Here is a 72,089-nt window from a genome sequence, read left to right on the forward strand (position 1 = left end):
ACACATCAAAACCAAATGTAAAATGGCATCCCCCCTCATCGGTTCAGCAACTACTTGATGAAGGAATTCATCAGCTATCACGTCTAGGAAAATCTGAGCCCTATTATTGTTACTAGCATTTGTTCCCCAATCTATATCCGGGAAGTTAAAGTCTCCCATGATTACACAGTTCCTATTAGTATTTACTTCCCTAAAAACATTAAAGAGTTCTCTGTCCATATCCAGGCTAGATCCCGGCGGTCTATAGCACACCCCAAGCACTATCCCAGGGGAGGTTCTAGTAGTTCTTTTACCCAGTGTGAGTATTGCCCAGACAGACTCCGTCTTATCCATTCCATCACTTATTATTTCTTTACAGTTTATCTCATTGTTGACATACAATGCTACTCCCCCACCTTTACCTTTGTTCCGGTCTTTCCTAAACAGCACATACCCCTCCATACCTGTACTCCAGTCATGACTACTGTTCCACCACGTTTTGGTTATTCCTACGATATCCGGTTTCATTTCTCGGACCAGGAGCTCCAATTCCTCCATTTTGTTACCTAGGCTTCTCGCATTGGTGTATAAACATCTTAATTTATGCCGTTTGGCCTCTCTCACATTTGTTATCCAATTTGGTACGGACACCGTACCGCCAGTATGACCTATTAGTCTAGTATCCATCCCCCCCCTTCTCCTTATGTCCAATCTCTTCCCCCCGGCTGTAACTGTTCTTATCTCATCGACCTCCCTCTCAATGTTATAATCTGGTGTGGAGATTAACTGGACATCTCCCAACCGTCTCCCCCAAATTCCTAGTTTAAAGCTCTTTTGATGAGATGAGCCAGCCTCCCTCCCAGAAGTCTATTTCCTTCCCTACTTAGGTGAAGTCCGTCCCGTGAGAACAGTTTTCTGTCCCCAAAAGCCTCCCAGTGGCCATACATCCCAAAGCCCTCTTTATAGCACCACTCCCTTAGCCAACTATTTATCATCACAATCCTGTCACCCCTTTGCTGCCCTTCTCTAGGAACAGGCAGAATCCCACTGAAGATGATCTGAGCCTCGATTTCCTTAAGCGTCTTCCCCAGCCTGGCATAATCTCCCTTGATTCTCTCCAGCAAGAACCTAGCCGTGTCATTCGTTCCTACATGAAGGATGATCAAGGGGTTCTTACCTGCTCCTTTTAGGATCCTTTTCAACCGCAGGTCCACATCCCGTATCTTAGTGCCCGGTAGACAGCACACTCTTCTGTTCTCTGGGTCTGCCCTGGTCACAGGCCTGTCTAACCTCCTCAGCAAGGAGTCCCCAATCACGTAAACCTGCCTTTGCCTGGTGACAGTGCGATCTACTAATCTATCCCCTGTTCCCTCTAGTGGCAACCCCTGTCCATTCCTATTTTCCCTTATAATCCCCCTTATGCCATCCTGTATCCTCCCGGGCCCAGATTTGGTGCTGTCTCCATCAACTCCTCCCCTCTTTCTATGGGACTAGCCACTCTTCTCTTCTTCCTCACCCTCCCCCCTTCAGTTACCACCTGCTGCACCCCTTCCTCGTTTTCCAAACACCCAAACCTGTTCCTGAGCTCTATTTCCCCTTCACTGGCCCTCCTTTTCCTTGGCCTGCTTCTCACGGTCACATGCTTCCACTGCCCTTGTTCTCCCCCCAACATTCTCCCCTCACAGGCCTTTGCCCCTGCTTCCACCTGTACCCCTGAGCATTCCCCTTCAGCCACTCCTTGCCTTTGCTCCACCAGCTGCTCAAGCCCCCTTCTAAACTCTACCAGGGTATCTACCTGCATCTCCAAACCTCGGATCTTTTCTTCTGGCAGCTCTATTAGGCGGCACTTCATGCACACATACCTCTGTTCAGGCACCCCCGCTAAGACCATGTACATACCGCAGATGCCACATGCAATCATCTGCATTGTGCCCCCGCTGCTTGGCTCATGGCTGCTGTTGTCTGAGCCCGCCTGCTCACCTGTGCCCTCCGCACCTGGGGGAACACAGCACACGGGTCACCGCGCCCTCCTGCCTCCCCTTCCACCTCCCCCTGTAAACTCCCACTCAAACTCCCCTGTTAGCAGCCCTGTTCGCCGGCTCATGGGCTGGATGAATGGACTGTAAGGTGGATAGAAAGCTGGCTAGATCATCGGGCTCAACGGGTAGTGATCAATGGCTCCATGTCTAGTTGGCAGCCGGTTTCAAGCGGAGTGCCCCAAGGCTCGGTCCTGGGGCCAGTTTTGTTTAATATCTTTCTTAATGAACTGGAGGATGGTGTGGACTGCACTCTCAGCAAGTTTGCAGAAGACACTAAACTGGGAGGCGTGGTAGATACGCTGGAGGGTAGGGATCAGATACAGAGGGACCTAGACAAATTAGAGGATTGGACCAGAAAAAACCTGATGAGGTTCAACAAGGACAAGTGCAGAGTCCTGCACTTAGGATGGAAGAATCCTATGCACTGCTACAGACTAGGGACCGAATGGCTAGGTAGCAGTTCTGCAGAAAAGGACCTACGGGTCACAGTGGACAAGAAGCTGGACATGAGTCAACAGTGTGCTTTTGTTGTCAAGAAGGCTAACAGCATTTTGGGCTGTATAAGTAGGGGCATTGCCAGCAGATCGAGGAACGTAATCATTCCCCTTTATTCGAAATTGGTGAGGCCTCATCTGGAGTACTGTGTCCAGTTTTGGGCCCCACACTACAAGAAGGATGTGGAAATATTGGAAAGCGTCCAGCAGAGGGCAACAAAAATGATTAGGGGTCTGGAGTACATGACTTATGAGGAGAGGCTGAGGGAACTGGAATTGTTTAGTCTGCAAAAGAGAAGAATGAAGGGGGATTTGGTAGCTGCATTCAACTACCTGAGCGGGGGTTCCAAAGAGGATGGAGCTTGGCTGTTCTCAGTGGTGGCAGATGACAGAACAAGGAGCAATGGTCTCAAGTTGCAGTGGGGGAGGTCTAGGTTGGATATTAGGAAACACTATTTCACTAGGAGGGTGGTGAAGCACTGGAATGCTTTACCTAGGGAGGTGGTGGAATCTCCTTCCTTGGAGGTTTTTAAGGCCCAGCTTGACAAAGCCCTGGCTGGGATGATTTAGTTGGGAATTGGTCCTTCTTTGAGCAGGCGGTTGGACTAGATGACCTCCTGAGGTCCCCTCCAACCCTGATATTCTATGATTCTATGATTCATACCCAGAGCATGCCCACGGCCACACAAGACAGCTGGGGAGGGAAAGGGAATTAAATTGGGGTCTCCCATGTCACATGTCACAGGGAAGCACCCTAGCCATTTGGATAAGGGTGCACTTCCCCCTTCATTCTGCCCCACCTCCCAGAATTCCTTGCAAAATGGCTTTGGTGCCTAACTCCAGGGTCACAGCTGAGAACAACAAGCAGAGGGGAGGGACTTAGGCCCCACCCTCCTCATCAGCATTTCCCATTCTCTCACTTAGGCGGCTCCCTGCCTAGTGTGCTTCCTTTGTGGATCCCATTCCTAGGTGCCCAAACTCTTACCAGGCATTGTATATGGCACCTAACCTGGGGCTGGAGATGCCACTGGGTGGTTAGGTATCTAAAACACTCACCATTGCCCAAGTCCCTTGGTGAATCTGTGCCCGAGTCTCTCTGTGCCTCAGTTTCCAAATGGTGCAATGTGAATAATACCTCTCTGTGGCATTATGAGCATAAACACTTTGCAGACTGGGAGACATTCCCATGCTACAATCATGTGGCCCATAAAAGTACTTTAGAGTGCTAGATTAGTAAAATTGAAAATTTTATCCTTAATGTGGGGTTTTGAATGGCATTTCCTAGGGATTTCTACAAAGAAAATACATATCTCAATTGTTACATGTAACAGAAACAATTCCCCACATCTAACACCAGCAGGCTTTGAACCCAGGACTGTCTAATCCACTACACAGCCCTCTACCACTTGAACTAGAAGAGGAAGTTAGCACCTTACTGGTAGCTGTTAAACTCTAGTACTTCGAAGTCTCACCATGCTATATGCTAGCAGAAAACCTGAGCAGTCAGCTATTGACACCTCTCTGCTTCTTTATTATACATTCAACATCATGGTGTTTGGGTTACTTGGGAGCTGAGTGGTTCTTTACCCCCAGTAGTCTCCTCAGAACTGCCTTCACCTCCTTGTTTTTCAGGCTGTAGATGAGGGGATTTAACATGGGCGTTAAGATGCTGTACTGGATGGACACCAGGCCATCCAGCACCACCGAGGAGGCCGAATTGGGTCTGAAATACCTAAACAAGCCTGTCCCGTAGAATAAACCCACCACAATGAGGTGGGAGCTGCAGGTGGAGAAGGCTTTATGCCTGCCCTCCGCAGAGCGTATCCTCAGGATGGTGGTGAGGATATGAATGTAGGAGTCCAGGGTAAGGGAGAATGAGACCAGACCTATCATCAGAGCAGAGGTGAGAAACACCATATCGCTAGTGAAGGTCTCAGAGCAGGACAGAGCCACCAAGGAGGGGAGCTCACAACTGAAATGGTTGATTGTGTTAGGCCCACACAAATGTAAGGCCGACAGAGGGAGCGTGTTGATGAGGGCATACAAAGATCCAATCAGCCATGCACCGGCCACCAGCTGACTGCAGACGCGTTTGCTCATTGTCCTCATATAATGCAACGGGTTGCAAATGGCAGCATATCGGTCATAAGCCATCGCTGAGAGAATGAAAACCTCACTACACCCCGACAGGAGGCGGAAGAACATCTGGGCAAAGCAGCTGCTGACAGAAATTGTTTTCCGCTCTGATAGGAGGGTCTCCAGCATCTTAGGGTATGTCTACACTGCCGCGCTAGTTCGGCGGCTGGGGATCGAAGTTCCGGGTTCGATTTATTGCGTCTGGTGTGGACGCGATAAATCGAACCAGGAAGTGCTCGCCGTCGACTGCGGTACTCCAGCTAGACGAGAGGAGTACCGCGGAGTCGACGGGGGAGCCTGCCTGCCGCGTGTGGACCGCGTCTGAACCGCGGTAAGTTCGAAGTAAGGTATGTCGAATTCAGCTACGTTATTCACGTAGCTGAATTTGCGTACCTTACTTCGACTTGGGGGGTAAGTGTAGACCAAGCCTTAGACACCGTTACTGAGCAGAAGCAGATATCTGAGAAGTATAAATGGGAGAGGAGGAAATACATGGGGGTGCCCAGGTGGGGATCAGCCCTTCTCACCAACATGATGGACACATTGCCCCCTAGCGTGGTCAGGTAAATAACTAGGAACACCAGGAAGAGGAAAGTCTGGAGCTGCGGATCACTGGGAAGTCCCAGGAAAATAAACTTGGTCACCGTTGTCTGGTTTGCCATGGACATTTATTCAGCCAAAACTGTGACCTGTAAGAACAGAAAGAAATAATAGAATCATAGAACTGGAAGGGACCTCATCTAGTCCAGTCCCCTGCACTCAAGTTTTATCTAGACCACCCCTGACAGGTGTTTGTCTAACCTGCTTTTAAAAATCTTCAATGATGGAGATTCCACAACCTCCCTAGGCAATTTATTCCACTGCTTAACCACTCTGACAGTTAGGAAGTTTTTCCTAATGTCCAACCTGAACCTCCCTTGCTGCAATTTAAGCCCATTGCTTCTTGTCCTATCCTCAGAGGTTAAGAAGAACAATTCTTCTCCCTCCTCCTTGTACCAACCTTTTATGTACTTGGAAACTGTTATCATGTTCCCTCTACGTCTTCTCTTTTCCAGACTAAACAAACCTGATTTTTTCAATCTTCCCTCTAAGGTCATGTTTTCTAGACCTTTAATCATTTTTGTTGCTCTTCTCTGGACTTTCTCCAATTTGTCCACATCTTTCCTGAAATGTGGCATCCAGAACTGGACACAATACTCCAGTTGAGACCTAATCAGAACGGAATAGAGCGGGAGAATTACTTCGCATGTCTTGCTTACAACACTCCTGCTAATACATCCCAGAATGATGTTTGCTTTTTTTGCAACAGTGTTACACTGTTGACTGATATTTAGCTTGTGAATCATTGGGAAGCACTCTTTAATGCCAGCACCCTCTTCTCCACTCTTATACATCCCCAAGCCTGCAGCATTTCCCTGAGGCAATATTGCCAAAGGGATTTAGACACATAAGGATGCAGATAGGTACCTAAGGCCACATTTTGAAAGCTCCTACGGAAGTTCAGTGGGAATTAGGCAACTAGACACTTTTGAAAATCCCATTAAGTGGCTGGACACCTCTAAAAATGTGACCCCCAGCTCCCATTGAAATCAGCGGCTCCTGTCTTGCAGGGTGGGGCCCAGCTGTGTGCGTTGCTACCTGACGCTCAGGGTCACAGCACTGCTCACTAAACGTTTGGCCTGCCCACTGCTCCGCCATGAAGATGGAGGGGCAGCTGGGTCAAACCAGAGAGGTTCTATGAAAAAATGATAAAAGGAGGAAAGAATTTCATGCAGCTCTACCTATCTGTGTCTTTAGACACATCTCTGTCTATATAATTTTGAAAATCTGGTTCCTGGTGCACTGAGATCCCTGAATGGGGCATGGATAAGAATGGAACCCATGACCTCTGGCTATAAAAGCATGGGCTGCTAAATCTTTAGCTCTAGAAGCAGGTGTATGGGACATAGGCTATAGTGGACAACCTCTGTCTAGTCATAGAATCATAGAATATCAGGGTTGGAAGAGACCTCAGGAGGTCATCTAGTCCTACCCCCTGCTCAAAGCAGGACCAACCCCAACTAAATCATTACATCCAGGGCTTTGTCAAGCCTGACTTTAAAAACCTCTAAGGAGGGAGATTCCACCACCTTCCTAGGTAACCCATTCCAGTGCTTCATCACCATCCTAGTGATATAGTTTTTCCTACTATCAAACCTAAACCATTGCTCCTTTTTTTGTCATCTGCCACCACTGAGAACAGCCGAGCTCCATCCTCTTTGGAACCCCACTTCAGGTAGTTGAAAGCTGCTATCAAATCTCCCTCACCCACAGTCTTCTCTTCTGCAGACTAAACAATCCTAGTTCCTTCTGCCTCTCCTCATAAGTCATGTGCCCCAGCCACCTAATCATTTTCATTGCCCTCTGGTGGTCTCTCTCCAATTTGTCCATATCCTTTCTGTAGTGGGGGGCTCAAAACTGGATGCAATACTCCAGACGTTGCCTCACCAATGCCAAATAGAGGGGAATAATCACTTGCCTTGATCTGCTTGTAGTGCTCCTACTAATGCAGCCCAAAATGCCGTTAGCCTTCTTGGCAACAAGGGCACACTGTTGACTCATATCTAGGTTCTTGTCCACTGTAATCCCCAGGTCATTTTCTGCAGAACTGCTGCTTAGCCAGTCAGTCCCCAGCCTGTAGCAGTGCATGGGATTCTTCCGTCCTAAGTATCTACCTCTCCCCACAGCTTAGTGTCATCCGTGAACTTAGTGAGGATGCAATCCATCCCATCATCCAGGTCATTAATGAAGATGTTGAACAAAACCAGCCACTAGAAAGTGACAGTCACCTTAACATACTATGGCTCATGCCAAGACAGAGATATGTTATTATGAAAGAGTCAAGGCAACAAGAAGATACTGTCATGGCAAAGGTATTTCAGCTCTGAGAAATGACCGAAAAATTCCATTATGGGCTATGAAAGCCAAGCTAGGGTCCTCCCAGCTCACACATCATCACCCGTGATACTATTTCTGTGTTTGGAAAGTGCATAGCCATTCTGCTGCTGATGCGAGAGTCGGAATCAAAGACAGCTCCTTCTCTCTGAGTATGAAGCAAGGTTTTGGTTTTTAAGTGTTTTAGTCACTAACAGCTGCTGAAGAGGAAGGTGCCATTTTTACATAGTCACTTTGCTCCCAGGTGTCTGCAGTTGCTGGGTTAGTTCTCCCTGTTTGTACCTATTCTTTAGACCACATGACACTAAGCTGCCAAACCAGATCAAGCAGGGAGTCCATCTCAGCCAGTATGGTGTCTTGCATACCAACAAGAGATGAAGGTTAGTCCTGGGTTGGTGCATCACCCAAGCATATTGGAGCTGTGGTTCAAGTCTCTGTTCTTCTCCTTTCACAAATTACTTAACCTCATTGTGACTCAGTTCCCCATCTGTATAATGGGGATAATAGCACTTTCCTACTCCATGTTGATGTTTGGAGGCGAAATACATTAAAGATTGTGCAACACTTTGGTATTGAGGTCCATATTAGTAACTTAGGGAGACAGGGTGAGCTTCCTTAGGGGTATGAAAGGACCCGATCTTTTCCTGAATGCTGCTTAATTATTGGCTTCAATTTTATCATGTGGCAGTGAGTTCCACAGGCTAACTGCATTTGTGAACATCATGTGAAAAAGAATCTCCTTTTGTGAGTGTCAATTTTTCTGCTATTCACTTCTATTGAACAGCTCTCCTCTTCGTATTGAGACAGGAAGAATAGAGGTGTCTGAACTTTCTTCTCTGTGCCATTTAGTGTATTTTGTATACTTTAATCAAGTGTCTACTTATCCATCTCAACTCTAAAGAGAAGTGAGCTCTGTATTCCACATCAGAACATACCACATTGTTCCCTCCTGCGTGCATTATTTTTTTTTTCAACACTGAATTTCATCTGCCTTTTTGATGTCTCTCTAGCTTGGTCAGGTCTCTCTGAAATTCCTAACACCCTTCTCTGTCTTGACAATACAAAACAATTTTGTTTCATCGGCAAATTTTCCTAGCTCACTTGTTTAACCCCCATTTCCAATCCTCCATCTGTTTCACTATCCCCATATGTAAGCGGGGGAATGGTCCCGCTATTGTGGGGAACTTTCCTGGCTTATACGCCAGTGAAGTGGGCTAGCAAAACGATCTGAGTCCTCCCTCCCACTTCCTTTATCCAGATCCCTGCCTGACCTAGAGGCCTCCCCTTCCACTCTCCTGTGTGCCAGAGTCATTGTAACTCCAACAAGGCTGGGCCCAGGATTCAGGGGGGGCTAGACCCCCAGTCTTGTTGTGGTCACTTAGGACAGGGGCCAGGGTGTCCCCATTCCAGGGTGCTCTCTGCACTGGATGTTTCCCTGACCCATTGATCATTACATACAGTTCAAAGCAAATACAATTTATTAAACAGCAATCAATTTTAAAAAATAAGGAAAAAATGGGAAAGGTTAAAAGAAAACACATCACCCTGCTCTGTGACACAGGGATGTCACAACCAGCATCTCTGGAATGTAAGGGAAGTTCAGTCTGTTCCGCACAAGCCCCAGGCCTCCTGCCCAGGCCCTGGCTGTGCTGCAGGGATGCTGCCTGTCAGACATTTGCTCTGGTGGTGGCCACACACCTTCAGGCTCAGGGTGGCTGGACCCGACTTCCCAGCGTCACCCCTGTCCAGTCAGGGTTACGATCCCCCTCCAAATCTGGTCTGCAAGGTGGCTTGGCTGGGGGTGTCTCCCTGTGCTGGGCCCATTGTCCAGGGTCCCCCTTGCTCTCCCCAACTGCTCACCGTACCTGGCTCTGGACTGCCCCAGCCCCAGCTCCACTCTCCCTCAGCTCCAGCTCCACTCTCCCTCAGCACAGATGCTGCTGCTGCTCTGCCTCCAGCTCACTGGGCTGCTTCGCTGGCCCCTCTGGCTCTGGTTGCTGCAGCTTTGCTCCCTGCTCTGTGGCCTGCTTCTGTGATTCTGCTCCCAGCTCTGACCTGCTTCCTGGGCTGCTTTTCTGGCCCCTCTGTATCTGGCACAGTTCTGCTCCCCAGATCAGCTTAGGGCCCTGCTGTCTCCTTAGCTCGGCCCCACTCTGTCTGACCCAGGCAGTTCCAGCTCACACAGAGGACAGTACCCACCCCCCCAGCCTCCTGACTCCCTCATTAGCCTGACAGCCCTGTCAATCAGGCTGACCTGGAGCATTGGCCTCTCCCCATTGTTCCTGGGGACTCTCAGTCTCAGGGTCCTGATTTCCCATCGACCCTTCCCCTTCCTTTTAGTACTGGGAACTAGCCAACCAAAACACCCCACTGAGTTTTAGAAAGGGGACAACAGTCCCTTTATACATACACACCCATCTTTCTGTTTACCTAGCTATCCGCAACACTGGTCCCATGGTGCTGGAGCATTTTTTTTAGTAGGGGTTCTGAGCTGCACCTCTCTTACCCTGTCCATGCCCTCACCACCTCCTAGAGCTGGGGCTGGGAGCAGGGCCATGGATCTGGGAGGGGGGGACTCAGTCACAGGTAAGGCAGAGGAGGCTGGGGCCACAGCTAGGGGCGGGAGCCCTGGGCGTGGGGCTGGCAACCAGGACCCTGCATCGGGGGCCAGTAACAGAGACCCCGGGAGCACGGGCGGTGGTTGGGCAGGACCCCTGGGGCTGGTTGCGGAACCTCCAGGGCCTCAGCTGGGCTGGACCCAGAAGGGGTCTCTAGCCAGGACCCAGGGCCAGTGGCAGGGATGCCGGGCGCAAAACCTGAGGGTGCTGCAGCACCCCCTGCATCCCTACTTTCTGCACCTATGCACGGTCTGTGAAATGGAAGCTCAAGGCTTCCCAGTGTTAATTTGCCAAATTGAAAATTGTCCTTTTAATCCTATTCTTTGTTTCTTGACTCTTAAGGAACTTCTGATCCATGACAGAATTTTACCCTTCACACCATGATGACTTAGTCGCCTTCAGATTAAATATAATGTTCATTAGCCGCCATCTCCATAAAGAAAAAAATCCACAAAACAAAATTAATATGTCCTATGATAAAGTTCCTCCTCTGCCTTGGTGGGTCCTGCACTTATTGGCGGATTTGCTCGCCTCAGAGATTCATGGCAGTCCTCAATTTGGCCACTTTTGTTAGTGGCTCAAACTTGCCATTCATTCAGCTAACCTCATCACTGGCCAGCATGGGGAAAGGGAGGAGAACAATCCCCACAGTCTCTGCTGACCCACCTAGTGGGTCAGGGGATAGGCCAGGGACCTTACCCTCTGGTGGGACCCACAGTCCAGGTCACCTCCTCTTGTCTTAAATAGGGAGCGGAGGGAGATGCGGGGAACCCAGGCCTACCCTCTACTCCGGGTTCCAGCCCAGGCCCCTGTGCATTGCAGCTGTCTACAGTGACTCTTGTAACAGCTGCATGACAGCTACAACTCCCTGGGCTACTTCCCCATGGCCTCCTCTCAACACCTTCTTTATCCTCACCACAGGACCTTCCTCCTGATGTCTGGTAATGCTTGTACTTCGCAGTCCTCCAGCAGTACGTGTACTCACTCTCAGCTTATTGCACCTCTTGCTCCCAGCTTCTCACACGCACCTCACTAACTGAAGTGAGGTCCTTTTTAAAACCAGGTGCCCTGATTAGCTTGCCTGTCCTAATTGATTCTGGTAGCTTCTTAATTGGCTCCAGGTGCCCTAATTAGCCTGCTTTAATTGGTTCCAGCAAATTCCTGATTGTTCTGGAACAGCCTATTATCTTACTCAGGGAAAAGGGACCTGCTTTATCTGGGGCTAATACATCTACCTTCTATCACTCTCCTGTATGCCCGCCCACTTCCTGGATCCCAATAGGATCACTCTCCTGTAGCCATCTGGCCTGACCCTGTCACAGTCCCCTAAAAGTGACATCAGTATATAATCTAAAATTTCTTTTTTTGTTTGTTACTTTGCAAAGTACTAATATTCACATAATGTAGGATTCCCTTGTGACGTTGCACTCTATATGATTTTTTGAAAGTATTCTGATGAGTGTGAATATAATGTAACTAAACTATACTTCATGCAAAAGGTCTCTTGTATGGTATCATACAAAGCTTATAATCTACAGAGTGTGGTCATCCTATTTGTATAAATGTATCTCTCTTGTCTCTGAAACTAGAAATATGAAATATAACTCTGAGGACCTATTGTAATTGTGGAAAGTTTGGGCCATTAATGGTGGTTTGGAATCTTGATGGCTCCCATCAACCAGGACAATTGACTGTGGATGGCTCTGTTTCCAGGCAGACCTTCCTGTGAGTTAGGCTGGGAGGAATGAAGACTTGGGGTCTCACAAGACATGTGTCCATGTCACCTGGTACTGAAATCCATCTTAAACCTGGTGCTTTCCCATTTAAAAGGGGGGGGACCCAGAGAGACAAAAGATTCCCGCCTTGTGACAAAGCCATATAAGGGGGTGGAACGGAACAAAGGGGGCTGCAATCATGAGAGATCCCCTAGCTACCACCTGAGCTGGAACAAGGGTTGTACCAGGGGAAAGGATTGTGCCCAGACTAGGAAGGAATCCAGTCTGTGAAAGAAACTTATTGAAACATCTCTGAGGGTGAGATTTTATCAGTATTCAGTTTTCTTACTATATTAGGCTTAGACTTGCGTGTTTTGTTTTATTTTGCCTGGTAATTCACTTTGTTCTGTCTGTTACTACTTGGAACCACTTAAATCCCACTTTCTGTATTTAAGAAAATCACTTTTTACTTATTAATTAAACTAGACTATGTATTAAAACCTGGGGGGGGGGGTGCAGACAGCTGTGCAGACCTCTCTATCAATGTTATAGAGAGCGAACAATTTATGAGTTTACCCTATACAGGGTAAAACAGATTTATTTGGGGTTTGGAGACCCCATTGGGAGTTGGGCATCTGAGTGTTAAAGACAGGAACACTTCTTAAGCTGCTTTCAATTAAGCCTACAGCTGTTAGGGGATGTGGTTCAGACCTGGGTCTGGGTTTACAGCAGGCTAGCGGGTCTGGCTCAAACTAGGCAGGGTACTGAAGTCCCAAGCTGCCAGGGCAGGAAATTAGGGGCAGAAGTAGTCTTGGCACATCAGTTGGCATCCCCAAGGGGTTTCTGTGATCCAACCTGTCACATCCCTCTCTACTTTTCCCTTTTGTAAGATTGCAATTTATTTTAAATGTTACAACAATAGAAAGAACATAAGAATGGCCATACTGAGTCAGACCAAAGGTCCATCTAGCCCAGTATCCTGTCTTTTGTCAGTGGCCAATGCCAGGTGCCCCAGAGGGAATGAACAGAACAGATAATCATCAAGTGATCCCTTCCTGTCGCCCATTCCCAGCTTCTGGCAAACAGAGGCTAGGGACACCATTTATAAGACAATTTCTGTGCTTATAAGATCTGCATACATATTACAGTGTGTGTGTGTGTTGATCATAGAATCATAGAAGATTAGGGTTGGAAGTGACCTCAGTCCAATCCCCTGCTCAAAGCAGGACCAACGCCAACTAAATCATCCTAACCGGGCCTTTGTCAAGAGGGCCTTAAAAATCTCAAAGGATGGAGATTCCACCACCTCCCTAGGTAACCCATTCCAGTGCTTCACCACCCTCCTAGTGAAATAGTTTTTTGTAATATCCAACTGTCATAACTATAAAGGGAAGGGTAACAGCCCTCCTGTGTACAATACTATAAAATCCCTCCTGGCCAGAGACACCAAAATCCTTTTACCTGTAAAGGGTTAAGAAGCTCAGGTAACCTGGCTGACACCTGACCCAAAGGACCAATAAGGGGACATGATACTTTCAAATCTTGGTGGGGGGAAGGCTTTTGTTGTGTGCTCTTTGTTTTGGTGGTGTTCGCTCTTGGGACTAAGAGGGACCAGACATCAATCCATGCTCTCCAAATCTTTCTGAACAAGTGTCTCATATTTCAAACTTGTAAGTAAACAGCCAGGCAAGGCGTGTTAGGTTTATTTTTGTTTTTTCAACTTGTAAATGTTCCTTTTGCTAGAGGGTTTACCTCTGTTTGCTGTAACTTTGAACCTAAGGCTAGAGGGGGTTCCTCTGGGCTCTTTGAATCTGATTACCCTGTAAAGTTATTTTTCCATCCTGATTTTACAGAGATGATTTTTACCTTTCTTTCTTTAATTAAAAACCTTCTTTTTAAGAACCTGATTGATTTTTCCTTGTTTTAAGATCCAAGGGTTGGATTGGTGTTCACCAGGAAATTGGTGGAGAAGTCTCTCAAGGCTACCCAGGGAAGGGTTATAGTACTTGGGAGGGAGATATTCTGGGGGGGAGGTAGACAGAGTTTCCCAAATGACTCATAAATAAATTGGGTGGTGGCAGCAAAACCAGATCTAAGCTGGTAGTTAAGCTTAGAGGTTCTCATGCAGGTCCCCACATCTGTACCCTAGAGTTCAGAGTGGGGAAGGAACCTTGACACCAACCTAGACCTCCAACCTGCTACTCTGCTGGTTCAGAATGTAATGACCAATGATGAATTATTTATTTATAAATTAATTTAGTAGTAGTGGCCATAAATTTGATTTTAACTTCATGTTCCAAAGGATGGCTATCCAAAGTTTGTGAACCTTTGAAAAACCTTAAAAAACACACACAAAAAAGAATTCACATAAAAATGCCAATGCTCTACAGTTTGTTTTTAATACATATTTTTTCTGTATTTCATAACAATTTGAAGAATTCATAAAACAGAGATTTTTATTTTAGTTTGGCATACTCCTGTTTTGAAATTCAGTGTTATGGATGGGGAATTGTGAGTCAGTTGTCCCATATTTTTTAAAAAATTAATTGTAATTTTTTAGGTTCACCCCTAAAAATCAACACTTCAAACTAAATCTGAAAAGATTGCCAGGGCAGAGTTTTTATACTCTACTAAATATGTGGGCTGTAAATTTCTGCAATAGTGATAGGACTAGATTGTCAAAAAAGTTCAGGGCCATATTTTTAAAGGTATGTAGTCAGCTAAAGATGTAAATAACTGCCTAAATGGGTGTTAGGTGCTTTATTGCTCTTTTAAAATCCCTCTATGTGTCTAAGTAACTTTAAAAATATGGCCACTGGCCCTTAGCTCCCACTTAGGCATCTACATGAAGTGATCAGATTTTCAAAAGTGCTTAACCTTCAGCAGGTCCCCTCTCCTGCCCTTTCTTAGCAACAGGAGATGCTGGAATCTGTTTCTCGGACTTGGAGAATCTAGACAAATCACTTAGATAGCTACATGGAATCTGGGCTCATTTGAGCACCTGACCAGCAGTGATCTTCAGATTGGAACCAGCCAGAAATGTTTTCATGAAAGTTTTTTTCATCAGAAAATAGCAACGTATCAAAACGAGAATGTTTTGCTGGAAAGAGTTGGTTTCAATGAATTGCCCAACTCAAAATAATTGTGGGGGGAAAAGAAAAACAAAAAAAGATTTTTTGTTTAGAAATTTAAGCAAATTATACTAAAATATACAATTAAAACAGTCAAAAACTGAAATGACACATATTGAAATTATCGAAGTGAAACATTCTGATGGACCTGAACAGCAGTTAAAGGGGATTTTCAGTCTGTGAACATTTATGAGATTTTGACTTTTCATCCTGATTTGAAATGGGAAAAAATTTTGAAATCTCGAAAAATCTCACAGCATAGGAAAACTGTTTCCCACTCAGCTCTGCTTCAGATGTAAGTCATGAGCCCTCCTGGCTTCATCTAGAAACAGGGATGCTCAGAATCCACGAAAAAAAGGCTTTGAGGTGGCTCAGATTTGGCACTGACTTATCTAAATTCACGTCTAAGTCGCCCTTTCTAACCACTGGAACAAAGTTCCTTGTTTGAAGATTCACTGGCAGTACATTTTCCTCTTTTTCATCTTGTGAATATGAAACTCAGGTCTATACAAGTTTGCAGCAGCAGGTTCCTATTGTCCCACAATCTGCCAAAGAAACTGACCAGAAGCAAATCTGAGCTCTGATTTCTCCTCTTGCTGACATTGGTTTTATGATGGTGTAATCCCTACAACTGATTTGAAATTTTCTGATGGAAGGTTTCTCCATCAGAAAATGCTGTTTTGTCGAAATCTAAATGTTTTGTTGGAATGCGTCAATTTCCACATCACTGTGTTTCAGAAAAGAAAGAAACAAGATATGCAAAAGGTTGTGATTTTTATTTTGGAACAACTTTACAGTTCTAATTATTTTAAGTCAAAACCAAAACCTCTGGATTTAATTGGATTGGAATGTTTTCACTGTTCCAAAATGAAAGGATCTTTTTCAGAATTTCATTTCATTGGAAATTTAAAAAAAAACTGTTTCCATCCTAAACAAATTTTGAAATGTTAAAATATCCCATGGAGTGGGAATTTCAACCTCTACTAGCCCCACTGGCTTCTATGGATGAATTTCTGATTCACACCAAGGCAAGTGAGAGAACAGTCAGATCAAGACATTTGGATGCATTTAAAAAAACAAACTTTATATTTTCAAAGATGAAAATCTGCAAGCAAGTGTCTTGGGAATATTTTACTGGTTGAAACCTGGATTATTTCACAGTCATTTAGCAATCCAGAATGTGGATCTCTCTGTGTTTAGCTCCTGAAACACCCGGCAGCTTCCAGGATTCTGCTGTCAGGTACAGCTCTGAGTCCCTCAGATAATCTAATGATCCATCAGGCCCTGAGTCTGCAGTGGGGTCTGGTACCACAGACCCTTGCAATCATGCAGAACTGTAGTCATTGTGACTCTGCCCAAGGGCAGGGGTCCCTGTTAGCAGATCTGCTGAGAGGCCTGGGGTCTGCAACTCCTGGAAACAAAGGAGCAGGTAGCTCTGGAGGGCAGTGGGTGCTAAAGCAGGAGACTTCCCTGTTCAGCTCTCATGGGAAAGCAGACCCACAGTAAGGGGTTCAGGGTAGGCAGGCTGGGAAGAAGGGGCTCAGAGGAACCGAATGAGTCACTGTGCCATGGAATGAAGGGGTCAGGGATCCGGTGACTGATGGACGGAAAAAGGGAGGAGAAAAACAGCCTTGATGATTATAAGAGGGAAAAGAGCAGCGGGAACCCTGAATAAATAGCTAGAACAATGCTTTAGCCCACATCTTCAGCTGGTGTGAATAGCCTTATTAACTGTACCAGCTGCGGATCTGGCCCCATTGACTCCAGTGGAGCTGTGGCTGATTCACAGCCGCTGGGGATCTGAACGGTTGACTGCTATGGCTGATTTACCCAGCTGGGGATCTGGCCCATTATTCCCACGTGTGCAAATTTTTCTCCATATCACTGGTTGATCTGATTTGTGTTTCAGTTTCTTGGTTCCAAACACTGACATTATTCAGTTAGGGCCAGATTTTTAAAAGGAGTTAGGTGCCTAGTGGGATTTTCAAATGCATCCAGGTGTCTGACACTCAATGCATTTTAGGTGCCTAGATGTTTTGAAAATCCTACAAGATGCCTAAATACCTTTAAAAATCTGACCCTTGGTGCATTTCTGGTCTGTTTTTTCTCTGCCGTGAACATACTGTCATCACTTACACTAGTGCAGAGGGAGTGGGAAATGCTGCTGTATTCCCAATATGTGCACTCTGAGGTGGGTTTAATGTGCACATATGGCATCAAACCACACAGAATCAGGTACTACCTCTTCAAAAGGAAAACAACAGGTAGACCATGTGTAAAACATAATGAAACTCACCTGCAATCCATGTGCCCATTGCACATAAAGTGCAGCGTATCCCTCCCTCGTGTCTGGGTCACAGATGCAAGAATAAACATATGAAATCTTCCATCTCCTAATTAATTCACAAAAAAGGTAACTAGATAATCCAGACCTCAGACAGGCGAACCCCTTGTAACTGAGAGGAGACAACCGTGGTGAATGGAGCTTTAGTAGCTCTCTGATCTGTCACTAACCCCACTAAGGAACTGAAGCTATCTTCTCCGTTGGATCTCAGATTTAAGGCAGAAGGCCTTTGGGAACCAATCCCTGATGTTATCCCAGCTTAACGACCCAATACTCATTATAAGTCAGAAATTTATTAACATTTTACTTTCCACACAACTGACACCACTACATAAAGTTCAACGAGTCATCTGAGTTTATATGATTTTATTTATTGATGTATGTTTAAATGATGTGACTTTAGCTGCATTATAGGTCTGGCAATAGCAACACTGGTAGTAGGCTGTTTAACACTTCCCACTCCAATTCCTGTTTGCAATTGCTTAGACATTTGCTAAAATTCTCCTACTCGGCCTCTGCCTTGACTCCATTTTTCAGCTGTTTCCAAGAAGCAGGGTTGTGACAAATGGGTGGAAATTTGCCGCCTTTGACAATGACCAGGGACCGACATTTGAACAGCTCTAATACTTCAAAGGATTCAAATAGGAAATTGAAATGTGAGGTGATCTAGAACTCAGAGGTGGCCATAAAAGTGTGTCTTGATTTGGCTGAGTTCTAAGCCATGGAAAATCCCCATTTATACTAGCTCAACCGATTTCAACATTTGTCACTTACTGTCCTTAACATTCCAGCTGGGGTTTGTCAGAGGAAGCTAGGAGAGTAAAATACGTTTGACCCTTTGGAAAGATCAACTCCCAACCATGCTCCTAGGCCAGTGGTACCCAAACTGTGGGGCATGTGTGAAGGAATGTTCGGGGGTCATGATGGGGCCCAGGCCAGCCCCCATAGGGGGCGGGGAGGGAGCAGCACCCAGCCCCACTCCACCCCCAACTCTGCTCCAGCCCTGCCCCCTGCCTTGGACCCAACCACAGCCCCACCCTGGCCCTGGCCCAGGTTGCCAGCCCTCACAATGGCCCAGCCACGGCTCCACTTCCATCCCCATCCCCATCCTCATCCTTGGTCCTGGCCCAAGATCTGTCCCCCAGCTGCAGCACCAGCCTCAGTCCCATTACACCTGTCCATGCTCCCTCCACCCTCCAGGAGCCAGGGCCGTGGCTCCTGGGGGAGGGATGACCCTGAAAAGTTTGGGGAGCATTGTGGTAGGCCACATTGATCTTCCTGCATGGTTCTGAAGCAGACACACAGTACCCAGAAGATAAAACAGATGACCATCAGCATCCTTTCCTTCACCAGATTACTCTTTGGCCCAGGGGAAGGTGCACCGGATTGGGAGCCAGAAGCCTATTCCTCTGAATGACTGCTATTAGGAAATCTGTGCACTCCAAACACCTTATGAGCAAACAAGATCTCAGACCTCTGTCCCTGAAGAGTGCCAAGTACACCTCTACCTCGATATAATGCTGTCCTTGGGAGCCAAAAAATCTTACCGCGTTATAGGTGAAACCGTGTTATATTGAACTTGCTTTGATCCACCGGAGTGCGCAGCCCCCCCCCCCCCCCAGAGCACTGCTTTACCACTTTATATCCAAATTAGTGTTATATTGGGTGGCGTTATATAGAGGTAGCGGTGTATCAGCCACTCCATTTCACAGGTGACATTTTACAGAAGTGAATGGAACCACACTGATTTACAGCATGTGGCGATCTGGTCCAGAGGACCCCAGAAAGGACAGTGACTGGAATGGAGATCTGTAGTGGATGGAGATGAGGAGACCTTGCTATAGCTGGCTGAAAATTTCCTGACAGACCCGTGTTGCTGATTCAACAGATATGATGTGCTTCCTGGGAACAGGTGGATTCTGTCGCAGATTTTGATGTAACCAGGGCAGAAAGTAGACTGGCTAACCTGCCCACCATTCAGCCAGCCTAGCAATTGGAAGGCCAGCTGCCAGGTGACCAGGGCTGCACAGGTCCCAGGCAGCCTGCTGGTCACTCAGCATTACTGGCTCCACTGTAGCCCACTTGCCGGGCAGACATTCCCCAACTCCCTGAGCAGCTGACTCCCTGGGCAGCCATAACCTCGACTCCTTGAGCAACCAACGCCTCAGCAGCTAGCTCACTGGACAGGCAGCTTCCCATCTCCCTGGGCAGCCCAGAAAGTCAAGCAGCCCCATAAGCCTGTGAACAATTTTCAAGGTTTCACTTTTTGTCCCCGGGCTGTCGACTTGGGATTAAAATTTGTTCCAACACCCCAGGAAGGAAATTCTGTTTTCCAGGCAGCTCTACACCCCACTCTTGTTCATTGCAGAAGCTGGAAAGTGTGTAGCCAATGGTGCACAGGCCTAACGGAAGAGAAGGGATGGTCTAGTGGCCTCAGGCCAAGAAAAATTGGCTTCTAGTCCTGGTTCTGCTACAGATTTCTGAAGCAATGTTTGGAGGGTCACTTCCATCAGGACTTTTGTGGGTGGCCACCAACTTGATAGGCCTGCAGCGTGATTGTCAGAAGTGTTGAGTGCTCACAACAGCAGCAGAGGTCACTGGGAGAGCCCAGCCCACCTCAGAAATCATGCTCAAGGAGTCTCAATTCAGTCACTAAGGCAGCCAAAATGAATAGGCACTTCTGCCAATTGTGCCCCCAGCAGTGTGCTTATTAGACAAGTCCAATTCTCTGAGGACATTCTCAACTCAATTAAAGTTTCTTTTTCCCCAGTGGAAAATTTCAATTTGTTGAAATGGAAATTCTGGAGGGAAAGTTTTGGTTTTGATGAATGTTTCATTGGTCTAGAATGGGATCTGAACTAAAGAAGAAAGCCCACTCTAAGAGTAGACTGGGGTTAGTACACCAATCTGAGGAGTGTGGGGTGAGTCTACCAATCATGCTGGTGGGAGCTGTTCCACTTTGTATAAATATTTCCATATTTAAAGCTGTACAGAGTTGGAGGCTATAGCTTGGTGCTTCAGGGGACGTGGGTGAGCTGAGCTTGAATCCCTGCTCTCCCTGTTTTGAACCAGGAAACCCAGATCTGAGCCCCCAATGGCTTTGGGGGAGAGGGCGGGGCCTCGCTGCAGGGCGTGGGTGGGACCACAGCCTGGGTTAGGGGAGGATTAGCCTTCCCTGGTCTATTTTACCTGCTGCCCATGGCTCTAATGACCAGGCTATTTTGGGGTGGGTGGGTCTTGCTCTTGTTCTTTTTGAAAAAATGTAGTAGGCCTTAGATTCATCCTGAGGAAGAACAGGCAGAGAAATCTGTTTCCCACTCAGTACTAGCGAGGAACCATTTTGTGCCACATATTTCTCTTCAGGGCCATTTGGATATCCCTGTTCCTCAAGCTGTAGATAAAAGGGTTCAACATGGCAGGCAAAACAGTGTAAAACAGGGAGAGAAGTTTACTGCCGTCTGGAAATTCACTGGACCTGGGTCGTAAATAAAGGAGGATGCCAGAACCACAGAATAAAGCCACAACAATGAGGTGGGAGGAGCAGGTGGAGAAGGTTTTCCTCTTGCCCTCAGCTGATGGCATCATGAGGATGGTGGTGATGATCCAGATGTAGGACAACAGGATCAGGGCAAAGGGCACCATTCCAAAGAAAGTGACCATGATGTAAGTCAAGGTTTCATTCATCGAGGTGTCAGCAGAGGCCAGCCACAGCAGAGGGGCCAGGTCACAGAAGAAATGGTTGATCTCTTTGGAGCTACAGAAGGGTAAGATGAACACCAAACCGGTCTTGACTACCTGGGCCGGGATGCCGATTGTCCAGGAAGTGGCTGCCAGCAGGACACACACCTTCTTGTTCATAATCATGGGATAACACAAGGGGTTGCATATTGCCACGTATCGATCATACGCCATCGTGGCCAGAAAGGAAGACTCCGTGCTCCCAAAGCAAAGGAAGAAGCACATTTGCATGGCACAGCCAGCAAAGGAGATGCGTTTGTCCCGTGAGATGAGGCTCACCAGCATTTTGGGGACAGTGACTGAGGTGTAATCGACCTCTAAGGCAGACAAATTAGAGAGGAAAAAGTACATGGAGGTGTGAAGGGCGGGATCCACCAAAATTACAAGGATAATGAGGAGGTTTCCCACCACAGTGACCAGATAAATGGCTAACAGTGCCACAAAGAGTAAAATCTGCCTCTCTGAAGAGGTAGAAAATCCCAGGAGAAGAAACTCAGTCACCACCGCTCAATTCAAGATCATCATTTCTTCATAAGTGTTCAACTGGAAGACAAACAGAGACAGGTATTACATGGTGTATTCACCATCTCCAGGTCTTCTATCAACCAAGATTGGATGCCTTTCTTCAAAGGTCTGTGGCTCTAGGGAAGCCCAGCAACCACACAACCCTGCAAACAGGGGTCTATTCCCTTCCACAGAAAATGTCAAAAATGGTGATTTTCATTTGGAATGAAACCCAATTTCAAAATATTGAAATCTTTCATGAAACAGAATCACTTTTCTCCCTCAACTCAACTCATAACTAGAGCTGGCCAAAGTATTTATTCTGAATCTCAGTCATTACAAGTGGTCTTGAATGAAGAGGAAATAAAGGACTATGCATCAATAATATCTTAGTCACCAATGAGTGCCACTGATTTCAAAAGAGAGATTCTGTTACCCTTTCTCTCAGGCTGGGATTTTCAAAGAAACCTAAGAGATTTATGCTACTTAATTTCAATGAGATTTATGCACTTGAAAATTCCATCTCACTGCTGATTTCAATATGACCATTCAAGCATTGAAGTACTCAGGGCCGGTGCAACCACTAGGCAAACTAGGTGGCCACCTAGGGCGCCAAGATTTGAGGGTGCCAAAAAGCGGTGCCCAAAATGTCTTGGATGCTCACCCGGCGCCGGCTAAACATGTAACCCTCTTCCCGCCGCTGTATGAGGGGGCGCTGCGGCTTTGATCAGCTGCGGCTGGCCGCGAAGTGATGTCATTCCTCCTCCAGCCACCGGGGGCACTGTGCTGCTCCCTGCTGCTCTGGCTCATCCCCAGGCTCCTGCCCCTGCTCAGCCCCACCCAGCCCCCATTCCCTTGAGCTCTGCAGCAGGGCCAGGCCTGCCCTCACCGGCGGGGAGAAGTGCAGAGACCCGGCCCCAGCCGCGCCGCTGGTGAGTGGTTTCCCCCTGCCCTCCAAGCCAGCCCCACCACCCCAGAGGTCTGCCACCCCCATGGAAGCCTGGGGTCCCCTCGCTTCCACCCCCTCCAGAGGCCTGAGGCACCCCCACCGCGGGGGGGGCTGTGTAGGGCCCCAGAATATCTAGGGACGGCCCCAGTACCCACCACCCTGCCCGCAGCCAGCCCCTTCTGCTCCCCCTGCCCTGCCCCCAGCCAGCCCCACACTCCCTGACCTGCCTGAAGCCAGCCCCACACCCCCTGTCTCCAGCCAGCCCCACACCCCCTGCCCTGCCTCCAGCAGCCCCACACCCCCTGCCTCCAGTCAGCCCCACATCCAACCCCTGCCGCACCCCCTTACCCAAAGCCAGCCAGCCCCACACTCCCCTGTCTCCCTCCAGCCCCTGCCGCACCCTCGTGCCCGAAGCCAGCTAGCCCCACACTCCCCTGTCTCCATCCAACCCCTGCCGCACGCCCCTACCTGAAGCGAGCCAGTCCTGCACTCCCCTGTCTCCAGCCAGCCCTTGCCGCACCCCCTGCCCGAAGCCAGCCAGACCCACACCCCCTGTCTCCATCCAACCCCTGCCACAACCCCATGACCAAAGCCAGCCAGCCCCACACCCTGTCAGGTTATTCATTTATTTTCATTAAATGTGTAGACTAAATAATGAAATTAATATATTTTCAAGCCAAATGTGTATTAATTCTAATGTACAATGCCACATTATGCAGTATTCATTTTTGAAAGTTTATAATAAGCGATGGTCTGGGGGGAGGGGTGGGGGTGGTGAATCCAGTGACCACAAAACAGCCTTTTCAAAACAAAGTATCGTTTAATCAGAACAGCAGGAATCAAAGCATAACAATTAAACAACAGAAGGCCTACATGTACCTGTCTTACTTAAAGTTTATCCAAACACTCATGCTTCTAGGACTGTGGTTCAGTCTGCTTTCCCCTTCTTCCTGTGTCTGTCGCTGCCAAGCTCTGAGGCTCTGGTTTTCATCAACTGCAAAGTTGTTTGATTCAGTTTTCCCACTTGAATCTCTCCCCCTACCCTGATATCAAGATGGAGGTTCGGACTCAGTCACAGGTAAACATCAAAGGAATTGACACCTAAATTGTCCTGATAAGTATTGGTGAATGACACAATCTGAAAATTATACCTTTCTTCCTGCCTACCTCCTGTCCACTTCTGTGAAAGTTAACCTCTTTGTAACAATATTGCAACCAACACCAATACAAGCAAACAAATAGATGAATGGCAAATATTCATAAAATAATATAGACATCTTCCATGTCCCTCACAACGATAATAATTTTATTTACCACAAAAAACTTTGGCAAATATCAACAATGGAAAATTTTACCTTTATATATAAAAGAAATGGAAAAAAATACCAAGCTTTTATTAAATTGATAGCAATAGATTAACAATTACAGCAATCAAACACATAGAGTTTGCCCATTTTTTTAATGTAATGATTAATGATTAACTAGACCGCTAGATAGTCATTATGTCGTAGGGAATTTTCTTTTTCATGCTTTTTCTCCTCATTTTTTGTACTGAAAATAAAAACCAAACAAATATTATAATTTTCATCCTTTTAAATAATTTTACAGTAATTATCCAAAACACGGCAGCCTATAATAGGGATACTGCAATACTTTTGGCTACTGCTATTAACAAAGTATTTAACCCTAATTCCTAATACTGTATCTTTAGCTTCCTATGCCTTCTTTTCACCTTTCCTATGTTATTGATGTTTATATGTATCATGACCACAGCAGTCTCTGGAATCTCTCTAGTCTGTTGACTAGAGCTGGGTGAAAGTTTTCCAACATAAAAGTTTTCCATCAAAAAAGGATGATTCAATTAAATAAAAAAGAGAATGTACCAATGTTGTTGTATTTTGACTGAAAATTATCAAAATGTTTAATATAATATAATATAATATAATATAATATAATATAATATAATATAATATAATATAATATAATATAATACTTTGGGGTGTGACTGTCCTTTTGTTCTGCCTTTTGCAGTGCCCTAGTCCATGACAGGGCCTCTGTGCACTATGGCAACAATAATACTGTTGCCTCTTTCCGACCTGAGCAGCTAGTCATAGTTCGGGACGCTGGGGGAGTTCCCAGCTGGAAGCATACGCCAATGGAGGATGGTGTTCGCTCAGATGCAGTCTTGTTTATTTACAAGGGATGTACCAAGTCCTGCTTCTCCAAACACAGGAGGAGGTAGCAGTTCCTCAGCTCATGGCCCTGAAGGGTATGCTTGTGTTCATTTTGGATAAAATGTGGTTTGCAGGGTGCTTATGCATATAGAAGCATGCTGTGGCTCACCACCCTAGGAACATTCTAGAGAAAGCCAGGGGGAGGGAGGTGAGCTCAACATGTGGAGTAGAGAGGTGTGAGCATGTGATGAACAAATCCATATATGGAAAGGTTAAATTTGATTGGTTAGAGGTTTGTGTTATGTAACTTGTTATGTAAGTGTCATGTGCTATAACATAGCAAGGGGAGGGGCTCCTTGCTGGAGGGACTCTGCCTGATTTTTGTACCAGGAACTCTCCCTTTGTGCACATTAAATAAAGCCTTGTTGAATTGAATTGAATCGCATCGCATCGAATTGAATTGAATCACATTGAATTGAATCGCATCACATCGAATCGAAGTCCCTTGATTCTGCCCATCATCTGACTCATTGGGAACCACAAAATCCCTACAGTTTCTTGGTGCAGCAAGCAGGGTGAGAAATATCCTTCAGGATCACGACCTACAATCAAATTAGAGGGTGAGTTTGTTCATTTTTTATTTGGTTGTGTGTCTCTGACCTGACTGGTGACTCTCATACCTTTTCTAGTAAGAAAGTCTTGGTGTTGGGGAATTCAGGGGGGTTGTTGCAGTCTTAAGACATTGCACTTCGTGTGGGGACTGCTTAAGCTGTAATTTCCCCTGACTAAGTGTTGTTGAAGTGGAAAATCAAAGAGGCTATAAGGACCAACAGTTAGTGTAGTGGCAGGTATAGCCATAAGTACCTCTAGCTAATGTGTTGGCTGGCCCAGATCTCCTAATTGGAGATTGTAATTGTGCAGATCAAAAATTGGAAAAAGGATTAATCTGCTGATTGGGCATTTCAGTCTGGGGTGTTTGATTTGAATAAATTGTTATTAGTCTGTAAACAGAATTGTATTTAAAAAATTGGAGATTGGAGGATATTTAGATTAAAAAAAGGGGAAAGATGAAGGGATATAGTGATCCACAATATGAAGAGTGTATAATTAGTGCTTTTATAACTATTGTAGCAGTAAATTTATTAGTTTTCTTGTGGAGATATTTTGGCTGTATGACTGAAATAAAGAAGGACAAAATGACTGGTATGTGTTTAATTGTTGATTATGAACAGCTGGTTAGCAAGTGTGATATGCTAAAAGGAAGCATGGGAGAGTTAGAAACAGAGGTAGAAAAACTGCAAGCAGAAGCAAAAAAGTATAAAGAAGCAGACTTTCAGGGAAAGAGATCTTGTCCCTCAGCACCTTTGGACCCTACATGTGGAACATGGGGATATGAGTCTAGTTTCATGGCTCCAGTGAGAATGCATGCTACTGTTAGTCGCCTAGAGCACACTCATATAAGTCCATCTGACTTGTGGAGCATGTTAAAAGAATTGCCATCTTTGCAGCTTAATAACCCAAACCTACCCTTCTGGGAAAAGGTACAGGAGTGGATGGCAGTGGGAGGCTTACATGCTTTTGATGATCACGTAGTGTTTTCAGCCTTGGACATTAGCAATGGCTTTTGGTCTGTTCCTGTGCACCCTGACAGTCAATTTTGGTTTGCATTTACTGTTAAAGGGAAGCAATATACTTTTACTCGTCTAAGCCAGGGTTTTTATAACTTACCTACTTTGTTTCATAGAGTGTTAGCTGATGTGCTGGCAAAGCTGCCAGATATGGCTTCTTGTGTTGTACAGTATGTTGATGATCATCTTATCTCCTCACCAGATTGCCAAACGCACATGAAAGACTTAGAAGAGATCCTGCAGCACTTGGCAGACAGTGGGGTAAAATGTAATGCTAGAAAGGCTCAGATTGCAAAGGAGGAAGTATTATATCTGGGATATCTAATATCCAAAGGGTACAAGCATTTAACTGTTGACCGCATTGAGGCTATTAATGCATGCCTATGACCAATTACGGTCAGGGGAGTTAGGGAAGTGTTGGGGCTATTCAATTTCTGCCAAACTCAAATCCCAAATTATTCAAAGATTGTCCAGCCCCTTAATAATCTCCTGAAGGGTGCTGGTGGATCACATGATGCAATTGAATGGACTCTTGAATGTGAACAGGCATTTACCACATTGAAGCAGAGGCTAAGTACTGCCACAGGGTTGGGACTTCCTAATCCATTAATTCCTTTTACATTGTACACGCTTGTCAGTGAGGGACATATGACAGCAGTGTTAATGCAAAAACATGGAGACAAACAGCGCCCACTAGCATACTACTCTTCTAAACTAGATGCTGATGCTCAAGCAATGCCACCATGCCTCCAGGCGGTGGAAGGAGCTTCTATGGCCCTAAGTCAGGCCTCACCACTTATTGGTGCGCAGGATGTAAATATTGTCGTGCCTCACGCTGTCCTTGCTATTTTATCAGGAAAGAAATCTTCAGCAGTCCATGTGGCAAGATGGACTCAATGGGAAACAAGCTTGCTAATGCCTTCGGTACATCTGCAATGAGCGTCATCGCTAAATCCTGCCACCCTCATGCCTACCCCAGATGAGGGACACCCGCATCATTGTTGCCTTAAGGAAGAGCCCATGGACCTTCCATTGGTAAAAGAAACTGAAATACCTGGTGCCCCTAGCCTATACGTGGATGGTTCTTCCTTCTATGTGGACGGCAAGCGACACACAGGATGGGCCATTTGTACTCAAGATGGGCAGCTGGTGGTGCATGGCAGTTTACCTGGAGCATCGGCACAAGTAGCAGAACTACAGGTGTTAGTTGCAGCATGTGAAGCTGTGGAAGGTCATACTGTAAACATATATACTGATTCTAGATATGCATTTGGGGTTGTACATAATTATATTAAATTGTGGGTAAATCGGGGATTCCTGACGAGTACAGGATCCCCAATACAAAATGGGGGGATAGTGGAGAAACTTCATGCAGCCATGCAGAAACCTACTGAAGTAGCAGTGATAGAAGTGAAGGCCCACACAAAAGGGACAGACCCTCATAGCAAGGGGAACCGAAGGGCAAACGAGCTAGCTAAATAAGCAGCTGTGGAAGGTAAAGAGATGCAATTGATTGCTGCAACACAGCCTCTCATAAAAACCCCAAACTTTTTTGAATTACAGGACATCCAACAAGCTGCACCAAGGGCAGAGAAGTGGTTATGGATGGATAATGGGGGCAAACTGTGTGATAATAACACTTGGAGAGGTCCAGGGAACACATTAGTGTTACCAAATGTGCTGATGGGAACTATGATACAAGTGTATCACATGTTGGGACATGATGGAGCACGGAGGGTGATCCACCATATGTCAAACACCTGGTGGCATCTTAAGCTTAATGCAAACATGCATGATTATATGAGGTGTGTAACATGTGCTCAATGTAATTCTGCTCCCACAGTGAAAATGAAAATGCAACATCAGCCAAGACCAACACAGCCCTTCACGCAGTTACAAATAGATTTCATTGGGCCCCTGCCAAGGTGCAGAGGCAAAGAATATGTTCTGGTGATCATGGATCACTTTACTAAGTGTGTAAAAGCTTTCCAAGTGGCCAAGGCCACTGCATCTGATGTAGCTAAAATATTGATGACCGAAATAAGTTCCCGATGGGGACTTCCATGCTTCATTGATAGTGACCAAGGTACCCATTTTACCAACCTACAAGTGGTTCTCATGTCTATGAGAGCCAGTCCTACTAATCCACATCCCTTATCTCCTTTTGAAATGCTGGCAGGGCAGGCAATGAGGACGCCAGGAAATCTGTGCATTGGAGGGGGGGAATTGTATGTCATGGGTGACCAGCTTGCTGAATATTGCAAATTCTTATCTCTGTGCATCTCACAGGACCCCCGAACTGAACCAGACCCAAAGGCCGGCAAAGAGGACATGTGTGAGGTGCAGCCCGGTGATCAGGTGGTGGTGAAAGCCTATAGAAAATGAATCTTTGAACCAGCCTGGACTGGGCCTCACATGGTTCTCTTGGTGTCCCAGGTGACTGGAATTCCAGTTTGGGTGCACCTGTCATGTGTAAAAGTATACAAGGGTGAGACTCAACATGGGGCACAATAATCCTTGTTTACTCTATGGACTCCTGGAAAGCCATTCTTAATATTGTTAATGTTTTCACCAGTTTAAAATTGATGTAGGAATTTTTGTGGTCTACTAATTGTTTTGAGTGGTTTCTGAGACTTAAGAGTTTTTTTTAAAGGTCTCACCTTAATGTTGCTGTGGCTTTCAGTGTTGTATTGATGTAATCACCTGGAGAGGAGCCACTGGATCAGTTGTAAATGACATTACTCAAGCTATCAAATCTAATAATAGGGACTGGGTTGAAAATTTGTTAATAGCAGGGATGACAGTTTATTGTGCTGAGGTAGGGGCGGGATCATGTCTAATCAAGTTAGATATTACCTTAACTCAGCAACACAGTTGGTCAGGTCCTCACTGTTGTACTCAGCCATCTATTAAAAACTACTCAAATGTATGAGCAAGCCTTGGTCTAGGCATGTGGAAAAATTGTGTTATCATCCTGGCATGGTATCATCCTGGTGTTCAACATGAAAGTTGCAGCCCTGATAGGAGACTTGCTCGTGTCACAGGTGCCCTGTTGGGTGAGAGCTGCAGTTCTCAAAGACTGAATGTCTTCACCTTGGATGGTGGCAGGGGAGTGGTCCCTATCGATAACAGGGGCATGTTGGGATGGTCATTCCATCCTTGGAGGGGTGTTAATTCCTGTGGGTTGGGCTCCTGAATTGGAGGCTCAGCCTGTCCACCCACTCCGATTCTCATGTCACAGACACCTGTGTAGAATAAGGGCCGGAAATAACTATATAGCTTTCCCTTGGGACCAATGTTCCATCCTGGGAGGATGGGTTTTGTGTATGGGAAACCTGAAGTCAGGACAAGCCTTATCTCAAATGTTGGGACCTGACTTAATGGTACATGTAATGTTTGATTTAGTGGATGATATAGCAGTGAGGAAGGACTCCACCATCTGGTGTGGATTTGGGTGATTAACTCTGGCAGGCAAACCTTGCTTAAACATCTCATTCTTCCTATTGTGTTAAGCCTTTTAAAAAATATTGAAAGAAGTGGTAGGGCAATTACAGTGATTCAGTGGATAGAAGGGTTTGCTATTGTGGAAAGAAAGATTCCATGTGGATGGATTTGGGTTGTGTTCTCGCAATGGGTATGGGGACTTATTATTATTTTTATTGTACATATCATTATGTATTATTTAATTCTGTTCTCAAAATTGTAGTTAATTAAGTGTTGATAAAGTTAAACATTGCTCCTAATAAATACAAGGAAGTGGTGTTAGTGGGGTCTAAGAATTGTTCTTAGCCCCAAAACCAAATGGGGGAGCTGAAGGGTATGCTTGTGTTCATTTTGGATAAAATGTGGTTTGCAGGGTACTTATGCATATACAAGCATGCTGTGGCTCACCACCCTAGGAACATTCTAGAGAAAGACGGGGGGGGGGGCGAGCTCAACATGTGGAGTAGAAAGGTGTGAGCATGTGATGAACAAATCCATATATGGAAAGGTTAAATTTGATTGGGTAGAGGTTTGTGTTATGTAACTTGTTATGTAACTTGTTATGTAAGTGCCATGTGCTATGAAATAGCAAGGGGAGGGGCTCCTTGCTGGAGGGATTCTGCCTGATTTTTGCACCAGGAGCTTTCCCTTTGTGCACATTGAATAAAGCCTTGTTGAATTGAATTGAATCGCATCGCATCGAATCGAATCGAAGTCCCTTGATTCTGCCCAGCATCTGACTCATTGGGAACCACAAAATCCCTACAGCCCCAAGCCTCTCTATCCAATGGATCCACAAGCTCGCCTCAGATTTTGTCAGAGTTTCACTGTGTTCACAGGCTACTGCTTGGCTTTGTTGCCTCTGCTTCTCTCTGTCTTCTTGTCTGGTCTCATTTGCTGTGTGTTCTCTCACAGACCCACTCACAATACCCATAGAATACTGAATGTCCACATGGTGCTACTTTCTGGGCACAGCTTGTTGGCCTCTTGTCTCTTACAACTATCTTAAATGAAGGGCCCATTGACACATCCATTTGAATGAGGTTTCACTCAACCTGTAACAAGTTTTCACCCAGCTCATAGCAGTACAGTAAGAGTAACCGTAGTTAGCAGGGGTGCTGTACTGCTGGATGTATCTTTTTGACGGATGTAAAATGAAGTCTTGGCCACTTTCTCTCATTAATAAGCTCAGTAATGGACTAAATACAAACATATAAAGGATTCTTTTTTAATGCTGGTCCCCCAAGGCATGTACTTAAGTTAAAAAAAATGCTTATAATGCAAAACATTGTAATGATTCCCTTTGGAAGAGATTTTCACAAGATCACTCAGGGGAGGTTCCTGTCTCCTATAAAGAGAATAGGAAAAGGGTAACATTATTTCTGGTGCTGCTTTTCCAGAATGACACAGGTTCTGGCCAGTGGGCTGGTCTCCTTCCAACCAAACTCTGGACCGCTTGAAAAAAGACTTGATGAACTGAAGAGAGAGATGAATTGACACAATCCCATCAGCTGCTATCTGCTTCATGGCCCAAACAAGGATGACAATCCTACATTCCTGGTGCAGGAGAAAGGTAATATTTATGGTATATGAAACTACAATAATTTCCTTTGCCCTTCGGGCTTTCACGGTGCACTGTAAATGCATAGTGAGACAGAGGGCAAAATGTTCAAAAGTGCCTAAGTCCCTTCATCAGGGGGTTCCTAAGTGAATAAGGTGCTTTTGAAAATTGGACTTAGGAGCTTTAAAACATTTTAACCAGAACCCCTTACCACTCTATAGGTGACGGGATGGATCACTTGATGATTGCCTTTCTGTTCATTCCGTCCGAAGCACCTGGCATTGGCCACCATCAGAAGACAGGATACTGGGCTAGATGAACCTTTTGGTCTGACCCAGTATGGCCTTTCTTATGTTCTTATCCATATATGCAAAAAAAAATCAATTGGCTAAGGCCAAGATTTTCAGACTTGACTCATGATTTTGTAAGCTTCCTTTTTTCAGTGCCCAGCAGCAGACATTTTAAAGGGGCTTGATTTTCAGAAAGTGCTGAGTGCCCACCTTCTGAAAATCACTAGTCACTTGCTACTTGGCATAAAGAACAGCAACATTTGCTGAAGAATTTTTGTGATCAAAGAGCATCCAACCAGCTCTGTTTGTAACTGTGGTTGTTGCGTTTGCTGTACATCGTTGAGAAGTCTTTCTCCAGTTTTCAGCTCTGTGTGGCTCTTTCAATGAGCAGTTTGGCTAGGAACTGTAGTGTGGTCCTGTGGATAGTCTTTAAAGAAGCATGGACGCCAGTGATAGGAAAAAAACCTACTGGGCTATTATTTGTCAAATAAATATTTGCCAGGATTTTAGGGGGCCCAATTTGAGACACTTTAAAAGGGCCTGATTTCCAGAAAGAGCTGAGAACTTATTTTACATCTAAACAGAGAGTCCTGGTTGATTGTAGCTTTGTATCTATGCATGTGAGAGGCAGAAAGAAGCAGAACGCAAGAGAGGCAGGGGTTAGCATAGCCTTGGGGTAAAACCAAGAGATAGAGCTACTTTTGGGCACAAGACCCAATGGAAAGGCAGACTTGGACTGCTGAATGAGGAAAGTGCCCTCTGCATATTCTTTGTAAATAAACAGGATTCCCTACAAATATCTCTGACTTTTATCATTCATCTCTGCTACCTGTGCCGGCCAAGGGACAATGGTGTTTAAATTTATTTCCCCATGTTGACTGCTGAAGCCGCCCTGCCCCACTCGTGCTAAAGATTTCCCCCTGGCCCAGTGAAGACCCTTCACATTGTAAACTGTCCAGGGAAAGGACTTGATTCATCGCTGTGTCTTGTACTTAATAAATAACAAAAGTGAGGCACAGAGAGTTTAATGGACATACTCAAGGTCACCAGCAAGTCAGAGGCAAAGGCCGAAATCGAGCCTTTTGATAGGAGAGGCCTATCCTGGTACACAATCCAATGCTTTTACCTTGACATAGTGTTACCTATCATCAGTTATAATCCATGGTGTCCCGAGTACTCAGCGTTCACAGCAAAGGTTGAGCCTGGAGTTGGTCCACAATTTGCTGAATGACCAGTTTCCCTCTCAGTTTGCTGATTAAACAAAATGCAAATGTTTCATGGGAACATACCGATTTTGGCACATTTTTTATGACAAATGAGTGCGGTATTTTATTTCTGTAACTTCAAAGCACATAGATTTGACTATCATCTCAAGTTTAATAGACTAGAAAAGAACTGAGTAGAAATGATAAAGTAAAAAGGAAGTGCTTTATCATTATCCCAACAAAGCACATCAACATTTTCATATAACATTTTCTTTAACTGGCTCTGAAATGAAATTTGTCAGAATTTTGCTGGCAATGTTGTTGTTTCATTATGATCTGGGATGAAAGGCAATTTCAGAATGTTAGGATTGCCCATGGAATGGACATTCTGAGTTTTGACCAGGTCACATTGTTGAAAGAAGAGGAAAAAATGAAGCAGCTTCAAGATACTTCTTCTTATTCACAAAGGGGGTGGAGGGCCAGTACTTTTGCTCTATCTTGCTAAAACCCATTGCTCTTCCAGACATAGGATAGAACCCAGGAGTCCTGATGCTAAGACTCCCTTCTCTAGCCCACTAGACCCCAGGCCTTTCTCAGAGCTAAGATACAACCCAGGAGTCCTGGTCTCCACTGCTCTAACCACTAGACCCCACTCCCCTCCTTCACTGCTGTAATCACTAGACAGCACTACTTCCCACAAGGACACACAGCTGCAGGTTTTACGGATAGTTTTTTCATTGTCTTGTAATTATCTGATGACTCTCTTTCCCTCAGACCCTCCCTATGAAGGAGACAGGCAGTGGAAACCTCACCACCATCTCCCACATCCTCCTCCTGGGATTTGGGGACCTCAAGGAACTGTGGATCCTGTTCTTTACTGGCTTCCTAGCTGTCTATATCATATCCATGGCTGCCAACCTCATCCTGGTAGTTCTGGTGGTGCTGGATCCTCATCTCCAGACCCCTATGTATTTCTTCCTCTCCAGCCTCTCCTGCCTGGAGATGGTCTCCACCTCCAACATCTCCCCTGTGATTCTTGCTGGTCTCCAGGCAGGCAATGTGACGATATCTCTGGGCGGCTGCCTTGCACAGCTCTATCTCTTCGGTGCCCTGGCCACCGTGGAGTGCTTCCTGTTGGCAGCCATGTCTTATGACCGGTATTTGGCCGTGTGCCGCCCACTTCACTACCCTTCTCTCATGGACGGCAGGGTCTGCGGGCAGCTGGTGGTTGGGTCCTGGGTGGGCGGGTTCCTGTTCATGGGGATTGTGTCACTGTTGCTTATAGCCTTGAACTTCTGCGGGCCCTGCGAGATAGACCACTACTTCTGTGATTTCCAGCCCCTCCTGGAGCTCTCCTGCACCAACACCTCCATGGTCCAGATGGTCACATTCTTCCTGTCTTTCATCCCAGCCTCCCCCTTCCTCCTGACAGTCGCTTCTTATGTTTGCATCACCTGGGCTGTGCTGAGGGTCCCCTCTGCCTCAGGGAGGAGCAAAGCCTTCTCCATCTGCTCCTCCCACCTCACTGTGGTGACGCTGTTCTATGGAACGCTGGTGGCTGTGTACATGTCCCCTAGGGATGGCACGGGGCTGAACCCCAGAAAGGAGCTCTCCCTGCTCTACACAGTGCTCACCCCACTCCTCAATCCCCTCGTCTACAGCCTGAGGAACCAGGAGGTGAGCAAGGCCTGCGCGAGAGTTACCAGGATGGTTTCATCGGGGGGAGGGGGCGTTATGCCACTGGCTGGTCTCCAGCTTATGGCCCACCCAATAGCTGCTACTGCATGAGAGAGACTTGGGGACACCACTACTGGGAATTCTAATGGGCTGCATTATTCTCATTCCACTGATCCCTGATCATCAATCTCTGTGCCTTACTGACCCTGTAGGACTGTAATAATCTCTGATGGTCTCTACTGCTCTCTGTTGGAGTCTTTTGGCCTGCTGATCTCCCTCCACCCCTGCTGCTCTCTTTTGGCTACAGTTGGGTTCTACCAGCCCCTGCCAGTCCCACTGCTCAGCCCTGGGTTCTACCAGCCATTGCTGGTCTGTGCTGGCCCCTGCTTCTCTTTATTGTCCACAGCTGTGGTCTTCTGGCCTCTGCTGGGCTCTGATTGCTTCTACTAGACTATGTTTGTAGCACCGGAGCCACTAAGTTCACTTGTTCCATTGCTCCCTTCCAAAATCTGGCTGCCAGCTGGAAGCAGTTGAATTTCTTCCACTCGGATGGGGAGAGGGTGAACAGAGCAGCATTCCCATTCATAGTGCATCCAAGTGGGAAGCTACTGTATTCCACTGCTCATGCATCCATTATGAGGTGCTTCATACTCCAAAAGGGGCATGTTTAGGTGTGCAGGAGGTATAGGTAGGACTCCCCCAGTCCTGCATATTCACAACAGTGGTAGGAAAGGCCTGTACAGGGCAAGCTGATCTTCCGCTGTAGATGTAGAAATTGCTGCTGCACTTGATTATTTCCCCAATGGCCTTAGAAGAATTTGTCCTTCACAAGCACATGTCAAAATTCAAGCTGGTTGAAAAATTTCTGATGGGCATTTCATTGAAATCCGCAGGAGTGTCAATTCTGATAAACATTTATTAAAAAAAACAAAAACAAACATTTTGCAATTTGTTTTATTTTATATTCTAAATTCGCCTCTTTGTTCTATTGACCTGAAACAAAGTTATTTCAAACATTTCATTTGGCAGGAAACATCAAAATTTGATGGTTTGTTCCAATGTGAAACAAAAGCAGATTTCAAAATCACCGGACTTCATGTCAAATGGAAATGCCAGACATAGGCGCTGACTTTTATTTTTCCCTGGGGGTACTCCACCCCCACTCTGCCCTGAGGCCTGCCCCCATTCCACCCCTTCCACCAAGGCCCCTGCCTGCCCATCGCTCGCTGCTCTCCACCCTCCCCCAGGTCCCCCTCAAGCCACCAAACAGCTGTTCAGCAGTGGCATCGATCAGCTCTTTGCTGCACCACCGATTAGTTGTGATATTTTTTCCCATCGGTACTCCATGGAGTCGGCGCCTATGATTCCAGGTCCTGCACAGACTAGTTAGAATGCTTTAAATTGTCGTCTGATTTTGGTTACCTTCTTTTTTTGGGTGTGGAAACTGTTGCACTGAAGCTGTGCATGTTCACCATCTTTCAAAACTAGGCCTGACATTTTCCAGTTAGGGGCCTAAATTTTAATCCCTAAATATGGGGCCTGATTTTCAGAGGGCCACTTCATTCAATGGGAGCGTTGGGCGCTCAGCACTTCTGAAAATCAGTATATACCTGGCCAATCACCATTTAGCACTAGGCACTCAAGTTAGATACTTCCTCACCAGGAGACAAAATGTAGCCCTACATGAAGCCCCACAATGTGAACATAGGATCAAGTTTGGGGCCTCCAGAGTTGAAGGTTCAAGCCCCAAATATATGAACTCGTAGGTGTTGATGCAATAAGTCCTCCAGCAGACTCCCAGGCAGCTGCTACTTTGAAGAATGATCAGCCAGTGGCAGAGAGACTAAACACAGAACAAGCATGTTAGCGTTCTGAGTCATAGATACAGTGTTAGGGCAAGCTACTTGTCTTCACTTTCATGGCCTGACCTGTTATCTTTAATTTGCTGTTGAGATGTTGACTCCCACCTCCAACTGGCCCAGGATGTCCGCCTCCATCGCCTGCTCGTTACATCTTCAAACGAGACCCTTTGTGCTGTCTCTTGTGTTGCCACTCATGCTTAGGAGAAGCTCCTGGTAAACAGCCAGAAACTACCTTATTATCATCTTTCAAAACCCTCCTTGAAGCTCTCCTTTCCCGTCATGCCTATAAAAAATGTGACAACGGTTAGGCCACTGGTTTGCTGAGATCACTGCCTGTCATGCTGACCAATACAGCCTCATAGTTGTCTTGCATTCTCCCATCTGTCTGTATCCATCTGTTCTCTCTTGTCTTATATTTAGATTGTAAGCTCTCTGGGACAGGGATCATTCTATTGTTTTGTGTTTGTACAGTGCCTAACACCAGGGAGTCCTGGTCCATGAGTGGGGCTCCTAGTTGCCACTGTAATACAAATAAATAATAATAATACTTGATCAGGATTGTGTGACACAAAGAAAGAAGGACTTCTTGTGACTCTGAGTCAATGGGGAATTCACACTTGGCGTGGTCAGATGGAATAGTGTGTAAGGCCAACCTGAGGGGATCATTTATGGTGGACTGGTGACATTATGGAAACTTATGTGAAAACAAGAGAGAGACCAGCCTTTGTGAAACAGATGTGTTGGTGTAACAGTTGTGATTTAGAGTCCAGGAACCTCCAAAGCCTAGGACACCCTCAAAGAGACTTAGGCACCTAACTCCCATTGGTACTTTTGGCACCAGTGGTGTCTACATTTCTGGGGGCCCAAATTGAGATGACTTAGAGGCCAGATTTTCAGAGGTGTTGAGTGCCCTCAACTCCAGTTCAAGCCAATGGGCTCATCACCTAGGTGCTCATCACCTATCAACATCAGGCCCATGTTGTATCAAGTTGGGCATGCAGCACACCTTCCTATCTACAGTCATATAAGGCCCCCTATTGCCATAGGATTGGAGCACCTCCCAATCTCTAATGTATTTATCCTCACCATGCCCCTGTGAGATAGGGAAGTGCTGTGTACAGATGGGCAACTGAGACATGCGGAAACAAATGGCCAGATTTTCAAAAGTGATTTTGGTGCCTAAAGATGCAGATAGATGCCCAGAGGGATTTCCAAAAGTTCCCCGGGCCCAGATTCTCAAAGGGATTTAGGTGCCTAAATTAATGTCAATGGGAGTTAAGTGGCGGGAGCTTTAGAAACCGACTAGGCATCTATCTGCATCTTTAGGCACCCAAATACCTCTATTAATCTGGTCCAAAATGACTTGCCCAAGGTCCCACCACTCCCAGTGCAGGGCCCCACCCTGAGCTCTGTATCCATACACCCTCAGAATTTGGCAGGTTCAAGATCCTAACCCAGCTCTGAACATTATAGTGGATAACAAAGTCATGTGCTGCCTGGAAAAGGAAAGCTGCTCTGTTAGCTCCAGGCACCTACTGGGGGAGCCAGGATTAGAACCCTGATTTTTAATCTCCAAAACACAGCAGGAGCCTCCCTCCTGCATTAAAAGACACTGCTAGGAACGGCCACTGCTAGCAAGCCCTTTGGCCCGTCTGCACATTCACTACTAGGTGGCAGTACCTTCTCTTACAACATGCACACTGCCAGTGCACCAGAAACTGCCTCCTAGAATTCACACTGGGCTGACTCAAAATCTCACATCTAAACACCCTGGGATTGTAGGCTGTTTGAAATGTGGGACCAAATTATGCAGCTGGAACAATTTGCCATTTTTCTAACGGTAGTGACAAATAACACCCACTGGGAGGGAGTGGAGGCCTGGTCCTGAGATTTAATTCAATTCCCTGTGTGGAACATCATAGCGGTAAAAAGGGGATATTTAATGTTGATTTTCAGTAAGTTTTGGAACGCCGAGGAAGTTCCAGAAGATTGGAAGAAAGCTAATGTTGTGTCAATGTTTAAAAATGATGCAGTAATTACAAGTCTATCAGTCTGACTTTGATCCCGGGCAAGATAATACAGTTGCTGATCCAGGACTCAATTAACAAAGAATTAAAGGAGGGTAACATTTCTAATGCCAATCAACACAGGTTTATGGAGGACCGATCCTCTCAAACTAACTTGATATCTTTTTATGATGAGATGACAAGTCTGATTGATAAAGGATGGACAGGGATGGTGTGCCTAGCCTCTGTTTGCTGGAAGCTAGGAATGGGCGACAGGAAATGGATCATAAGAACATAAAAACATAAGAACGGCCATACTGGGTTGGACCAAAGGTCCATCTAGCCCAATATTCTGTCTACTGACACTGGCCAATGCCAGGTGCCCCAGAGGGAGTGAACCTACGGGTAATGATCAAGTGATCTCTCTCCTGCCATCCTTCTCCACCCTCTGACAAACAGAGGCTAGGGACACCATTCCTTACCACATCCTGGCTAATAGCCATTAATGGACTTAACCTCCATGAATTTATCCAGTTCTCTTTTAAACGCTGTTATAGTCCTAGCCTTCACAACCTCCTCAGGTAAGGAGTTCCACAAGTTGACTGTGCGCTGTGTGAAGAAGAACTTCCTTTTATTTGTTTTAAACCAGTTGCCCATTAATTTCATTTGGTGACCCCTAGTTCTTGTATTATGGGAATAAGTAAATAACTCATATGCATCCGAAGAAGTGGGCTGTAGCCCATGAAAGCTTATGCTCTAATAAATTTGTTAGTCTCTAAGGTGCCACAAGTACTCCTGTTCTTTTTGTGGATACAGACTAATACGGCTGCTACTCTGAAACCTAACTTTTCCTTATCTACTTTCTCCACATCACTCATGAGTTAATATACCTCTATCATATCCCCCCTTAGTGTCCTCTTTTCCAAGCTGAAAAGTCCTAGCCTCTTTAATCTCTCCTCATATGGGACCCATTCCAAACCCCTAATCATTTTAGTTGCCCTTCTCTGAACCTTTTCTAGTGCCAGTATAACCTTTTCTAGTGCCAGTATAACCTTTGGCAGGTCGGCATGTACTCTGGAAGGTTTGCAAGTAAACAGAGCCATTTACAGGTGATTAATTCTGAAGCACCCTTAATGGCTTCCACTTAACATGTTTACATCAGTAATATAAGTTTATATCTTATTGTCAGGTTTCAGAGTAGCAGCTGTGTTAGTCTGTATCCACAAAAAGAACAGGAGTACTTGTGGCACCTTAGAGACTAACAAATTTATTTGAGCATAAGCTTTCGTGGGCATACAGATGCATCCGAAGAAGTGGGCTGTAGCCCATGAAAGCTTATGCTCAAATATATTTGTTAGTCTCTAAGGTGCCACAAGTACTCCTGTTCTTTTATCTTATTGTCCTAACTCCAGACATAGAAATAATACATGCAAACAGATGAGATGAACATACTCAGTAGATCATAAGCTTTGTAATGATACCTTACAAGAGACCTTTTGCATAAAGCATATTCCAGTTACATCATATTCACACTTATAAACATTTTTATAAAGCATATGGACTGCAACGTCATACTCTCTCTGGCCCAGTCTGGTCAGGACTCCTCTCAGGATCAGAACGAAGAAGGTCTGGGGTCCCAGGAGACGGTGGGGGTGGCAGCCATGATGGTGAAGCTCACTACTTCCCCTCCTCTCATCTTTTGGTTAGCCAGCATTCACATCTGTCCATCCAAAGTTTTTTTTGGAGGACCCCAAAAGGTAGTGGTGGAGGTACCAGCACATCTCCTCCTTATTTGTCCAACAGTTAGGCCTAATTTCTGACACACCAACTTGGGTTAATTGTTTTCCAGTCCCACACTTCTCTTGTTTACTAGGCATGAGCTTAACACAGGCCTTGAATAATAGCAGGAGACCGAATTGTTTTGACTAATTCAGTCCTTCTCTCTCCCTTTGCACCCCTAGCTCATAGTGTAGAAATAACATAAGAAAATACCCAGACTCCTCCACTGGGAAACTGACCTTCAAGGCCCTGACATCTGTTACTACAGGGCAAAGGGGTGACCCGGGTGTCCAAAGAAGGGGAGCATTATTAGTATTAGAGGATCAAGAGCCAAGCAGTGCTAGGTGCTGTACAAAAGAAGATAGTTCCTGTTGTGTCTCTCACGGGATCTTTATTGAAGGATGTCTAGAAGATTTGGACACTTGAGTCCCATTAAAACTGATGGAACATGTAAATCCCCTGGACAGATTTGCAAATCTCAGACCAAGCTCTATGGAGGACTGTTGGGATTGCAGTTCGTGCATCTTGACTGTGAAAGTTACTAGTGAGCCTGAGCATTCGTTATGTCTGCCAGCGGCCATTACGGGGAAGCAGACACCTTAAGGACACAGTAGCCTGAACTTTTCAACTGTTTTCCCTTCAAGGCCTTAAGGTAGTTGGAGCTGGTCCCAAGCCGGTTTTCACTGACCAGATAGCAAAAGCACGGGTCTGACCACCACCAATCAAGTGTTAACACTGCAAGGTCCTTGGTCTGAATGTGTATAAAGGTCTGTAAAATGTGTGTAAGACAGAGTTTTTGTACTAAGGTGCAAAGCTCTCCTTTCTTCTCCAGAATAAAGCAACTCCTCCTTATCCCTGTCTGGCTGTTATTGGCTCTCAGCTAGGTGGACCCGATATTTCGGTAACATGACCTCAGTTTCCCCATTTGTATGAATGGGGATAACAATCCTTCCTTCCTCTATTTGAATTGTAAATTCTTCAGGGCAGGGTTGTCTTTCACTGTGTCTGTGCAGTGCCTGCCATAATGGGGACCCTAATCTCAGTTGGGGTCTGTGCAGGACCGGGTATAATAGGTCCCTGGTCTTTGTTGAGGATTTCAGGTGGTCCTATAATTAGGGCCCTACCAAATTCACAGCCATGAAAAACACACCATGGACCATGAAATCTGGTCTTTTGTGTGCTTTTACCCTATACTATATACATACTACCCTATGTATAGTATAGGTTAAATGCACACAAAAGACCAGATTTCACTGGGGAGACAAGCATTTCTGAAATTGGGGGTCCTGACCCAAAGGGGAATTGCAGGGGGAGTCACTAAGGGTCTCTGCATTCAGAGCTGGGAAGCCAGATAGCAGCAGCTGTTGGCCAGGTGCCCAGCTGTGAAGGCAGTGCCCTGCCAGCAGCAACACAGAAGTAAGGATGGCAGTACCATACCATGGTATCCTTACTTCTGCACTACTGCTGGCGGTGGCTCTGCCTTTACAGCTGGGCTCCCAGCCAGCAGCCGCAGCTCTCCAACTGCCCAGCTCTGCCAGCAGAAGTGCAGAAATAAGGGTAGTGTTAGATGAAAAAGGAGCAGATTGACCCAGAGGCGGATTCAGGGCCGGCTCCAGGCACCAGGCAACCAAGCACATGCTTGGGGCGGCACCTGGTAAGGGGCGGCGGGGGGAGCGTGGCGCGGCGTGGCATTCCATGGGGGGGCACTCTGGCGGTGCGGTGCTCGGTGGGGGGGCGGGCTCCAGTGGTGCGGCGCTCAGCGGGAGGACAGCGCGGGCGCGGTGCTCCGGGGGGGTTTCCGGTGGTGCTCGGCGGGGGGGGCGTCGCGGGGCGCTGCGCTCGGGGGGGGGGTTCCGGTGGCGCTCGGCGGGGGGGCGGGCTCCGGCGGCGCGGCGCTCGGTGGGGGGGCGGCGCGTGGCGCGGTGCTCGGCGGGGGTTCCGGCGGTGTGGCGCTCAGCGGGAGGGGCTCGGGGGGCGGCGCTTTTTTTTGCTGCTTGGGGCAGCAAAAAAGTTAGAGCCGGCCCTGGGCAGATTTGAGTATAGGTTCTTTATTGCGATACTTGTTCCCCTGGACCCAATTGTCCAGTAAGCACTGAATTAGTTACAGCACACTCTTTTTGTTTAGGCAAAGTTCCTCCTCTGCCTTGGTGGGTCGTGCACTTATTGGCAAATTTGCTCACTTCAGAGATTCACGGCAGCCCTCAGTTTGGCCACTTTTGTTAGTGGCTCAAACCTGCCATTCACTCAGCTAAACTCATCTCTGGCCAGCATGGGGAAATAGAAGGAGAACAATCCCCGCAGTCTCTGCTGATCCACCTATGGGGTCAGGGGACAGGCCAGGGACCTTACCCTTTGGTGGGACCCACAGTCCAGGACAACTCCTCCTGTATCCAATACGGAGTTGGGGGAATGGGGGAAACCCAGGTCCACCCTCTTCTCCAGGTTCCAGCCCAGGGCCCTGTGAATCACAGCTGTCTACAGTGTTTCTTGTAACAATTGTGTGACAGCTACAGCTCCCTGGGATACTTCCCCATGGTCTCCTCCCAACACCTTTATCCTCACCACAGGACCTTCTTCCTGATGCCAGAGCATTGTACTCCTCAGTTCTCCAGCAACACACCCTCTCACTCTCAGCTCCTTGCAAGCCCCTCACTGACTGAGCTGAGGTCCTTTTTAAACCAGGTGCCCTGATTAGCCTGCCTGTCTTAATTGATTCTAGCAGCTTCTTAATTGACTCAAGGTGTCCTAATTAGCTTGACTGCCTTAATTGGTTCCAACAAGTTCCTGGTGCTCGCCCACATCACAGTTCTCAAAAGGATCATTCTCTTGTAGCTATCTGGCCCAACCCTGTCAGAGTATGTACATGCCTACATCCACTACAACACGCCCAAGACCTTTATTAAGTAATAGAAACACTCACGGTTAGTGAACCCACCTCTGTCTATTACTAATAGCATTACACATTACTTCTACCTTGAAGATATATTTCTTTTCAACAATTTGTTGCCTTAAATGTTCATTATTAGCAGTTCTCAGGGGAGGGAGGAAGGGGCTGTGAACAGTTCTTAGGGGAGGGTGGGGGAAGGGCTGGTTTAAGTAGCTGGGAAAGGGAGGGAGCAGACGATAACATTCCTTTTACCTTCTTTTACACAAAGGGCATTTCTCCTGAAGCTTCTGCAGTTGCATCCTTATCAATCTTTATAACCAACAGAGAAGGAAGAATCTGGCAACTTATATTTTAGACAAAGAAATACTAATGAATTTGCAACTTATGTATTAGACACAAAAATATTGCCTACATATGCCTTTGTTGCCTAATACCATGTCAGCACATTAGCAGCTTATCGTTATACTTAACCCTAAAATATCCCAACAGGTAGCAGTACCACAACCCCCCCACACACAATAACCTTGTGACCCCCCCACAACTCCTTTTTGGGTCAGGATCCCTACAATCACAACACTGTGAAATTTCAGATTTAAATAGCTGCAAAAATGAAATATGCAATTTTTAAAATCCCAAGACCGTGAAATTGACCAAAATGGACAGTGAATTTGGTAGGGCCCTACCTATAATACAAATAATGGTTTAATTGGAGCTAGGACAGTTTACTCCAGCTGAGGATCTGGTCCTGTAACAATATTTTTCATGGGTAGGCTATTCAAAGCCCTCTAAAGCAGACAGATGCCCCAATCTCATTAATATTTCTGGGAGCTGGGTAGACAAATCCCTAAATGACTTTGAAAATCTGAGTCTGTAAACACAAGGGGGCAGAGCTAAGGTGGTGGGTGCAACATTGTCCCGAAATGAGTCCATTATTGTGTATCCTTTGTGTTTTCTGAATGCATAATTGTGTGACGGATTTTCCTAGGTTTTCAAGTAGGAAGATTTCAGAAGGAAAAAAAGAAACAGCTTCAATCGCCAGAATTTTGAAAACTTGCTAGCAATTGGCACAAGAGGAAGAGTAAAGGTTACATTTTAAGGGATTATTTTTCATTATTTGCTTTAAAATAGGTCACTGTTCATAGTTCTTTTTAAACCTATCTCAGCACACACAGTACTCATACTGATCATCTAATGCATCAACTTTCTCCTACTCAAGCATATTGCCTGATTATATCTCCTTCTGTGTTTTAACATAATAAACACTAATAACACAAACCTCCTCACAATGTTTGGTGTAATAATACTTATGTGAACGAAAATGAGCATTGCACAGTCAGTACAAATAAATAAAAGAAAAAGAATCTGTGTTCTTTGTTAAACCTGGTGTAAACAATTGTGTTACCTGCAAAATACTCAGGAGATACACCAGAGATGCCCCATAGATACTAACAAAACAGTACATTGTTATTCTATATATAAACCTGAGTTAATGAACAGATACTACAGAAGTACTACATTGCTATTACTCCATAGATACTACAGTATTACAACAAAGTTACCACATAGATACAGTCAGCAGAATGTGACTTTTCTTTTTGTAATTTGAATGGATAATATTGATATTTATTTTTAAGCATTTGTTTTCAATTTTTATTGATTTAAATTTTCACTATTGTGGAAAATTATGTGGGGATCAAATAATTTTTTAGTGGCAGTAGACTCTGAGATTCAAAAATGTAAAGCTTTATAACTGTTAAAACACACATTGTCACCATCACATGTAAATATATACAAAGTAAATATCTTTAAATCAAACTCTAATAACTGCTCAAGCAGCATTTTTCTTACTTTGCCAAACTGTAAATTTCACTTATTATTGATGTAAATATTCTTTTTGTTGGTTTCTGTGTGTATAGTGAAATTTACCTTTACCAACATTTACAGATAAAAATCTAATCTTCCCACACCTATGCATAGATAATAAAGATTTGCTACAAAGTTATTCCACAGATTATATAGGTTTATTAGATGAAATCTACATAATTACTATATAATTTCTTCATAGATACTACATACTTACAATAGAGTTACTCAATAGCTATTACAGATTTATAACACTGTTATTCAACAGATATTATAGCTATTACATAAAATATGAAGAGTTACTCCATAGAATCAACAGAGTTGCTCCATGTGCTGTACAATTACAATATATATTTTCCTATAGATATTAGAGATACAGCTAAGTTGCTCCAAAGATGCTGTGACATTACCACAGAGTTACTATTAAGTTAGTCCATAAATAGTACAGAGTTACCACTATGTTGTTCCATATATAACAATGAATACTGCATGGATACTACAACATTTCTACTTAGATACTAGAGTTGCTACAAATGGACTCCATATGCAGTACAGAATTACTCCATAGATACTGTAGTTATTAATTGTAATATATCATTTTTGAGATGGTGCGACCAAAACTGCACACCATGGATTTATATAGTGCCATTATAGTATATTCTGTTTTATTATATATCCACTACCTAATGGTTACTAACATTTTGTTAGCTTTTTTGACTGCCTCTGCATATTGAGCGAATGTTTTTCAGAGATCTATCTATGGTGACTCCAAGATCACTTTCTTGAGTGGTAACAGCTAATTTAGACCCCATCATTTTGTATTTATTGCTGGAATTATGTTTTCCAATGCTCATTACTTTGCATTTATCAACATTGAATTTCATCTGCCATTTTGTTGCCCAGTCATCCAGTTTTGTGGGATCCCTTTGTGAAGCTTCACAAACTGCTTTAGACTTAACGATTCTGAGTAATTTTGTATTGTCTGCAAACTTTGCCACTTCACTGTTTGTCCCTTTTTCCAATTTATGAATATATTGAACAACACTGGTCCCAGTACAGATGCCTGGGGGACACCACTATTTCTCTCTCTCCATTTTGAAAACTGACTATTTATTCTTACTCTTTGTTTCCTATATTTTTAACCAGTTACTGATCCGTGACAGATTTTCGTTATCAATCTGCCCAGGACCACAGTTGACCAGGCTGTGGCCACAGGATCTTTTGGAGAGGAGATGACGAGGCACACACCAAGTGTCTAAATTTTAAAGCTTTATTGATAAAACAATAAAATAACAGGAGAGAGTGCTGAGACCGTTCCCATGTCACTCAGGGGAAGAAAGAAAGCGTTAATGCCCCCAGGCCCTAACCCACTTTCATACTCACATGCTCACGGTGTAACATCAGAAGAAGAGGGGGGAAAGGTGGATGGGAGTGCTATCCTGGGCCCAGGCTGTCCAAGAATCTGTTGTGCTCTCCAAGTTGCTCCAGCTTTCAGGAGGGTTTTAAGTCCTGGGCTGCTTTGGGGGTGTTTTTGTCCAGAGCCCTCTGTTCCTGGTACTCTTTATACCAGTACAAACAGGCTTGCTATGGTCTCTTTCCCTTTCCCAAAACATCCTAGCTTCAGGGATGCCTGACTCAGCACCCCCTCTTGTTGTCTCACCTGTGTTTTCAGATTGGCAGCCCTGGGCTTTGTTTTCCTCTCCACTGCCTTTACTGTCCTGCAGGAGCAGGTCAGTGTAGTCGGTTTCCCACGGCCTCTCGGGCAACTTTCAAGCCCCCTTCTTTCTCATCTGTCCGCCAAGTCTCAGCTGTGAGCAGTGTCCTTGGGTGGAGGCCAGCATCTTATCTTTGGACTGAGCTTGCTAGCTGCAGGGTTGAGTTAACCCATTCTCTGCTCTCTTTCTCCTCCCCTTTTGGCCTCTCTTACCTACAAAGGAAACTTCCACTCTCCACTCACACACTTTTGACCCTCCTCAAAATGCTTTGCAGTGCTTGCAACAGAGTTAGCCACATACAATGCTGATCTGCCTTCCCCAGGGGACTCCCTACTGGGAGGGGTGCATTGGGGTGTGACACCTTCCCTCTCATCCCATGATACCTTACTTTGCTTAAGAGCTCTTGGTGAGGGACCTTGTCAAGGGCTTTCTGAAAATCTAAGTACACTATGTCCATTGGATCCCCCTTGCCACATGCTTGTTGACCCCCCTCAATTTCTTCTTCTTCTTCTTCTTCTTCTTCTTCTTCTTCTTCTTCTTCTTCTTCTTCTTCTTCTATTTCCCTCTCCACAGCCCATATCTGCCCAGCAGCCTCTTCATGGCACTGATGATCTCCTTGTTCCTGAGTGTGTAGATGATGGGGTTCAGCAGGGGGAAGACCACGGTGTGGAACACAGCCACCACTTTGTCCAGGGGGAAGCTGCGGAAGGGCCGGCAGTAGATGTAGGTGGCCGGGCCAAACATCATGATGATGATGATGATGTGGGTGATGCAGGTGGAGGCCGCTTTGCTCATCCCCTTTGAGGAGCCACCTGCCCACAGCCGGACCAGCAGGGCCCCGTAGGAGATGAGCAAGAGGATGAAGCACAGCATGGTGACCAGGCCACTGTTGAAGAACATGAAGAACTCCAGCACATAGACATCGGTGCAGGCCAGCTTGATCACCTGGGTGATGTCACAAAAGAAACTGTCCAGCTCATTGGGGCCACAGAAGGGGAGCCGGACAATGGGGATGACCTGGATGAATGAGTGCATGAACCCCACGGCCCAGGCAGCCCCTACCAGGGCCCAGCAGACCCCTCTGCTCACCACAGTGGTGTAGCGCAGGGGCTGGCAGATGGCCACATACCTATCAAAGGCCATGCCCATGAGCAGGTTGATTTCAGCCCCTCCTAGGAGGTGGAGAAAGAAGAGCTGGGCGAGGCATCCCCCGTAGGAGATAGTCTTGTGGTGGGACAAGAAGTGGCTTATTACCTTTGGGGGGATAACAAAGCAGTAGCAGATGTCCAGGAAGGCCAGGTTGGCCAGGAATAAATACATGGGGGAGCCCAGGTGGGGGTCACCCCAGATGCTGAGGATGATGAGGATGTTGGCTGGGAAGATGACGATGTAGAAGAGCAAGAAGAGGACAAAGAGGAAAAGCTGGACCTCCCGGGTCTGAGACAGCCCCAGCAGTAGGAACTCTGTCACCTCTGTGTGATTCCCATGCTCCATCCCTTCAGCATGAGGTCCTGCAATAGAAAACAGGGTGAATGTTATTGTAAAATTTACTATGCACATTATGGTAGTGGTGTGGTGCAACTTATACCATGGCCCCCATTGTACCAGCTGCTGCGAAGATCCCAACTGAGATCAGGGCCCCCATCATACCAAGTGCTTCACAGACATTCAGCGAGAGGCAATCGCTGGCCAAGATGTAAGATACAGCTATATAACTAGGGCTGATTAGAAATTTTCCATCAAAATGTTTAGCTGGTGATGAAGTGAATATTTTTGTGAGAAGTACCTGCTTCCCTTGTAATTAAAACATTTTTTTCCTTGGAAAAACTCAAACCTTTCACTTTGAATTTTTGGGGTTTTTCAATGCAAAATCAAAAATTTCCCCCCTGACAATTTTGACCCAAAATGCCTTTTCTTTTCATTTTAATCTTTGGGGTTTTTTTGGCAGGGGAATGATGGTGACATGTGTGTGCCTGAGTGTCACCGAAAGAATTTGGATGGGGTTTAGTGAGGAGGGGTTAGTCAGATAACCAAACCAAGAAAGTGACAGAGCCATAGAAGCAGAGAGATAAGGGGGACAGGGCACATGGGGAAACAGGAGGGCTAGTAAAGAAGAAGCATGTGGGAATTGTTACTGTGAGTGGTAATATCTTGATATTTCTTCCTTCCTTTTTTTATTCACTTATTCTTTTATCTCATCCTCCATTTATGTATGTATTCCTCCAATTTCTTATGCATGCATTTGATTAGTTGTCCCTTCATTTACAAATTAATTGAAATTATTAATGTAATTTAATCACCAATTCTTCATTTATTTACATGTTCACTCATTGTTTGTTATTCATGTATTTGTTCAATACACCATTTATGTTTTATATATACATTCATCTGTTGTATTCTTCCACTATTTGTTCATTCATTCATGTCTTTATTCTTTTCCTTATGTGATATACATTCATTTATTATTTCCTTCCATTGTTTATTCATTTATTTATACATTAATGTAATCATCTATCCACTTTTTATTTATTTATACATTCTATTCTTAATTTAAACATTAATTTATGTAGACATTAATTTATTCATTAGTTTAATCAATCATTCATTCTTTTTATTCTTTCACTTAGTTATACATTCTATTAACATATTATATATACATTATATATATATATATTCCTTCATGTATTGGTATTCATTTATTTATTTCATGCATTAATGTATTCTTTTAAAAATTACTTATATTTTTATTGACTAATCAATTTAATCATGTATCAATCCCTTCATTTATTTATTTATTTATGCATTCCTACCTGGACTTATTTATTTCTTCATTTATCAATCCAATCATGGATTCCTTCTTTCCTCTAATCCTTCATTTATATGTACATTCTGTTATTCATTTATTTATTTACATAATCATGTATTTATTCCTTTATGTATTTATCTGAACATTCACTGATTGCTTCATTGATTTATTTATACAAGTATTTATCACTTAATTATTAATTATCTTTAACCAATTACATATCCCTTCACATTCATGTGTAGACATTTATTAATTCATTGTAACACTTACTTGGTCTTTTATTTACTAATTAATTTATGAATTTATTTACTTTTTAATTATTTATTTCTACATTCCTTCCTTCCTTCCTCCCTTATTCATTTATTAATTCTTAGGTCCCGATTGTGCAGACACTCTACAGTCCCCTGTCAATCACTGGGATGACTCAGCAACATGAAGTTCAGCACACACATTGCAGCACCATATGTGTGTGTGTGTGTGTGTGTGTTACTTAGTTCCTACTCTAGCCATTTATTAATTAAGATAATCCTGTATTTATCCTTCCTTTTACTCATTCATTCCCCAGCTATTCATTCTCCTGCATTGATTGTCTTGATAAATATGCACCATGGCCAGGCAGTGTGAACAGTGACATTAGAAACACTCCTACACCCTTCCCCCCACTGTATTCCCTGAAAATCCCAAACTCTGACCTCTCCGGGAATGTCTGGGATAGCCAGGGGCTGCAGGTTGGGATTGATGGGGATTGGCAGAGCTGTATGTGTGGAAAATCCAGGGCTGGGATAACAGGGATTGAGGGGCTCTGGCAAAGCTGGGGATGGGGGAAGCCCAGGACTGGAAAGAAAGAAAGAAAGAAAGAAAGAAAGAAAGAAAGAAAGAAAGAAAGAAAGAACTCACCCTGCACTGCCTTAGCTGGAAAGGGGGCACTCAGTCAGGTTCCATCTCTGTCCCCTCCTGCCCTGTGGCCCCCTCCCCTCTGGCTGCCCCTGGCTATATCCCCTCTGTCTGGGAGGGTGCCGGCACCGGGGGTGGGAGGACGGAGCTCTGGGGCCCTGGGGAGCACAGTTGCTGATCGGTACCACAGGGCTTGTTAGCGAGTCTGGGCTGATCTCCGGGACCCCCAAGAGACGGATAGGAGGGGGAGTCCTGACTTCCAGCATCTCTGCCCCATCCTGCTCTAACCACTAGACCTCACTCCCCTTCCAGAGATGGGTACAGGAGCCAGGAGTTCTGATGCACAACCCTCTGCTCTAATCACTAGATGACACTTCACTCCCAGAGCCAGAGAAAGAACCGAGGAGTCCTGACTCCCAGCCCCATCTCCTTATCACTCAACGACTACTTTGTGGGGCTGTCGCATTTCATCACCAGTTTTCCTGTATTAAGAAGCACAACTCAGTGTAGTGTGCTAATGAAAATGATGCTGTTGATTTTATAATACATACATATATATGTATTAATATTAATATTAATCTCCCATTGCTTACTGTCTTACTGATCTCCTGTTTACTGATCATTTTTTTCTCATGTTCTTCACTACTACTCATATTAATGTCATCACTCTTCATAATGGTTCTGCCTCTCATGACTTTTAATTATTCAGCTGATTCATTAGCAGAACCATTTGTTTTACGTTATCTTAAAATTAACATAATCATTAAGGTTATCATTTACATAATTAATCACACACTATATGCAATTGTTCTCTTCTCAGTTGTAAATTTTTCTATTGATCTCCACACTTACTGTTCTATTAATCTTAATAAGATGCAGTATATCCTTAATAGAACAGTAAGTGTGGAGATGAATAGAAAAATTAACAACTGAAAAGAGAACAATTGCATTTATAGTGTAATTAGTTATGTAAATGATAACTTTAATGATTATGTTAATTTTAAGATAACGTAAAACAAATGGTTCTGCTAATGAACCAGCTGAATAATTAAAAGTCATGAGAGGCAGAACCATTATGAAGAGTGATGACATTAATAAGAGTAGTAGTGAAGAACATGAGAAAAGAATGATCAGTAAACAGGAGATCAGTAAAACAGTAAGCAATGGGAGATTAATTCATTAATACAGTGACAACGCATACAAACAGTAGGGAACATGAATGATACATAAATAAATATGAGCGGAGGGCTAGATTCACAAATGGACTCAGGCTGGGATTCCCCAAGAGAACTTAGACTCAGTACCCAACTCTTAGACCCCCAGCCACCCAGTGGAATTCACAACTCTGCCTTAGGTGCAAGGGGAGAGAGAAATACCACAGAAGGCAGCATATTGAGGGAGGAGCCACCTCAGCAAGCCAATAGTAAGTGGCCAAGGCTCAAACTCCATGGGGTGTTAGGCCCCTAACTCTGGGCCAGAGAGAGGACTGAGGACTCTCAGCTGTGAGCTCTCTGCTGGCTTTAGCCAGCTGACCCAGCTCAGCCCAGTTGGGAGGGCACTCATATGGGAGGTGTATGTTCCAATCTCCGTGCTGCCTGATTTGGAGTGGGGATTTGGGCCCAGGTTCTCCACATCCCAGTGAGTGCCCTAACCACTGCACTATTGGCTATTCTTGGTTTAAGTAAGATCAGAATCTAGCCCTGACCCTATTGCAGTCAGGGGGTGACTGAATTGACTCCCGGGGCTCTGAGATCAGAATCCAGTCCTTACCTCACTGCAATCAGTGGGTGACTCTGGTTTCATAGAATCATAGAATATCAGGGTTGGAAGGGACCTCAGGAGGTCACCTAGTCCAACCCCCTGCTGAAAGCAGGCCCAATCCCCAACTAAATCATCCCAGCCAGGGCTTTGTCAAGCCTGACCTTAAAAACCTCTAAGGAAGAAGATTCCACCACCTCCCTAGGTAACACATTCCAGTGCTTCACCACTCTCCTAGTAAAAAAGTTTTTCCTAATATCCAACCTAAACCTCCCCCCCTACAACTTGAAACCATTACTCCTTGTTCTGTCATCTGTTACCACTGAGAAAACTCTAGATCCATCCTCTTTGGAACCCCCTTTCAGGTAGTTGAAAGCAACTATCAAATCCCCCCTCATTCTTCTTTTCTGAAGACTAAATAATCCCAGTTCCCTCAGCCTCTCCTCATAAGTCATGTGCTCCAGCACCCTAATAATTTTCATTGCCCTCTGCTGGACTCTTTCCAATTTTTCCATATCTTTCTTGAAGTGTGGGGCCCAAAACTGGAGACAGTACTCCAGATAAGGCCTCACCAATGCCAAATAGAAGGGAATGATCACTTCCCTCGATCTGCTGGCAATGCCCCTACTTATACAGCCCAAAATGCCGTTAGCCTTCTTTGGCAACAAGGGCACACTGCTGACTCATATCCAGCTTCTCATCCACTGTAACCCCTAGGTCCTAGACCCAAGGGAAACTGACACCCCAATCCAGCCCTGATCACATTGCAGCCAATAGGTTACAATGAATTTACCTCGTGGAAACTGAGATGAGATGTATAGATTCATAGATTCCAAGGCCAGAGGGGACCTTGTGACCATCTAGTGTGACCTCCTCTATAACACAGGCCAGAGAACTGCCCCCAAATAATTCCTAGAGCAGATCTTTTGGAAACAACATCCATTCTTGATTCAAAAATTGTCAGTGATGAAGAATCCATCACAGCCCTTGGTAAATTGTTCGAATGGTTAATTACTCATGGTTAAAAATGTCTACCTTATTTCCAATCTGAATTTGTCTAGCTTCAACTTCCAGTATTGGATCTTGTTAAACCTTTCTCTGAAACACTGAAGAGCCAATTAATAAACATTTTTTCCCTATGTAGATACAGTAAAAACTTTGTTATCCTGCATATTGGGGGAATGGGGGGTGCTGGTTAGTGAAAAATTCCGGTTAACTAAGAGTTATACTTACCAATGGAGGGAGGGAGTTTGGATATGGGAGGGCGCTCAGGGCTGGGGGTTGGGGCGTTGGAAGGCGTGCGGGCTCTGGGAAGGAGTTTGGGTGCGGGAGGGGGCTCAGGGCAGGGGGTTGAAGCATGTGAGGTAGTGCGGGGTGAGGGATCTGGGTGACACTCACCTCAGGCGGCTCCCCACAAGTGGCGACATGTCCCTGCTGCTCCTAGGTGGAGGTGCAGCCAGGTCCCTGTGCATGTTGCCTCCACCCGCAGGTGCTGCCCCTGCAGCTCCCAATGGCCATGGTTCCTGGCCAATGGGTGCTGTGGAGCCAGTGCTCGGGGTAGGGGCAGTGCACGGAACAAACAGTGGCCATTCTTACATCTAGGAGTGTCATAACTATAAAGGGAAGGTTAACATCCCTCCTGTGTACAATACTATAAAATCCCTCCTGGCCAGAGACTCCAAAATCCTTTTACCTGTAAAGGGTTAAGAAGCTCAGGTAACCTGGCTGACACCTGAGCCAAAGGACCAATAAGGGGACAAGATACTTTCAAATCTTGGTGGGGGGAAGGCTTTTGTTTGTGCTCTTTGTTTTTGGGGAGAGTTCGCTCTTGGGACTAAGAGGGACCAGACATCAATACATGCTCTCCAAATCTTTCTGAACAAGTCTCTCATATTTCAAACTTGTAAGTACAGCCAGGCAAGGCATGGTAGTTTTATCTTTGTTTTCTCAACTTGTAAATGTACCTTTTACTAGGGTGTTTACCTCTGTTTGCTGTAACTTTGAACCTAAGGCTAGAGGGGGGTCCTCTGGGCTCTTTAAGTTTGATTACCCTGTAAAGTTATTTTCCATCCTGATTTTACAGAGATGATTTTTACCTTTTTCTTTAATTAAAAGCTTTCTTTTTAAGAATCTGATTGATTTCCCCTGTTTTTTAGATCCAAGGGGGTTGGATCTTGATCTACCTGGAGTTGGTGGGAGAGAGGAGGGGGGATTGTTAATTTCTCCTTGTTTTAAGATCCAAGGGGTTTGGATCTGTATTCACCAGGGAATTGGTGAAGAGTCTCTCAAGGCTACCCAGGGAAGGGAATTAGCACATTGGGAGTGGTGGCAGCAGACCAGATCTAAGCTGGTAGTTAAGCTTAGAAGTTTTCATGCAGGCCCCCACATCTGTACCCTAAAGTTCAGAGTGGGGAAGGAGCCTTGACAAGGAGCAACAGGGACATGTTGCCACTTCCGGGGAGCCACACAAACCCAGGTAGGGAGCCTGGCAACCCTATTGAAGATTTGTATTGTGAAATATCAGAAATGCCAGTTTCTAGAGCTTTCCAGTTGGTAAAGTGCCAGATAACACAGCTTTTACTGTACTTATAGACTGTAATCAAGTCACCCCATAATATAGAATCATAGAATCATAGGACTGGAAGGGACCTGGAGAGGTCATCTAGGCCAGTCCCCTGCAATCATGGCGGGGCTAAGTATTATCTAGACCATTCCTGAGAGGTGTTTGTCTAACCTGCTCTTAAAAATCTCCAATGATGGAGATTCCACAACCTTCCTGGGCAATTTATTCCAGTGCTTAACCACCCTGACAGTTTTTCCTAATGTCCAACCTAAACCTGACTTGCTGCAATTTAAGCCCGTTGCTTCTTGTCCTATCCTCAGAGCTTAAGAACAATTCTTCTCCCTCCTCCTTGTAACAACCTTTTATGTACTTGAAAATTATCATCATGTCCCCTCTCAGTTATCTCTTTTCCAGACTAAACAAACCCAATTTTTTCAATCTTCCCTCATAGGTCATGTTTTCTAGACTTATAATCATTTTTGTTGCTCTTCTCTGGACTCTCTCTAATTTGTCCACATCTTTCCTGAAATCTGGCACCTGGAACTGGACACAATACTCCAGTTGAGGCCTAATCAGTGTGGAGTAGAGCGGAAGAATTACTTCTCGTGTCTTGCTTACAACACTCCTGTTAATCCATCCCAGAATGATGTTTGATTTTTTTGCAACAGTGTTACACTGTTGATTCATATTTAGCTCATATTTTCTTGGTTAAGCCTCACACTATCACTATGAGGCATGTTTTCCAGTCCTTAACTTTTTCTTTTAGCTCTTCTCTGAACTCTCTCCAGTTTTTCAACATCCTTCTTGAATTGTGGACACCAGAACAGGACACAGGATTCCAGCAGTGGTCGCACCAGTGCCAAATATAGACATTAAATCTTCTTCTTGAGTATCCCACGTTTATGCATCCCAGGATTGCATCAGCTCTTTTGGTCACAGCATCACGCTGGGAGCTCATGGGCAGCTGATAATCTGCCATGACCCCCAAATCTGTTTCTGAGTCACTGCTTCCCAGGATAGAGTCCACCCATGCTGTGAATATGGCCTACATTCTTTGTTCCTAGATGTATACATTTACATTTAGCTGTATTATAATGTATATTGGTTGCTTGTGTCCTGATCACTCTATATCAGGGACCTGTGTTCTTTGTTATTTACCACTCCCCAATTTTGTGTCTTTTGCACTTTATCAGCAATGGTTTATATTTCCCTCCAGGTCATTGATAAAATGTTCAATAGGGTAGGGACTAGAACCAATCCCTGCGGGACCTCATTAAAAGGAAACTCAACTTTGTGATGATTCTCTGTTCACCGTTCATGTTGAGATCTATCAGTTAGCCAGTTTTTAATCCATGTAATGTGTGCCATGTTAATTTTATATCAGTCTAGTTTTTTAATCAAAATGTTGTGTGATACCAAGTCAAATGCCTTACAGAAACCTAAGTATTTTACATCAACACTATTACCTTTATGAATCAATCTTGTGATCACATTAAAAATATAAAATTAGTTTTACAGGATCTATTTTCCATGAGCCTATGTTGATTGACATTAATTCTTTATTAATTGAGTCCTGTACCAGCCACTCTATTATCTTGCCTGGGATCAATGTCAGATTGACAGGCCTATAATTACCTGTGTCATCCCATTTACCCTTTTTAAATATTGACATAATTTTAGCTTTCTTCCAGTTTTCTGGAGCTTGCCCATTGTTCCATGACTTATTGAAAAACATAGAATTATAAAAATGTAGGACTGAAAGGGACCTTGATAGGTCATCTAGCATAGTTCCCTGCACTGAAGTAGAATTAAGTATTATCTAGACCAGTGGCCCCCAGTCTTTTGCGGGCCATGCCCCCCCCTTACCCCAGTCTGCACCCCTCTGCCTCACCCCAGAGCTGGGAGTGGGGCCACGGCTAGGGAGAGTAGGAAGGTGGAAAGGGGTTAAGGGGCGAAGGCTGGAGCCACAGCTGTGCATGGGTCTGGGGCCGGGACAGGGGTCAACAGGCAGGGGCAGCTCCACGCCTGGCCTTACCCCCAGCCTTGACCCCGGGCTGGGAATGAAGCCACGGGCAATGGCCAAGGCTGGGGGCTGGTGTGGGGCTGGGAGTGGAGCAGCACTGAGGCTGGGGACGGGTCCAGGTGTGGGACCGGGAGCCGGGGACATGGCTGGGGATGGCACTGAAGCAGACCTGGGGGAGGGGAGGGGCTGATTGGAGCTCCCTCCCTGCCCCTGTGGGGGCTGGCCCAGCCCCCCTGTATGTTCCTCCATACCCCCTTAGTGGGGCATACCCCATACTTTGGGGACCTTTGATCTAGACCATCACTGTTCTTAAAAACATCCAATGATGGAGATTCCATGACCTCCCTAGGCAATTTGTTCCAGTGTTTAACTACACTTAGAGAGCAGAATTTTTTCCTGATTTCTAACCTAAATCTCTCTTGCTGCAGTTTAAGCCCTGTCTTTGGTGGAAGAGGAGAGCAATTTATCACCCTCCTCTTTATCAAAACTTTTTATGTACTCGAAGACTATTATCATGTTCCCCCACAGTCTTCTCTTCTCTGGACAAAACAAACCCATTTTTTTTCTCTTTCCTCTTAGGTTATGTTTTCAAGACCTTTAATCATCTTTGCTGCTCTCCTCTAGATTTTCTCCAGTTTGTTCACATCTTTCCTGAAAAGTGGTGCTCAGAACTAGACATAATACTTCAGCTGAGACCTTATCACTACTGAGTGGAGTGGAAGAATTGCTACTTGTGTCTTGCTTACAACACTCCTGCTAATATATCCCAGAATAATGTTAGCTTTTTTTGCAAAAGTATTACATTGTTGACTCAGTTTTTGTTTGTGATCCACTATAACCCCCAGATCCTTTTCTACAGTACTCCTTACTTGGCAGTCATTTACCATTTTGTATTTGTGAAGTTGATTATTCCCTCCTTAGTGTAGTATTTTAAATTTGTTCTTATTGAATTTCATCTTATTTATTTCAGACCATTTCTCCACTTTGTCAAGATAATTTTGAATACTAATACTGTCCTCCAAAGCACTTGCAACCTCTCCCAGCTTGATATCATCTGTAAACTTTTATAAGTATAATCTCTATATCATTATCAACATTAACAATCCAGCAAGCTGCTCAGCCAGCTCTTTTAAAACTCTCCAGTGCAAGTTATGTGGTTCTGCTGATTTAAAAACTTTAATAACTTTAGTAGTTACTGTTTAACATCCTCCTGATATACTAGTGCAATGGAAAATGTGTTATCATATGGTATGACTACATCATCTGTTTTTTCCCCAAATACAGAAAAGAAATACTTAGTGAACACTTCTGTCTTTTCTGCATAATTATTATTTCTACCATTTCCTTATGGACCAACTGGTCCATTAATAGACCAATACCATGGTTAAGATTCTTTTTGTTCTTAATACACTTTAAAAACTCCTTTTTATTGCCCATTTCTCCTTGTGTTCCTTTGCTTCCCTTATCAATTTTCTACAGTTCCTAACTTCTAACTTATATTTATTACTATTAACTTCCTCTTTCTTCCATTTGTCATATATTTGTATTTGTTTAGTTGTCTTGTCTTCCCTTCCATTCCCTTCAGGTCAGTTTGTTAAACTAGTTGTGGCTTTTTCCTTGATTGTAGCTTTCAGGGCATTCATTAAAGTATTCTTAATACTTTAATACTCCCAATTATCGTTCACATTTTTCAAAATTATTCCTTTCACCTCATGTTAAACTAGCTTTTAAAAAATACCAAATATTACTGATTTGGACTTCATTCTCTTTTCACATTACAGACATAGAATCATAGAAAATTAGGGTTAGAAGAGACCTCAGGAGGTCATCTAGTCCAACCCCCTGCTCAAAGCAGGACCAACCCCAACTAAATCATCCCAGCCAGGGCTTTGTCAAACCAGGCTGTAAAAACCTCTAAGGATGGAGATTCCATCACCTCCCTAGGTAACCCATTCCACTGCTTCACCACCCTCCCAGTGAAACAGTGTTTCCTAATATCCAACCTAGACATCCCCCACTGCAACTTCAGACCATTGCTCCTTGCTAAGTCATCTGCCACCACTGAGAACAGCCGAGCTCCATCCTCTTTGGGATGCCCCTTCAGGTAGTTGAAGGCTGCTATTAAATCCTCCCTCACTCTTCTTTTCTGCAGACTAAATAACCCTAGTTCCCTCAGCCTCTCCTCATAAGTCAAGTGCCCCAGGCCCCTAATGACTTTCATTGCCCTCGGCTGGACTATCTCCAATTTTCCACATCCTTTCTGTAGTGTGTGTGTGTGTGGGGGGGGGGGCAAAACTGGATGCAATACTCCAGATGTGGCCTCCCCAGTGCCAAATAGGGGGGAATAATCACTTCCCTCGATCTGCTAGCAATGCTCCTATACAGCCCAATATGCAATTAGCCTTCTTGGCAACAAGGGCACACTGCTGACTCATATCCAGCTTCTCATCCACTGTCATCCCCAGGTCCTTTTCTGCAGAACTGCTGCTTAGCCAGTCAGTCCCCAGCCTGTGCATGGGATTCTTCCGTGCACTTGTCCTTCTTGAACCTCATCAGATTTCTTTTGGTCCAATCCTCCAATTTGTCTAGGTCACTCTGGACCCTATCCCTGCCCTCCAGGGTAACCACCTCTCCCCCCATCTTAGTGACATCCACGAATTTGCTGAAGGTGCAATTCATTCCATCATCAAGATCATTAATGAAGATGTTGAACAAAACCAGCTCTGGGACCAACCCCTGGGGCACTCTGCTAGATGCCAGCTGCCAATTAGACATTGAGCCTACCTGTTGAGCCCGACGATCTAGCCAGCTTTCTATCCACCTTATAGTCCATTCATCCAATCCATACTTCTATAACTTGCTGGCAAGAATACTGTGGGAGACTGTATCAAAAGCTTTGCTAAAGTCAAGGTAGATCACGTCCACCGCTTTCCCCATATCCACAGAGCCAGTTATCTCATCATAGAAGGCAATACAGTTGCTCAGTCATGACTTTCCCTTTCGGAATCCATGTTGACTGTTCCTGATCACCTTCCTCTCCTCCAAGTGCTTCAAAATGGTTTCTTTGAGGATCTGCTCCATGATTTTTCCAGGGACTGAGGTGAGGTTCCCCAGATTCTCCTTCTTCCCTTTTTAAAAGATGGGTACTATGTTTGCCTTTTCCCAATCATCTGGAACCTCCCCTGATCATCACACATTTTCAAAGATAATGACCAATGGCTCTGCAATCACATAAGCCAACTCCCTCAGCACCCTCAGCTGCAGTGCATCTGCCCCCATGGACTTTTGGTATCCAGTTTTTCTAAATAGTCCTTAACCTGTTCTTTCCCCACTGAGGGCTGCTCACCTCCTCCTCATACTGTGCTGCCCATTGCAGCAGTCTGGGAGCTGACCTTGTCTGTGAAGACCGAGGCAAAAAAGCATTGAGTACTTCAGTTTTTTCCACATCATCTGTCACTAGGTTGCCTCCTCAGTAGCATAAGGGCCCTACCATCAAGCAAACCCTAACCCCTGCCCCTTGACCCCTTAAGCCCCGCCCCTTGACACCTTGGTCCCTCCCGCCTGTCACCAGAAGTCCCACCCTATGGGGGATATTACTTCTGGGGTCAAGGTGCCACCTGACTGGAAGCAAGGTGTGCCATGTGACCCTCTAAGAACTCCTCCCACCAATCAGGAGGGGTTTCGTCCCGATAGGACCGCCCTGAGAGGAGATTTTGACCAATCAGGGTGACTTCCGGGGTCGGGGTGACCAGTCCGGAAGTGGGTCATGTAACTCCTCTAAGAACTCCCCCCACCACCCTCTACCAATCTGGAGGGGTTTTGCCCCAACAGGACCTCCCTGAGAGGAGATTTTGACCAATTAGGGTGACTTCCGGGTTGGGGTGACCCCTCTGGAAGTGAGTCATGTGACCCCACTAAGAACTCCTTTCAAGACCCTCCGCCAATCAGAGTGCAGCACCATTACCCCATAAGTCCCAGCGCCAGACAGAGGAGGCAGCCATCTCTTACCAAGGACACCTGTTTTTGAAATCGCGGAAAGGCTGCTGAGAGGAAACATGGACTCCTTTACCACCCCCGTGAGAACTTAGGACTTTGTTTTAGCCCCGAGCACCTTTGGACTTGTGTGGAGAAAATGCTACATCAGCGACAGTTCCGAGGAGGACCCTTTGGCCCAGCCGTTGATGGATACGCCGTACCCAACCCCGAAACCCTCGTGAGGCACCCCGATGAGCGTGACGGCCTCTCTTTGTCCACCCCCTCAGAGGTGGAAGGCGATTGTGGCTCGGGGGAGGCACCGGTAGACAAGGCGAACGGAAAAGGCGGCGCTCAGGTAAAATGAATGATTAAGAAGCGGCGGTCAAGGAGGGGTGGGTAATGGGTTAGGAACCGGGGGTTGCGTAAATTAAAAAACAAGCAGTGGGGGTGCTTACACGGTTTCTTTTCTGAAAATCTCTCAACAGCTCGACGATGCCTTTTTAGAGGCCTTTAAGAACTTACACATCGGTAGCCCTGTGGGAGTAAATATATCGTGCGTCAGTTGTTTTTGCTCATGTCTGAGACACAGATCTCAAGCTGAAAAGGACAAAATGGAAGAATGAACCATCTGAGACTCCCATATGGTAGGGGTCATGGCATCCATTTTTACAGACGGCTGTAAAAGGTCATGTTAAACCAGGCAATTAATAAAACTTATTTAAATGTGTCAATATGAATGTGTCCCCTTTCATACTCGTGGTAGTAAAAGACGGTACCAGTAACAGTCATGTCTACAGAGACAGCTCTGTTAAAGAAAATATATTACACCCCCGGGGAAGTTGGGAGCTTCAGTGGGGTCAACCCTCTTTTTCAAGTGGCCAGAAAGCATAGTAAAACTTTAAACAGAAGACAGGTAACAGCATGGCTTTCAGACCAGGATGCTTACACTTTACACAAACCGGCTTGAATACGTTTTAAAAGAAACAAGACCATTGTTTCAGATGTGGATGCGCAGTGGCAGGCAGATTTGGTGGATATGCTCCGGTTCTCCAAACACAACAGCGGTTTTAAGTACATCTTAACGTGATAGACATTCTATCCAAATATGCCTGGGCCTTAGGCCTAAAAGACAAGATGAGTGGTGAGGTATCCAAGGCCTTTAAAGCTATTTTCAGTGAAGGTCGCGTGTCTCAAAAATTACAAACCGATCGGGGGAAAGAATTTTTAAACAAACCTTTAAGCGGATTGTTAAAGCGGCATGGAGTTCACTATGTTGTTACCAATAATGAAGTCAAAGCAGGGGTTGTGGAGCGATTTAACAGAACTTTAAAAACTAGGATGTGGAGATATTTTACAGCCCATAACACCTTTCGCTACATTACGTCTTACCTGACTTTATAAAGAGTTACAACCAGAGCTTTCACAGAACTATACATTCCAGACCCATTGATGTTAACCCTTCAAATTCTCTGAAGGTATGGAAAACGGTTTACGGAGATGGTTTTAAAATAAAACCGGTTGTTGCCCCTTTTAGAAAAGGTGCTTTTGAAAAAGGTTATGAACAGATGTTTACCGATAAGATATTCATAGTGGATGAAGCCTTAACCAGGGGCCAGAGATCTGTATACCGATTAAAAGATTACGAGGGTGAGGCAGTTACTGGATCTTTTTACTCTGAAGAATTACAAAAAGTAAACCCCAAACGAGACGAGACAGGATTTACAGGATTGTAAAAGTTCTAGCGGAGAAAGGAAAAGGGAGAAAAAAGCAGCTACTGGTGAAATGGTTGGCGTAGCCCGATAAGTTTAACAGCTGGGTGGAAGCTTCTCAACTCTGTGACATCTAGACATGAACAAAAAAGATTCCTTCTGCAAAGACAGAGAGAGAGAGAGAGAGAGAGAGAAATGAGCAACTGCGGGTTTTACATTACTTTGCCTAGCAATGCCAGCTCTGCAGTTTTCCCCCAAAACACCATCTCGAACTTTACTATACGGCTAATTAAGCCCTTGGATCTCCCGGGTGACAGGGAGGTGGGGTTAGTGGAAATACAATACCCACACAGCTGGAATACTATCAACGAAGACACCCCTTTCGAAATCACCTTTGGAGCTACTATGTGGAATTTCATCCTACGACGAGGTTATTACTCGACCATACCTGAATTACTGGAGCATATGAACAGCAACGTGACTCGCCATCCCGGACCGCCTGAGGTGGTCATGAACTACGACCCTGTGGGTAGAAAAGTGAGACTTAAATCTACTGATTTTATGTATGTGTTTTCTACTGGCGGGGAGCTAGCTAACATTCTGGGTTTGGGCCCCAAACGCAACGTCCAAAAATTTCCCTTCTCGGCAGACATCACAGGAGGTTTTAACTCCTTGTATCTATACACGGATATGGTAGAACACCAGTTTTTGGGGGTCTTTTCTGTTCCCCTGTTACGCTGCGTCCCTGTCTGAGGAAGGAACAACGAGTTTGTTACTGTCACCTACGATGAACCTCATTACATCCCTCTCAGTAAACACCACATCGACACCATCACCATTGAAATAAAGACAGATCAGAACAGACATGTCTCATTTCGCTTCGGCAAGGTGATCATCAAGCTGCATCTGCATCCGCGGAGAGAGCGAGGTTTCTAAAAAAGCAAAACCCTATTATGGCGAGCCCAAAAAATTATGGCGACCCCACCATCTACAGGAACTATTACAAAGCCCAGGCTGGATACGCCCTTCCTGGATATCATGGGGCCCCCGTGATGTACGGGGCGGGTGTGGGTGGAATATTTTGTAGCCTCTTTCAAAAAGCCGTACCGCTTTTGAGGAGGGGGCTAGAGATTATTAAACCCCACGTAAAAACCGCCACTCAAAACATAGCTAAAGATGTGGTAGGTCATGTCTCCCATGCTGTTCTGGAGAAGGTGGGGAATACAGCTTCACAGGAAGGATCAGGGCTGATGTACATTAAAAGGAGGAAGAGAAAGAGAAATACATCATACCCCCGATGCACAGGTCCCCTGAAACCCTTTAAAAGAAGGGCTTTGACACGCAGGGCCGGCCATAAGCGAAAGTCCAAGAGGAAGCCTTGGCGAAAGAGGAGACGCGCTCTGCCTGGTAAAAGAGACATATTTTAATTAACATGGCTTTTGTTCACTGCAGGTCTGAAGAGTGCACCAAATCCGAACTAGACTTGTTTCAAATAGCCCCTACGCAGACCAGCATCGAGAAAAGGATCTACATCGAGGTGCCACCACGATTGGCCATTACGGTGTCTGCCCCCATTGACTTTTTTATAGCAGGGAATGGCATAGATTATATGGATTTAAACAACACGCTGCTGTACCTGTGTTGCAAGATTGTAAAAAGAGACGAAACTGAACTCACCGTGGATGCCGAAGTGGGCGTGGTGAATTACCCCGTGGCCTCTATTTTCAGTCAGTTGGATGTCACGCTGGGAGACCGTCTCATAAGCCAAAGCAACAACTGTTGCCCTTACAGGGCCTTTATAGAATCGGTGCTCAATTACAGCAACGACACCCTCACCACGCAATTTTCCGCCGGCCTGTTTTACAAAGACACTGCTGGACAACATGAAGAAACAGAGTTGGATGGAGGGAATCTAGGGTTTGTGAGGTGTGCAAAGCTGACGTCCGAGAGCAGAATGGTAGAGCTGCTGGGTCATCTACACAGCAACCTGTTTTTTCAAGAAAAACTTTTGTTAAACGGAGTAGATGTGAAAATTAAACTGACGTGCAGTAAAGATGCTTTCTGTTTAATGGGCAGTGCGGCTGAAGGCTTTAAACTGCGCATTGTATCAGTGTCCCTTTTTGTGAAGAAAGTACGGGTGACCCCGGGAGTCTGTCTGGGGCAAGCAGAGGCCCTGCTTACCGGTAATGCTAAATACCCCGTGGACTGTGTGGGAATGAAAGTCTTTAGCATCCCCGCGGGCAGCAGGGTCAGTAACCAGGAGAACCTGTTCTTGGGACAGTTACCCAAAATGCTTGTCCTAGGGTTTGTGGATAACGATGCCTTTAGCGGAAGTTACGCTAAAAATCCCTTTCATTTTAAACATTACGATATTAATTTTGTGGCCTTGTATGTGGATGGTGAACAGATACCGACCAAGCCTCTGCAACCGGACTTCGAGGCAGGATGCTGCGTGAGAGAATACATGAATTTTGTACAGACAGCTGGTAAACACATGAAAGATCGTTCTCTGTTAATCGATCGTGAGGAGTTTGCACAGGGTTACACCTTGTTTGCCTTTCACCTGTCTCCCGACCAGGAATGCGCTGATCACTATTCCCTGATTAAAACCGGGAACCTGAGAGCAGAAATACATTTTGGGAAGGCTTTAAAGGTTACCGTCAACATGATTGTGTATGGAGTTTTTGACAATGTCATAGAAATAAATCTGAGGAGAAACGTTCTGTTTGACTACATGTGAACATGGACACTGTGCAGCTCTCACGTGTCTTATCAATGGACCCTTACACGAAAAAGAATTTCTTAGATGTGTTCCCTTGTGATTGGCTCCCTGGAGGCAAGCTGTCTCAGAGACCCCTAGGCTTGGTGGTGAACACACATCCACACAACCAACCGGGTGAACACTGGCTCGCCTTGTATCTGGCGGAGCGTAACCCTGGAGAGTTTTTTGACTCATATGGGCACCCCGCGAACAGTGTGTTGTTTCCTAAAAGCATTATGAAATTTTTAAACAAAAATGCCACAGACATGGTGATTCACAGTAGACAATTACAAGACCCCCGCTCCGTCGCCTGCAGCTATCACTGCGTGTTTTTTCTTACATCATCATAGCAAGGGTTTATCTTTTGACCGGATTTTAAACTTGTATTCTAACGACTTAGTGCAAAACGACCGGATGGTGATGAATTTTGTAAAAAATAAATTTAAATTCTTGGGCATGCCTAGCCTTGCTCAAACCATGTTTCAACAAGCCCAGACATGTGTATCTTGCAATGATTTTCATAGCCATGTTACCCAATAAAGCACCCCAGGTGAGGGGTTTAAAGACAATTGATGTTTGGTGGTTTAAAAAAAAAATGACCAATTGAGAAAAAGTACACAGATTTTTTTTAAATTATAGAAATGTTTTATTTAAAGCAAAACATTACCAGTTTAAAAAAAAATTTGAATTTGAAAAACATGACACACTGAGCCATTCGGCTCTTTTAGCCAATTTTCATTTTTTAGATGGCAAAAAAGGGGTCACAGTTTCTCGATCCATCCCGGTGTCAGCAGTGGAGGCCTTGAGGCGTTCCAAAAGAGCTCTGTTGGCCGCATTGCCCATGACGGAAGATGGTATGTTCAGTTCCGCCATGGCATTCATAAACACATCCCATCCTTTAGGTACATGTCTGCTAGGAACAGAGCGAGTCTGGGTGACGGCCCTGACTAAGTCGAGCATGTTAGAACCATTAACCACAGAGCCTTTATACACAAAAGACCCTTTATCGTTCCATGAAGAGAGATTTTTAACCTGGCCCAGCTTATTTAGCAATACTATTGCATTTTTCTTACAACGCTTATTCACGTTATCCAACACCTCCTGAGCAACAGAGTCTGAGTTCTTTGGTGTTTCTGGGGGTTTGGCAGTCACACTTTGTTCCTGTTCCGGTAGAAACAGACTTATTTTCCCTTTATCTGCATCACTCTGCTTCACATACATTAGGTACCTTTGAAGCACGGCGCTGTAAAGTTTAGCCTTTTCCTATTCGGCCAAGTCAGTTCTTTGAAGAACAGACTTCATTTCAGCATCCAGTAAGTGAGTTGCGGTTGTTCTGATATTTTCCTCTGCTGGAGGGGGAGCCGTTAATTGCTCCAACTGGTGGCTGGGCATCAGGAACATTTTTTCTGCATACTCCATTATCGATTAGTTAAAAGCCCTGTTATCAGAGGGATAGCAAAACTTAACACAAGTCCGATAAACCCCCCAGACTGCTTGACCACATGCTTTTTTCTTTTAAGTGAAACCCTTTTATTACACAAAGTTTTTATAAGCGTGCATTTCTTTTTCAGCACACGCACGTGGTTCTGTGTTAAAGGTACATTTCCTTTTAAGGTATTGAGCGCTATTTCTGAGATGACTGCTACTAGTTCGTCAGAGGCCGAACACAGTATAGCCCTCCTTTGCTGTGGGGACAATTTGCTAAGTAATTTTAAAAGGCCCAGGTTTCTCTTCACGCAGCTAGACAGGTTTTCGGTCAGCAGCCCCGGCTGTTAAAAAGGGGCCTGCCGATAAGTCATCTCTTTTTATACCCGGCTGTTGTTCTTTTCAAAGTATAAACCGCCGGCCAGTCTGGAGGGAAAAGACCAGTTCTTAGTCTATAAGCTTCTGGTGTGGAAGCATTTAAATCCACCACCAGGTAGCCATAAGGTCTTTTGGTAGCATCCTCAAAAGCTTCTAGAAAGAATTGAGCTTTGCCGGGGTATATTTGCCGAGCGAGCGTAGCAATTTGTAATTTATCCCTGGGGTTTTTGAACAGAACCATGTACTTTGTGTTTAGGTTAATCGTGTGACTCTTTCTTCCCTGACAAAATATGTTTTGAATGATATACATAATGCTCAGGTTTCTGTGTTGCACGTACTTGGTAAAGGCTTTCTCGATTTCATCTCTTTCACAAGCAGAGTTCATCAGATAGTCTATGATAATCATATTTATTTTATTAGTAGGATACAAACTGTCATCGTCAAAAGCATCAGGCAGCCCCTCCAAAAAATTGATAAAGGGATATTTACAAAGCAGTTCTTTATACAGAGGTTGCCAACAACTGTAACACGACACAATATTCTCAGGCATAACAGACAGTGTGTGTTTGGCATTATCCAACATGTTTTTTTATAAAGTAACTTTTCCTGCAGTTGCTAGGCCCCGCGAGAATTGCAGAAAAGGGGTGTTTCCACCTCGTATCCATTTTTTCAAAAGCCGTAGGGCAGGGTTTTAAAACGTTCTCCTAGGACCCTCTTGTTGTAAACCACTTTGTGTGTCTTTTTAAGGGTTTTTGTCTCTATTTGCCACTGGTTTTTGTTTCTTACGATAGAGGGCTGCTGCACCTGTATCTTTTTTGAGGTGTTTTCTTGCAGACCCGTGCAATAGTCCAGGACTAGATCTTTCAAACTGTCGAAGTTGATCTTTTCACAGTTTCCTACGTTTAGGGTAATAGCTTTGACTTTCATACAGGCCTTTCCACCCGACAGCTTATACCCATAGGTTTTCGGGCCTGCCGACACAAACTCGGTGATGTGTTGATCTGGCGGGATCTCGGTCCTGAGGTCCCCTAAATAATCCCCCAGAGGGGGATTCCAGTCACCCTCCCTTTTCACAAATATCACCGAGTCAGTGTCATGGTACAGGCATCGCTCTTGCAAACCGTCTAGGAAGCTGTATAATTCTAAGCAGGCATAAGCGGTGGTGAAACAGGCTATGAAAACATTGGTATTGCCAGAGACAGAGTGCCGTTCTTTTGCGTGCTTCCATGACACGCACGCTGTTTCATCATCGATAAACTCGCAGGATGAAACCTCATAATTGGGGGGAGAACAGGTACTGCAAGAGTTCGTCAGGGTCTCTCACGATGCTGGTGTTGGGTAGGTTGGATCTTTGGCCGAATTTACCCCACAGAGAATTTAAAAACAGTTTAGCGATTTGGCATTTAGAGGGTTTGATCTGATCACGTGTTGGCGTAAATGCATGCCTTCTTTCTGGTAGAAATCGCTAACGTACTTATTTTGTTTTTCCTCGTCTGTGCACCAACTGGGATACCCTGAAGCCTCTTGTTTCTGGCAGAGGTGTAATTTTATGTACTCTGAAAAGAGTTTATCAGATTTTTCATTAAAATGCCAGATTTCATAGATCTTAGCCACCGCGTACCCCTTCGCTATGGCCGCGTTCAATTCCACCGTGCACCAAGTCCCCAGGATGGCCTGCTTCTCGTCAGTATGGGTGCATGTCTCCTGCTGCTCGGTTTCCGCACAGGTTTGGCATAGCGGGAACATAAGCTCGCCACCCACTCTGACAGGTAACAATGGGAAAAAGAGGCCTCATGGGGGGTACACTTTAACTTTTGCAATTCCAAAATAATTTGCAAGGGGTCCAAATTTGTCATAAACTATATCGGGGTGTCCGATGGGTATTCTTTGGTTTTGTTTACGAAAGGGTACAGGCTGGTAAAATCATAATAGTGGATTTCTTCCCCGGGATTAGGCTTGTAATATAGGCGGATAGCGTTTGTCCTCCCCCCAAAAAGAGCATCCCTAGGCACGAGAGGCTGGGGTAACTGGGCTCGGTTTAAAAAGTCTGCAAGCTCCCTGTCTGTTTCTTTCATCACCTCCCACTCGTGCTCCCAAAGAGTCCTCACTACAAAACCAAGTCATTTCAGATAGTCGGTCTTGAGCTGTGTCTTGTAATAAAGAAACCCAAAAGAAGTCCCCGTCATAGGATTTTGTGCTTTTTCACAATAACAGGTGACACACCCGTGGAAAAAACACCCGTTAAACTCAAAGGCTGTGCGTACTCCATCAACATAACTGTCTAAAAAGTAGGGGCATGCCTGTAGTTCCCCACCCTGTAAAGTGTGCCGTATTTGTGTATATCTCTCACAAAGAAAATATAACAGCCACTGAATAGATGGGGTCGAATATCTCTTTTTCTGCCTGTGATAGTTGTCTGGAGGGAGAAGAGCTACCGTGTTAGGCTCCAAAAACATAAACCTGTACATAGCCATGCAGACAGATGCCAGTGTTATGTACCGGAATGGATCTATACACAGTTTTATCTCAGTGAATTTACCAGGTTCTTTCTCTACTACATCTCCCTTCTCCATCATTTTTATAATCTCTTTTCTGTATAGGATACAGGCCTGTCTCAAAATTTTTACATCCTGCTGACAGTAATACGCGAGGTCTTTCTGCAAGTCAAACGCCTCAGAGCTGTGGTCCCGATACCAGTCGAGAAACTCTGCTTTTTCTCTGGGCATCATGCTTTCTACACCATAGTGCTCCACACCGGGCATAGGCCCCACGTAATTTTGATTTTCTAATGTGTTAAAAAAGTGTGGAAATTACCCTTTGCACCCTTCAAACCCCATCGCCTGTGGTAGCTTGCTAAGCTTCATGGGCAAGAAGTTTAAAGAGTCTATAAAACGAATGCCCAGGGCCTTAACTTCCACGCACATTAGTTTACTACCCTGAGTGATCAGTTCTAGGCCCATCTTTTCCTTCAGTAACTGTCTAACAATGAAGTACGCATCATAACCTTTAGAATTGTGTACTAGGAACGTGTAGTCCCGAAACTCTTTGCCAATAAAGGTCTTAACAAACACAGAAAGACACTCATCACCCTTAAATTCCCAGGATTTTTCTGGCTTTAGGGACATAGCAAAAATGTAATTGGGAGTGTGCAAACCGGTCTCCTGCGTGCATTTGAAATCATAAAAAATATACTTTTCTGAAGATTCGGGCTTTCTAAGGCTGTCCGTAAAACAGAGGTGACCGTCTACATCACCAACGATCAAACCCTGACACTGCTTACACCGTCTCCCTTTACACCTATGCCACTTGTCCACGTAAGACTGACACTTCTCACACAAAGTTTTAGACAGGCATTCAACTTGGTTTTTTGATGCACAGTCGATATGTCTGTCTAAACACTCTTTGGACCGACAATACAGTCTACAGCTAGGACACCATTGCTGCATGCTCACGCTGTCTGAGCACGTTACACTCAAGCAGAGGCGGCAACGATACCTGCAAGAGTGGTCATGGCTGTACACCGTGTGGCAAAACTCACAATAATTTTTCGCTCCGAACAACTTTTTTACATCCAGAACCCCATAGTAATGCTCATTGTGCAACAGGATAAAATAAGTCTTGGGGTACACTGTGCCCCCTGTTTTAAAAAAGCCCCAGCCGCCTTTCGCCGTATACAGCACCATCTGTATGTTAACTCCTAAATGCTGTTCAAACTTTGCTACGTCACTGAGCATAACCTTTTTTTGATCTGACCACCCCAGTTTCTCATGTAACTTTCTTGCCTCTGCTAACAATTTTGCCTCCGTAGGTTTACGATCGGACATGATGGCCAAGAGCCTACCCGCAAAACACAGATTGGTACCGGTGTAAGTCAGGTCTACTAAACACGGTCTCTTTTTATGAATAATTTGACTACTAAGGATAGAATTTAAAGCTCTACGAGTGCCCCCACCCCTGTTTTTTTACAACTGTCACAACGAGGCGCAATGTCCCATCGACATGCAACTCTCTATTGCTCTGTAGCAGCTTTGAGGTCTGATTTAAGAAATCCTCAGCAGACAGCTCATCCCTAGTTCTTTTGACCGAAAACAAAGAGTTAGTTAAATTACGGTTCTCTAAATGTAAATGAACATAATCATCAGGGCCTACCCTACCATTAATGTCATCGAGCACTAACTGTATTCCCCGGTGTATGGCTTCAACAACCTGCTGAGCTGAATTTATTTGCTCAAGATTGACAAAACAAAATTCCTCACAATACACCCACCCCCCAAATCTGGATAATTCACGTTGCCAACTTCTCACTCTCTCCATATACACCTCGGCATTTTCGGGGTTACTTGGGGATTCCTCTATGGGATCATTAGCGGCATCTTCTACATCAGATGCTATTTGAGAGTCAGACTCTGAGGCGCCTCCATGAGGGTCATTGGGAGTAGAACGGGACACGTCTAGAGAGCCCTCTGGAGAATTTGCTAAACCAGAGTCTGATTCTGCCTCCCCATTTTCAGACAAGCCAGTTTGAGAGCCTCCAGTAGGGGGCATCTTCCCCCCCCCCATTACCTCTTTAGCCCTTTTTAAAATTTTTACAACAACCCGGGCCTGGAACTTTTTGGCAGCCATCTTTTTATCCCCCAAGCGCTGTCCCCCCTTTTGTTTACACATGAGCTGATGTGTACCCTGGATGGTGCCCCTTTTACCCAGGCCCCTTTTCATGACTAGTCATGCCTGCTCAGAGCCACCCTTTCCAGCCCTCATGTCTTTCAGCATGGTTCTGAACAAAGCATCATATTTTCCCCATTTCTTTCTAGAATCCCGTTCTTTTAGATTTCCCGAGGATACAGCATCCATCACTTTTCTGAGGGAAGCATCAAACTCTTCCCAAATACTAGAGCATGGAGGAGCTGTGACGAGCTTATGGTTTTGGGAGAATGGTTTGTCAGTTCTTGGTTTTTTATTCACAACCCCTAGAGCACATGCTCCGGGTTTGTGAATGTGGGCATTTTCTCTCACAGTTTCCTCAGGGCTTGGTGTGGTGGTGGCCGCTGAGGAACTAGAGTGCTGGTTGTGTGATTGCAATACATCA

At 45.1% G+C, this 72,089-nt stretch overlaps 4 protein-coding genes across 4 annotated transcripts; 1 reads left to right on the forward strand and 3 right to left on the reverse strand.

Annotated features, from left to right (window-relative positions):
• Window positions 1-4,072: 4,072 nt before the first annotated feature.
• On the reverse strand, window positions 4,073-4,771 carry LOC135886209 (olfactory receptor 5AN6-like). Its single transcript, XM_065414050.1, has one exon. It carries the CDS (start codon window positions 4,715-4,717, stop codon window positions 4,073-4,075), a length of 645 nt encoding a protein of 214 aa, XP_065270122.1. The 5' UTR covers window positions 4,718-4,771.
• A 15,943-nt stretch (window positions 4,772-20,714) lies between these two features.
• LOC135886210 (olfactory receptor 10AG1-like) lies at window positions 20,715-21,302 on the reverse strand. Its single transcript, XM_065414051.1, has one exon. The coding sequence runs from the start codon at window positions 21,300-21,302 to the stop codon at window positions 20,715-20,717; it is 588 nt and encodes a 195-aa protein (XP_065270123.1).
• A 12,403-nt stretch (window positions 21,303-33,705) lies between these two features.
• LOC135886211 (olfactory receptor 11A1-like) lies at window positions 33,706-34,710 on the forward strand. Its single transcript, XM_065414052.1, has one exon. The coding sequence runs from the start codon at window positions 33,706-33,708 to the stop codon at window positions 34,708-34,710; it is 1,005 nt and encodes a 334-aa protein (XP_065270124.1).
• Window positions 34,711-47,266: 12,556 nt separating this feature from the next.
• LOC135886708 (olfactory receptor 4N2-like) lies at window positions 47,267-48,205 on the reverse strand. Its single transcript, XM_065414495.1, has one exon. The coding sequence runs from the start codon at window positions 48,203-48,205 to the stop codon at window positions 47,267-47,269; it is 939 nt and encodes a 312-aa protein (XP_065270567.1).
• Between the last annotated feature and the right edge of the window lie 23,884 nt (window positions 48,206-72,089).

Source organism: Emys orbicularis, chromosome 12 (assembly GCF_028017835.1).
Source record: "Emys orbicularis isolate rEmyOrb1 chromosome 12, rEmyOrb1.hap1, whole genome shotgun sequence".
NCBI classification, from domain to species: domain Eukaryota; kingdom Metazoa; phylum Chordata; order Testudines; family Emydidae; genus Emys; species Emys orbicularis.

Excerpts from the sequence above, each read along its gene's own strand:
- LOC135886209 (XM_065414050.1), bottom strand. The coding sequence starts at position 4,717 with ATGTTCTTCCGCCTCCTGTCGGGGTGTAGTGAGGTTTTCATTCTCTCA.
- LOC135886708 (XM_065414495.1), bottom strand. The coding sequence starts at position 48,205 with ATGGAGCATGGGAATCACACAGAGGTGACAGAGTTCCTACTGCTGGGG.
- LOC135886210 (XM_065414051.1), bottom strand. The coding sequence starts at position 21,302 with ATGGCGTATGATCGATACGTGGCAATATGCAACCCCTTGTGTTATCCC.
- LOC135886211 (XM_065414052.1), top strand. The coding sequence starts at position 33,706 with ATGAAGGAGACAGGCAGTGGAAACCTCACCACCATCTCCCACATCCTC.